The following is a 60,948-nucleotide window of genomic DNA, read 5'->3' as shown; positions in this document are numbered from 1 at the left end:
TAATATGATAGTAAGCCATCGATAATGTGGATAGTGGCATCGATTGTTCTCCCTCTCTACTAGAAACATACAAACACATACAAGTTTTTGCCTTTTATTTTTTGCCGTAGTCAAGACATTTGGTTGCACCACTATCGAAAGCGTGTGATACTATCGATAGTGCCATCGATAGTTCTTGACCTAACATTTTAACAAAAGATAGCCATCTCGGATATGAAGAATACATAGAATTCAACAGCTGGGACAGTAAAGTAAGATAATAAATTTTATACGATAAAATCCGGCTCAAGTTGTTGGGTCTTAATTGCACGTAGTTCTATATGTATATACATATTTTTACCAGGGAAGGCATTTGGAATATTGATTTGGTTTATTTTAACGATAATACCGTTCACGCACTGTTTTGCATTTACTGAAAAGTAGTAGCGAGTTTCTCACAGTCGAGCAGACTCGACTTTAGCCTTCTTCCTTGTGTGGTAAACAATAGCTGTCCTATCAATCTTCAGTATGATTTAAGATCATTTACAGTCGGTCTTCTGTGTGAGTGAGATTTGAGCGCCGAGGGTCAGGTAATGAAGTGTTCTTAGGTGCGTTTAAATTCGTATGGTTTATCACTATATTATCGATAAAATCATTAAAAAAAAATTTTAAAAATAATCACAAAGTGGTAGATATTGTATTATTTTTTTTTAAAAAAAAGTACCTCCCAAAAAATGCCCATCTGAAGGGGGTTTAAGCATTGGTCATAAAGTTGATACATAAATTTAGCCATCACAAATAACAAACAATACATTATGATGCCAAACCCTCATCGATTAGATAGTACTTATCACAATGTCAAATAAAACTTTGACTGGAGTGCAATATTATAAAACTTGAGCGGGTAGCGAATATAAGTTCAGTTGAAAGAAGTGCTTTCAGTTATTCGCAGTTTGGATTGAAACGATTATTCGAAATGCCACCACCACCACCGCACCACCATCACGGACCTCCACCACCACACCATGGACCTCCACACCACGGTCCTCCGCACCATGGACCTCCGCACCATGGACCACCACATCACGGACCACCTCACCATGGCCCACCTCACCATGGACCCCCTCACCATGGTCCTCCCCACCATGGACCACCTCACCATGGACCACCCCACCATCATTAATGATTCGTTAATGTGAACTTTCCCACTGCAATTAGTTTAATGTGTTAGAAAGTGTGCTATAATTATTGATATTTATGCGCATGATTGATTCATTCTATTAAATTAAGTTATTTAAAAGCTAAAAGCTACAAAGCATCAAATTAAAAATAAATAAAATTTAATATTTTTCCATAACAATTAAATAATTTTTAATTTATTTAAATTCGATGGAGGTAACTCAAAAGTTTTCTAATATATTTGAATGTTTGTGAAAAATAAAGCTAGTTTTCTAGGTTATTAAACACATTTGGAAATAAAACACATCAACAAAGTAAATAATAATTCTTAAAACTTTAACAATAAAAAAGAAAATGAAATTCGGAAAGTTTTTTACATTTACACAAAGAAATGTTGAGTATGAATCTATATCAACACTATTATTTTTAAACATATTAAATGACAATTTAAAATGATTTTCACGAGAATAATCTCTTAGGGTCATGTGCCTACATATATCTTTTCGTTTTAAAATTATAATGAGCTTGCTATATTTTTATATTATATTTTTTAATTGACAATTTCAGCTTTGCACTATAAAAATAACAATATTGTGTACAAATTTAAGAGTCCTAGGCTTTTTCTTAGGACCGACAACTTTAAAAATAACGACATAAGAATATGATTTATCGGTTGTCCAATATATTATATTTCGTCTTCTTCGAATAAAGCCACCACCTGCTAAGGCGAAGTGAACTGTTTATGTTTACAAAGTGGGGTTTTCCGGGTGGTCTGGACTTTCCAGTCTGTTAACTTCGAGTGACTAAATTTTTTTACGTAGATAATTGCGATTAGTCACAACTGATACTCTAACCAAATATGGTATATTGATTAGCAGACCCTCCACAGAGATTAGATAAGTCTTATCTCTCAAATATTAGGCATATATATTGGAACTGAATTCATATTGTGAGCTATCTGAAGTGGTTCAGTTAGCATATATTACTCGCGCGTATTGCACGTGAAATAGTCCAGAAAACGTTGACAAAATGCCACCACCACATGGAGGACCTGGAGGACATGGCGGCCATGGCGGACATGGCGGACACGGACATGGTGGACCACCTCATGGCGGTGGACCCCACGGACATGGACCACCACATCATCATGGACACGGTCCTGGGCCGCGACCCTGCTGCTTCTGTTGCACAATATGTTAGAGAGATTTGAATGGGACTGTACCACGGGGCGAATGCATTTTTCAATGAATTTAAGACAAAAGTTTATCAAGCAAATAGTTGTAATGTGTCAATAAAATAAGAATGAGCTGGAGAGTGAATGCGCCTTTAATGTTAATCAGCTGCTTAATTAGTCAAATGAAGTGGCTTGAGTGAAGTGGCTCAGCAATTAATGAGTGGCTAATCATTATGCCTAAATACTTTAAAACCTCAAAAGCCGCTTACACGGCGGTTGCCTTTGCGAATACACATACAACTGCATATATAAACAAACATTGTGTATGCATGTATGTGTGTGTGTGTGTGTGTGTGTGTGTGTGTGTGTGTGTGAGAGTGGCCTTGCGTGTCGATTTTGTTCAACTCATATGTGGATGGGAGCGGTCCAAACACACACACACACACACGGCCTGGGCCCCGCTCTAATTTATAGCAGTCAAGTTGAAGCAGACTGGAAGACATACAAGTGCCATAAATTCTGGCAAAGGAACACATTATTTATACTGTCAACTGGCTATAGTATTTGAAACGGAATTCTCTGCTCTTCTACTACCTATAAATAAGTGCATTACCCAAAAAGAAAAAAAAAACAGAAAACCCGAAAAAATACAAGAGAGTAGACGAAAAGCAAGTAGCGCTCATTTCGATATAAGTCTTCATTAGCGGTTAAAAGGCTGACCTACAATGGGGCAGCTAACTGGCGATGCCAATGGGTTTTTCATACGCATTGAACTGTCGCCGCAGCATTAAAGCCGGAAATGCCCAAACAGCAACAGCAGAAACAGCAAAGCCAAAGCCAAAAGCAAAAGCAACAACCACACCACACTACACCAAGCAAAACGACAGGAATACGGTGAGCGATGACGAGAACGAGAATGAAAACGAGTACAACGAGGGCAAAGGAAAAGGAGACGATAGCGGTGGCAAAAAGGAAAATGCTTAAAGTTCAAATTAAGCAACAGCTGGCGAAAAATTGAATTGAAGGCAGCAGCAACAACAGCCACAACGTCGCTTCCCTGCCCTGCCCTGCGTTCGCCCCTTGTGTCCTCGTAGTCAGAGCATTTGAACGACAACAGCAACGAGGCAGCTAAGGAAAAACCGAAAAAAAAGAAAAAATACATATAAAAAATAAACGAAGCATGCTTCAAGGCGCCGAGGCAACAAAAACACGAATCCAGCTCGGGTCAACAGCTGGCAAAGAGAGTGAATACATTTAGAGATTTAGGGAGCAAGTGAGAGTAAATATTATGCTCTCTCTCGAGAGAGAGTTACATCTCAGTGGCGCCATTTGGATGCATAGCGTTCAGATTGGGTACTAAGCAAACGCATGCGCCACATCATCGAGTGGAATATGTAATTTCGCACTTATAAACAGAGAGAAGTTCTTATAACTCAATGGTCTATTAGTGCTCCACGACATGTTCTTGGGTTTGGGTTGCCAGTTTTTCATTGTCAGGTTTAACAATTGTTGATACGACTTTCGCCTCGAATGCCAGTTTATCTTATCGCCAGCAAATGTGAATGCTGAAGTTTGAAGTGAATGCAATAAAAATTTTATAATCACAACGTGCTCACGGCAAACATTCCTATAACTATGACATATCAATTCTGAGTAGCTGAAAGATAATTGTTTAGATGAGCAATATTTAATCAGAACTTTGGAAAAAAATTTAAAAGTAATCACTTTTACCTAATCGAACTAATTTGGATCTTACATTTTTCTTATCTATTTTTGCATATTATTTGAACCCAGAGAAGAATGAAGTTTTGTAATATCTGTTTAATAGTCACAAATTTAGATTTAAGGGTTTTCGTGTTTTCAGAAATTCAAAATATTTATAACATGTAAAAATCGAATATCAACATTTTTATGATAGTTTTTCCTTGACTTATCAAACAACATGTGTGGCTAATTTTGTTAATAATACCAATAAAACCATCAGCACTAAAATCATTACTATTTATATTGTCATGCTGTTTATTTTAATTTGGTTATTGCGTATTTATTTCAAGTTCGGTTTATACAAATTTTTAGATTTATTGATTTATAGAGACTCTCTTCATGGGCAAATATTAAAAAATTATAAAATTGATGATTGTTATCAGGGAGTGTAATTATTATAAGCTGTATTATAAAAGTCACACGCTAATAATTATTATTTTATTTTGCTGACTTCATAACTATGATTATTATTTTTGAGCTGTTTCACAAAGTGTCAATCCATAATTTCCATCAGTAAACAAATCTCAAAAATAATGATGATATTCACTGAAAATAAAACTCACTTTCAATTGTTGTTTTATAGCTTATAAAAGAAAGCTTAATCACCAAAAAGATCCCCCATTGCAATGTTATTACGTATTCACACTACTTAAATGACGTACATTTTTGGAATAAAATATTCTTTCATATGAGTAGACTAAATTTTGTAGCTAGTTGCAAGCTGCTTCATCTGGCTTTGTTTCATTTAATTATGCTGTAACACAAGGTTGAAAAGTGGCTACCCCTAAAGCTGGTCATATCCTAAGTACGTAATTAAATATGATAGTGTTAGTTAGTAACTGCCCCGCCACGCCACGCCCACTACTTTAGCAACAGTTCGCTCTAAGCATGGCGCAGTGCATAAATTATGTTAGGCCGAAGTGTAAGCAAAGTTATTTGCAACATAAACCCTTCCTCCACACACACACACTCGCTCACTATACGTAGCCTTGGTTTGTTAGAAAGATTAACGCGTGCATTTTGTTTTTTTATGCCACCAACTCATAAAAACACACACACATGTGCATAGTTACACAACACACTTATACACATAAGTATACTTATACTAAGCCGTCTGCGAACAGAGTGAAAAACAAACTGCAACGGAAGCGGCGCCTCCGTGCCTCTCGTTGATGTGCTCTGGCGTTGTCACTTTTGGGCGACAGGATGCACAGCCAGCCAGAGGACCACGCAGAGACTGCTCATGTCGGCCACTTCAGCGACAATAATAAGCGCCACAACAGCAGCAGCGGCTGCCACAGCGGCAGCGGATGTTGCATGATGCCAGGCGGCACACGGAGAAGGTGCGAACCGAGGCGTCTGTTAATGATAATGATGACAGTCTGTCGCCGGCTTTAGCTGCACTTGCTCCTTATGCCGACGTCGACGCCGACGCAGACGCCGACGCGCTCTAGGACACTCGGCGCGCTAGTTAAAGTTTTAATTTGGCATATTATAGTGGCTGTAGTGTGGCACAGCATGCTGCTCGTTAGATACGGATATAGATATAAGCATATGGCATTATATGGCCACAATTGGAATAGGACTCGCAGAGTATGAGCACACCACATCGAGTATAAGTACGAGTACGAGTGCTAGACCAGCAAGCAGGCCACAAATGAAAAGGAAATAGAAAAGAAATGCAAACAGCCAACAGCAAACAGCAAGAAAAACACTTGAGCTTGTCAAGTTATGGCATTGAACTTAGCCGAGCGAGTTGAGAACTTGCTAAGAGCTGCATGCCCGAATAGTTAACCAGAGTCAAGTGCAGAGCTCGAGTGCAGCTAAGGGAAATTGATAATGAGAGCAACGAGTATGAGGCATGATAAGGCAAAAGAAATGCAGTTAATTATTTAATACGACGCGGTAGAATATTTAAAAAGCTATGCTGTATATAGGAAATAACAGAACTATTGCATACGATGGTATATTTTTAGGAATATTAAGGATTATAATTCTAAACTGCATAAGGAAAGAAAACGAATTTAATTATATAATAGAAGAATAATAAAAAAATATCAAAAAGACATTATATTATAAAATAAGTGACAAGAAATGCAGTTAATTAAAGTGGGATGTGTATAAGAAAAAACATACGACTGTACATGCAATGCTATATTTGTAGAATTATGAAGTATATTTTTAAATTGCATAAGAAATTAAACTACTTAACTGTATAAGGTAAATAAAAGTATTTGATTAACATATGTTAAAACATTTAAGAAGTTCAATGGGATATATGTAATAAGGCAAAAGAATGAATGTGATAGGTACACAGGCAAGCTATAAGATTTCCTATCGTAAACTTAAAATTTCCAGCAGCGATAAACTATTTTTAAAACACTGAATAAAACAGAAAAAATCAATAGGTTTATAAGGAAGTACACAGATTTTAAGAAAGTAAAGTTAAGTAAAATATTTAGTGAACAAAAAATTTATTGAATATATATTAGAATATTATCGCTGAATCAATTAAAACAAGTCGAGTGTAATCGAATAAAATAATTGGAAAATAAAGTTGCAATACATAATTAATAAATTTAGCATCACGGAAAACGACAAGAAGGTCATCATATTCTCTCTTAATGCGGAAATTTAATTCAACGCCAGATTTCAAAGCTGGCTTGCTAGAATTAAATTATACGTTGAATGTATTTCATAGAAAAATTGAATAGCTTCTCAGAACAACGGGGGATGACGGATGCTTGCATTTAAATTGAGGTGAAATATTCGAGTATATCTCTTTTCCAAGAAATTTATGGAATGTTTTTTAATCTTTAGTTTAACCTTGGTGTATCATAAGCTTAATCATAAGGATGTGAATAGAGAAGGATATCAAGCAATTATTTAAAGTTGAGCATATGAAACAAGATTCTTTTAGACTAATTCTTGGAAAATCCTTTTCTTAAATCCTTGGCTGATTGTCTGAGTTACACAGAGCTCACACTTTAAGCCATTTAGCAAATTATGTGCGAGTTCCTTTAACCCTTAAGAAAAGCAGTTCACAAAGCAACAGAAGGACTGAAGACAAGGCAGAGCATGGAAGGACATCGGGAGGAGGGATGTGAGGATGGAAGGATGGCAGGATGGAATGAATAGAACAGCAGGGGAAATGGAAAATATTTTGGCAAAGCATTTTCAATTCAATCAAACGCCCACTAACAAAAATGCAAATACCCAAGCTCATACACACAGATACAAATGTATTCACACACGCATACGCACACCCACATATACATATACACATGTATGTACATGTTGGCATTTAAATAAAAATAAACATAGCAAATGGTTAGAAATACTTTGAAACACTTTTAAGCATCATTACATTAGCAAATTTTTCTCTCTTTTCTTCTCTTTCCTTTTTTTTTGGCAATGCACAAAGCGAAATGTGAGCGAAAGAGATTTGCTCAAATGTGGGCGTTATTCTCAGTTGGCGCTTCTTCTTCTTCAGAGTAATTTTATTAGATGTGAAAAGTGAATGGTATATGAGGGCGTGGCCAGCAGTCACATTATGGCCAGTTCTTTTGGTCCTTCGTCTGTTTTCTTTTCCATTTCTTTTTTTGCGCTGACTTTTGTGGCATTTTCTAATTTACATTTAACACAAATGTAATTATTGACAAAGGCAAAACGCTCTGACAGCACGTGAACCGCTTTGCACCCACTGCACCACCACCAAATGCTGATGGTTCCTATGCTATGTAATTGTCGTTATAATAAATAACTTCAACTGTCCAACACTTGACACTTGACATCAACTGCAACGGAAACAACACGAAAAAGAACAAGAATGAAGGGTAACAATTGCTAAACCTTAGTCTAACATACCCTGTAATTTCGTAAAGACAGTGAAGAGTTTTTCCATTAACTTGATAAAGGAGACAAATGAAAAGAAAGTCGAGAATACTTGATGCACCTTCATAAACTGACTACAACTAAATTTTACCTTTCAGAAACTATTCCAAAAAAGTTAAATAAGTTTCAGAGCAAAATAAGAATTCATTGAAAATATGTTACGGGAAAATGTGATGTTACCATTCCAAATATTATATCTACCACACACTTTATGAACAAGTCAATATCACATTTTCAATTGTGGTGATTCAACAACTTTTAGAAAGACCCAATATACCATACTTTCAGAGAAACTGTAAAAATAAAATGTACAAAAAAGCCCAATTATTAATCACAACAATATTTTTAGAAAAGAAAAAAACGTATTTGCCCCATGGCGATAAAAATGTATTTATCAAAATGTGTGTTCAAACCTAAAAACTGCTTTGGTTGATAGTGTAAATAAAACTAAGATAAGAGTAATTTAATTTTTATCTTTAATTCGCCTGCAATGAATGCAAACATATTGTTTGAGATTGAAATCAGTTTTCGATAAAGCAATTTACACAGTTTTTTCGACTGCTGTTCGAACTATCGGTTGCGAAACTATCTATAAGCACATTATACCCCTTAAAATCCAGTTTTAAGGGGGCTTAAAAAGCACCAAACTCAACTCGACTCTTAACCGCATGCAAAAGCAGCAGAAAAACAGCGCCGCATATTTCAAATGGGACACATGTAAAAATGCTGAAGCGCTGATAAGGACATTAACATTTGCACAAAAACACGGAGGAAGAGGAATGACTGGAATTGTATGGAGTGGGAGTGAGGCGGTGGAATCGGGGAATCGGGGGATACAGGACACCCAACTCGTCGACCATTTGAAACTTTGCTTTCGTATGCGAAACATCAAAAAAACTTTGCCGCGTCGCTTTTGACACGCAAATTTATAACGGCAGCCAAAGCAAAAGCAACAGAAACTTGTTGTGGTGCAAACAGCGAACCACCAAACTCCAGCACTCAGTCAATGGGAAATATAGGAATAAATAAAAGGCAGCAAATTTTTGAACGCATACAAATGCAATTTAAATTTACTTATTTAGAACCCCCTGGGACTTTCAAATTATTTGCCTTTTCACGCAAATTTAGCGACCATTTTTCTCTGCTTCACAGCAAGAAAAAAAACCATTGAAACCCCCCTCAGACAGGTGGGTACCAAATTGGAGTTTACATAGTTGTTGTTTATTTTTTTTTACCCCTCCCTCCCTCACTCAGCTCCAACTCCAACTCCAACTCCGGCTTGCCCTCTGACATGTGCTGCACAAGTTTTTCGGCTGAGTTTTTGGACGATTAGAAAATGCTTCACAGTCAACAGTACGCAGTAAAGTAACCCAAAAGGCTCTGACAAATACCCTGGCTAGCCATGTTGTTGTTGTTGTTGTTGTTGTTGTTGTTGTTGTTCTTATTATTCTTCTCGCTCTGCTTGTTGTTGCTGTTGCTGTTGCCTCTGTGGTGATTAATGACGTCGAATGTTGCTAAAGCAGACAACAAAAGGAGGTGTTGGAGGCAAAGCTGAAGCCTGCTCTGGCAGCTTAATTTAAAATGAAAATTGTACTTAATTTCTAGCATGGCTTGTGGATACAAGAGGGGGGAGCAAGGATACCAGTGACGGAGAGTGGGCGAAGGGGAAGGCAGTGGAGAAAAGACATCTGTGTGGCGCTGATGCTTAAGGCCTTGGGTTAAGAGTGAGAGAGAGAGCTTATGGCAAAGCCATCGAGTAACTTCTTCAATGGCATAAAGCCTCAGCTCATTGTCTAGCTATGGAGGATTCTAGGCAACTCTATTTATAACACGTTTTACAGATAATTCAAGCATTAAGCATTACTACATAACTTAATGCTAAGCTTCACGCGCTGCAAATCCATCATAGAAATATTGAATCAATAAGCAAACAATCCATCAAAGTCCTCTTAATACTTTATTATTAGTACCCAATTCATAATCTATTATACTCTATATTTCTCAGATAAGCCTTTTTCTTCTAATTGATAAGAAATTATTTGAAATGATTGCATTCATTATAAATTACTCATTGACAAATTCAAAGTAAATCATATTATTATGGATTTCTTTCTGTTGTTCTCTTCTGAATATTCATTTTATCCCAAACGAATTATAACAGAGTTTCATATCAATTATTTTTAAATGAGTCGAAGCCTCTTAATAGTTTTTACTTATAGCTTCTTTCTGTCTCTATACAACTAAAGTCGATCAATAAAGTAGCTAAATTAAGAAATTAACAGATTTAAACGGATTTTTAATTTGATAGTCTAAGAAAGATTTGAATAAATTTGAGTTGAATGTATTTCTAATTTATTTATACACTCATATGCAAAAAATAAGCCATGGCATTGTCAAATTGTGGCAATGCGAAAAAAACAAAATAAAAGAACCAAGAAATGCAAAAAGTTGAAGCATGACTTTGACTTTTGAGTTTGGCTGCGGGAACCGCAAGGAAATTGAATTAAGATTACCTCGTGAGGATTTCAAAGAATTTACACAGAGTCAAACAAGCTTTAGTTTATTATTATTATTATTTTTAGGTTGTTGGGGAGGAAGATGGGAGGTGGGGGAATGAAACCTCGCAGCCGCAAAATTGTAGGAAAAGCGTTGGCAATTTTCAATCGCAATCTTTTATTTTCTTTGGCGCAAAAGCTACTTTATTTTGACAGCAGACAAACAAATGTCAGAATTGAAATTAAAAGGGAAGCAGCGACAGGCAGCGAGTGGAAAACTTGGTGAAAACATGCCAAGCAGAAGCACAGAGACAAGGAGAGAGAGAGAAAGGGAGAGAGACAGTCGCAGCTTGCTGATTCTCTTCTTGCTTCCCCCTCATACACGCACTCACACACACACACACAAACACAATCACATCCACACGCATTGCTCTGCTGACTTTCTTGCATTCCCGTATTCGCTTTGGTTTTGCTTTCTCAATTGTGTGTGTGTGTGTGTGTTTGTGTGTGTTTTTTGTTGTTATTGTACATTTCACACAGCGTGAAATTTTCTAAATGTCATTTTGCTGTCATCTCGTGGATAATAAGATTACAACTACGTTGAAATAATAGGATTCAAATGAAAAAACTTTGCCGTCGTCTGTCTTCCTCTCGTATTCTTTTCTTCATCTTACTCTTCTTCTACTTCTTCATCATCTCTCAACTTTCAATACGACTCTCTCACCTATCCTCAAATATGTCTCAAGAGGGGTTCTTTCTTTCTTCGCTTTTTTTTTTGCCAAAGTGCAAAGTTTTCATTTCGACTGCTGATTGAGTACCGCGATAATGAATAAACAGCTGGCCACCAAATAAAAATACATTAAGTCCCGATTTATTTTGATGCCACAATTCGTTGGCTCTTGTTTGGCTTGGGGGAAAACACTTATGATCCGTAGACCACTTTAAAAGTCTGGATCTAACAGGGTCTGCTGTCTGCATGCATAATTGATTCGATCGACTGTCTATCTTAAATGAGCCCACAGAAGAAATAGATACAAAAAAAAAAAGAAATAATGGCAACAACAGAAATGACTAGCTTTCATAGTCCGATCGACTTTAGCCCTGGGCCATTAGTTGACGAAAGTACTTGCCGTGATGGAAGACTCGCAAAATCAAATCAAACAAAACCAAACAAAACAAAAAATAAACCAAAAACCACAGCAAAAAACAATAAGCTGGTCAAAGAGCAAAACACACAACAAACACAGCCGGGAGCCATAAAAAACCGGCTTTCATTACCGAATTTTGGATATAAAAGCGCTGAGCGAAGCTCCGAAAGCTATCAGAACTTCGCCAACGTTCTAACAAGTCAGTGATAAACATGAACTCCATTTTTGTGATCGCTTTGAGTGCTCTGTTCGTGGCTCTTGCTGTGGCATCGGTAAGATATTATCTGATCTGTTGATAGAGATATACATACTAGAAATGTAGAGTAATTAACAAAATTACCAGTACTTATCATTATGGTTATATAAAACAAAAACAAGTATTGTATAATTGATTTTGAGATACTAAACTGAACAACAGAAGAATTATAATTGATTATTTTTTAATTTTTCGAACACTATCTCTTTCCGCCCTTAGCCCATTGAGCTGAACGAGGAACAAAAGGTCTTGGCCAAGCAGTATGGAGAAACCTGCTCCAAGGAAATCGGTCTCACCGAGGCTGAGGTAGCCAAGGTTAAGGCCAAGGACTTCAGCGATCCCACTGAGAACATTAAGTGCTTTGCCAACTGCTTCTTCGAGAAGGTCGGCACCCTCAAGGACGGCGAGATCCAGCCCGATGTTGTGCTTGCCAAGCTGGGTGCCATCATTGGTGAGGAGAAGACCAAAGCTGCCTTGGCAAAGTGCAGCTCGGTTAAGGGCGCTAATAAGTGTGAAACTGCAGTCAAGTTGCACGAATGCTTCGATGAGTTCAAGAAGGCTTAAGCAGCTGCTGCTGTTCAATAAATTATAATTAATTTATGCTTGCATTGAAAAACAATAATAACAACTGTATTCATAATAGACAAACAAAAAGCTCTGAAAGTTGGGTGGTTGGGTTTTGTACGTGTCACAGTTTGTCACAGCTTAATTGCGGCTTTAACTGCCTCCCCGCGACTGCTCCCCAAGCCATCAGCTTAAATGGATTATGCACATATTTGTATTATTTTTGCCCAAGGCATGTTCTCATCTGCAAATTCGTGTGACTTCCGCAATTTAATTAAATTAAAGTGCATTACTTTTAATGCATTGCAATCAACATGTTATTGAATGTATTAAAAGTATGTTAAAATACTTTGATATAAATTCTGATATTATCAAAATACAATTGAAGGAATATTCCATTTCGCATCTTGTCGAAATTGTGTTTGGAATTCGGTTGCTGGACTTGTGTGTGCATAAGTGTGATTATGTTTTGTGAATGTGTTGGCTCATTTGCCATTTTCAATTTGCATAATTAAATGCACAATGCAGCTCACACCTCGATTATGCAGTAAATGCGTTAATATTGTAGAATAACTTTATTATTTAAGGGATTCAACTACGTGATTGCCGGATCACCCATCATTTATGCAACACGCATGCATTGTTAGGCAGTTAATGCTTTTGCCACACACATCTCATACTTGTACACGAAATCGCAATTCGCTGGACCCGGTGCAGAGCAAGCCTTCAGCTCCGTCTTGATCTTGTCCTGCGAAATCTTGTTGAAGCGTGCCTGGGCGAACTTGAGAATAGCAGCGTCGTTTGGCTGTTCGCCAGTGATAAGACCCAGCTTCTTATAGAGGCAGCTGTGGAAACACTTGTAGGCCTCAGATGGATTGGCAACCAACTTATCGCTGGCGATTTGCGCTGCCTCAGCTGCCGATATCTTCAGTTCTGTGATGCACTGCTGCTGCATAGCCTTATAGGCAGCCAAGTCTGCGGCACTCTGAGCCTGTCGAACATATTTTTAATTCAACTGAATCCTTTTTAGTATTAAACAAAACTCACCAGCACAAACTCGTAGAGGGAGCACACAATCAAAATAAGCAGAACGACTTTCATCTTGTTAGTTTGAAATAACTTTAACTGATTTCAGTGATTTTCAATTCGTTTAAATAGTCCACGCGTTAAATTATAGCTTACAGGCGTTTCCCAATTTCCATTTAATTAAGTTGTTAAGTTTGTAATTTTTTGTATAAATTGGTCATTGATTAAAAAACCTAGCGTTAAATTTTAAATTACTACATGATACGTTAACAAGCTCCAATTTTATGTTATCAAAATACACTGAACAAATTATTTCACATTTTTCAAATAGTTGTAATAATAAGAATAATACTCTATTTCATTTTATTGCTGCAGTAAATGTAGAATTATGAATATTAGTAAGTATAATATGCTTATCAAGAAGCCTCTACTGTTTCATCAGCCGGTCCATTTCTGCATTCCTCTGCTTGAGATAGTTTATCGTTAGTTTAGTAGTAGATTATAATAAGAATTATGCGACATGAAGAAAGTCAATCGACACATAGAGTCGTATGAGGTAAGGCGTTACCATTTGATTCTCGTCAAAAGAGATATATTGAGTATAATTGTGAAATCCAGAATACCGTTCGTTAAAAAGGTTGAATTTCAAGTACTTATTATGACCACAAAACTTGTAAAATATAACAGTTTTTCAGGGCTAAACATACTCATGTTAGGTTCGTACAGAATTCATAAATCGTATTTAAATACATACATATGAAAAATGTAAAATTATAAATTCACGATTTTACTACATTCAAAGGAGATATGATATCATAGCTCTGTTCAATTACAATATGTGTCATACTCGTATAACTTCCTACATAATTTGATTTTGAACTCAGCCTGAAAGTAGGCAATGAATTTACAATTTCATGTTATTTTATTGCCAAGCACAGCATTGAGTATGCAGTGCTTTTGCTAGTTTATTGTACCATTTAAACATTTACTTTTCTCTTTAGATAAATATAATAAATTTTTTTCATACATTACATAAGTTGATAATAAAGGTTAAAATAAACTAAGCTGCTGCAGTTTCTTGTATGCCATTGATGACCTCGTTCGTCTTTTCGTCTTTTTCATTCGCATCGAGCTCCTCATTATCCGGCAATGTATCGCTGCTAGTTTCACTGCGTTCAAGAACCTCTCGCAGCCGCTGCTCAGCCTCCAAATTCTTTAGATGATTGTAGCAAAGGCGCAGCTTGTAGGCAGCCTCACAGCGATTAGTGCTCCTGATATCCTGGCACTCGGTCAGGTCGGGCTTCTGTCGTTGCAGCAGACTCTGCACCTCCATTTTGAAAGCCTCCTCGAATACCATTTCGTAGTGTATGAGACCCAAGCCATCGTATAGACAGCGGACAAAGCAATGGAGTGGCTCATTCCGTTTGAGATCGAGGCTGGGAAGTTGGACTGTGCTATCATAGTCGATGTCTGCCACATTGTTGTCGTTCTTCAGATTATCGTCAACATTGCCAGTGGCCATGTCCAGCTCAGGGTCATTATTGGAGTTCTCATTGAAGAGCAGACTGAGTCGAAAAAGTTTCAGCTGCGACATCGATATTTCCGTCTCCCTCATGCACGATTGCAGCAGCTCTCGGGTGATCTTCGGCGATGCTGTCGTCGTCTGATTTCGATCCTCGACTTCATTGCGAGTCATCGACATGTTCAGCGAGACAGAGACAGAACGACTCTGCAGTATACAGAAGTTATTCGATCTATATTCTAAGATATTCGAGAAACTAAACTCACCCATGCCGGTTGAAATAAATTACTGAGATTTAGACACAGCAATGACAGCAAATAAACTTTATTATACATTCCACAATTTCGCGTATGATTATTTTGGAGTTCGTTTAAAATCGATAAATCGACAGTTATATGGAGCTGCGACGGATCATGCAATGGCTTTTATAGCATTCGGTCGTTAGCAAATTTTGACTTTAATCAGCGGAATAATTTGCTGACAAATCATGGAGAACTTTAATTAGGCTCTTCATGCCTGAATAGGCATCGATCTTCAATGAATCAAGTAGATCAAATCCATCAAATTCGTACAGCTTCAATAATTATACATATTTCATGCCCAATGCTCTTGTCACCCGAAGCATTTCAACTCCCATTAAACTGATTATTTAAATGACCATATCGCATTCGGTTCAAAGAGCACAGCTTAGTAATCCATAGATTTGGGTAAACACTAGCATTATCGTTGTCAAAGATACGCATGAGTGCGTTCCCAAAGCGATTTGCGAATAATTGCTGGTCAAAATATCTATAATGACTAATCCACACCATATATATAATATACATATTTGAAAGCTGAACTAAGTATTGAACTAAGAATGTAATTCGACTTTCTTAGAAAAATTAAATAAAATATATTTTGAATTTTTGTACTAATACCTATTTTAAGATAGCATTTATCTTAGTATATTATTTTCATAACTACACTTATTCTCAATATATATTTTTTTAATTATCCCTAATATTTACATTAAAATGTTATTGTATAACTTTATTAGGATTTATAATAAAAGTAAATTATTTTTAGTTGACAGTTATTTGATCTCCAATTAACTGCAAACAGAATAGGTGTGAAAACTTTTTAATTTCAAATAAATAAAAGAATAAATTTATTTATTATTTCTTAATAATGACTTACTTCACTACATAGACATATTTATAACTTTCCTTATACTATCAGTAAATGGAATTTTGAACCTTATAGAGATTTATAATACAAAAATTAGACAATTATTAGACAATTAACGGGAGAGAATTTTCATACAGCGCAACTCTTACATCTTCAGCAAACAACTAATAAAGTTGGTATGAAAACTTGTTAATTTCAAATATAATTTAATTTCATATATAATTCTTTATAATGTATTACTAAATAACTTCGCATATTGTATTAAGTATGTTAAATAAATATTAATCAATTATGGGGAAAATTGATTTAAATACACCAAGAATTTATTTCTAATTACTTAAGAAACTGAAATGCAGTTCGCAGATAATGTTATCGACCCTGGCTATCTTATTACCTCATTCAACGCGCTCTCTTATATATTTCTTCTTGAGTTCAGTAAACTTAAAAGCATTTCCTAATTGATGAACTCAGTAACAGACGTGTTCTGATTATCAGGAACACGGATAGCAACGGGATTTGGCACAGGACACAGAACTGAACACGTATGTCTTTAAGATCAAAGCAAAGACAGCTAAACGCTGAACTGTCAATGCCACAATGGCGATGGCGATGGCAATGGCAATACATGTATAACAACCCCCAGAGCGCAGTTTTTATAAAATTAAATTACATTAATGTGAGAACCGCAGGCGGCGGCATCAACAGCAACTAGCCACAATCCCGACCAACCCTCATTCCAGCCTCCTTAGCTTTCGCCCCCCTCCACTCACCAAACAGGACTCATTGCCCAGCCATTGAGCCAACTAACAAGACAGCCAAGACAAGCGAAATAAGAAAAGTTGCCCGGCTGCTGCTTGGCGGTTCCTTTGGCTGTCTCTCCTTCTGCCTGTCTCTCTGTCTGTCAAGACAAAAGGCTAGTGAAGCATCAATGTGTTTGTCCCTTTGGCAGCGACGGCGTCCTCAACCACGACCACGCGTGTTGGTTTCTTTGACAAGCCGCCAGCGCAGAAACCACGAGCTGTCTACTTAAATGCATTAGCTTGCCCTGAAGAGTGTGGAGAGGGAATGATTGTTGATTGGAAAGTGGAGAGTGAGGGCGGCAAAAGCGACAGGAGACGAGACGAAATGTATTGTGCTGGTTTTGCTTTTTAATAGACATTAGTAAACGCATCAGTGATTATGCCAAAGCTTTTGTGCAGACAACTGCAACTGAAACGGATGCTAAATGGAAGTGACATGACAGTCAGTTCTCTGCCAGGAAGTGACAAAATGAATTATAGACGCCAGTCTGTCCAGCTCTCAGTCCAAAGGCAGACAGTCAGACAGTCAGGCAGCGAAGCGGTTCAGTCAGCTGATTCCCCAGCCTAACTTACCCAAATTCCCCAAGCGATTGTCTCGGTCCCTCACGTGCCTGCCAGCAACCCTATAAAGGTGACTACGAAAATCAACCCGTACTCCGTACACCTGACTGACCCACTGGCAATTGCAATTGCGCCACGTGCTCAATGAATGTTTAATGATTTGTTAATTGGATTTTGGCTTTTCACTTCTGTGACGACACGAAAAAAAAACTCCGTATATCACAAGCCACACCCCTTCTTCGCTTTAACTTGTGCCTATTCGTTTGTTCCTACACATTACGCATACGTCGTGTTGGCCTCCTTTTGTTGTTCGCTGCTGCAGAAAAGGCGACGCTCATCAATATTTATGCATTGCATAAACGTGCAAACGTTCAAATACCTTTGGGACTGAGCGAAGGACTTAACGCCCTGACGACGGTCTGACAACGTCTAATGACGTCCAACTGTTATGCAAATGGCCGAACACAAAAAGGACAGCAAAGTTTCCATTTTGCATAGGGCACAGTAATGCTTTGTGTAAGTCTATATTATCCACAACAAATCAATGAATACAATTAGAACATTTTTGCGGAGCCTACAACTAGAAATTTTCGTCGTAGATTATTAAATTTTCTAAAATTACTTAAGTGCACGGAAAGCTGGGCAACAAAGCGAATTTCTACGCCTATTTGCATATTACATCGTAAATTTACGCTCTTTCTAAAAATAAGTATATTTTCATTAAACATATTATATAATAAGTACTTAACATATAAATATATTAATACATTTTTATTCACCTAAATCGGTAACTCATATTACTAGATATCATTAAATATAAGAATATTCGATTTATAGATACCACAATTAATTTAATCCACACCATGATAATTTGAAACAAGTAAGAAAGCTACAGTCGAGTGTACTCGACTTCGAGATACTCGCTACCCATTTTGAATAAAAGCAATATATTTTGCGGTATATTTCTCAAAATATACCAAATATACTATAAAAATAATAAAAATATACCAAATGGTATATGTGGTATATCCATATAGTACCGCATTCAAAATATACCATAGACGGCACAATGTACCACATTGTCGGCCAAAGCAACTCAGCCCCTAGTAAGTATGCGTTTTTGCCCATACAAAAGTATTTCTTTAATAACTTCGACATTTCGATTTTTATCTGATCGCAACCAAATTTCCAGGAATCATAACTACTATAGTAATTATTGTATATACCAAAATTCGTAACTCTAGCTTTAAAATTACGCTTGTTATTCGCTATTTTTAATTTGCGGGGCGGAAGTGGGCGTGGCAAAAATTTGAAATAAACTTGATCTGCGTGCAAACATAACAAATGCTGTCGAAAAAAAATTATAGCTCTATCTCTAATAGTCTCTGAGATCTAGGTGTTCATACGGACGGACGGACAGACACACAGACGGACAGACGGACATGGCTAGATCGTCTCGGCTGTTGACGCTGATCAAGAATATATATACTTTATAGGGTCGGAGATGCCTCCTTCTACCTGTTACATACATTTCCTGCCGGCACAAAGTTATAATACCCTTCTACCCTATGGGTAGAGTGTATAAAATTAAAACAACTCTATCTTAAAATTATTTAATTAATTAATCCGTTGTTTTGTAAATTGGATAAACAATTTATTCATTTATCCAAAACACGGTAAATTCAAAAGAGGCAAAAAGTTCTTATCAAAATAAATACAATTCTTTTATAAATAACAAAATAACAATCGAAAAGTCACATAAATTAAAGCTAAATTAGAACTACTGTTCTACATAAATTATAAGGTTAACTTCTAATTACTGTCAAGTTTACTCTGATGACTCAAATGCAATTTTCGTAGTTCGCTTGTCGTTTGAACTATTAAAAACTGCGCATTTGATGCTTTGATTAATGACACTTTAATAAGGTACTTCAACTTGATCTTTACAGTTTCATTTGTTGCACAACAAAGTCATCGAAGCCCTCTTAACCCCTTTGGGAAATCCATTTGTTGTATTAGTTCAGTTGCTTTTCAAATTTATTTTGTATTGATGTGACTAATGACCTTGAAAATACAAATATATAATATTTATATGCTTGCGACTTGCTGCTAGGAAAATTACTTCATTTATTCTGAATTTAAAATTGAGATGAATTTATATTTAAAATGCTTTAAATATTCAAATATATTACAAAAAGAAGAGTTCGATTATACAATTATACAATTTTTTAAAATAGACAATTATTCCTATACATTTATTATTTATGAATTTAGATCAAAACTGAGATACGAAAATAAATTTAAATTTCATCATACTCGAGTTATGTGATATTATTCATTCATTCACTAGCAATGAGTTCAATATAAAACTTTTAATGGAGTTGTAGAATGTTATGTCCATGTTAATAAGTAATCAAATAGTTAACTGCATCGACAGTTACAATTTACTGTATTACAATCGATGGATGGGACTTTTCCAGCTATCTTTTGTCTATGTATGATTTCGGCTGATTTTTTATGAATTCACGCACAGTTTCGATGGAATTTTCTGTGATCACGGATTTTGGTTGGCCCACAGGTTCATCGTCATTTATGTCCTCACGATCACTTTGAAAATGTTGAAACCACTCGTGCACTCTGCTACGGGATAGGCAACCATCGCCATAAACTTTTTTCATCAATTGAAACGTTTCGGTAAAAGTTTTAAAACAAAATTTAATGTTGGATCTTTATTCGAAGCTCATTTTCGCACCGATGACAAAAACATACTGACACTTACAACGCAATAACTTCACTTCCAATAGATGAAATGTCATGAAATTTTTACTGGAAGTCGATAAAGGATAGCAGATTCTAACGCACCAGTTGACATAAAGATGGCGCCACCAGAGGGCGCTAGATTCAAAAAGTCCTGTTTACTTTGGAACGCACCGTGTAGATGATTTGAGAATTACGGTCATAAATAGATCATGAGCAACTAGCGATTTATTCTAAAATGAATTCTTAAGCATTTTCTTAAATAAGTTTTAAATGTTGCTTTAATTTTGCAATGAATAATTTCAAAATGAACAGTAAATAACTAAATAGATTTATCTTCTGGAGTTACACATTTTCTTTATCATTACAATTATACTTTAAAGATTTTTATTCACATTAACTTTATAATGTTCCAATTATTACTCTTTATAGGTTCATTTTGAGCTTCTTAAGAGGGATTCATTATAGACTGTAATAAATTGCCAACTTTTACCAAGATTGGTGTTTGGCTTATAGTTATTGTTTTGCGTTGTCATGCTAACAAGTTGGCCTAATATGAAATGGTTTCTGAGTTAAATTTCGTAGATTTGTTTTCTAAAGTGTATATTTAAAGATTTGAACAGTTTCTATCTTTAACAACAATCTACATTTCATTTCTCAATTAGTTTTGTTTTGTGCTCAGTTGACTTAGATCTGGGCATGGTTCTGGTGGCACCTCTGTTACCAGTGGGCGATACTGCTTCTTATTCAGAGAATAGTAATATAAATATGTGTATGTAGTGAATATACATAAATAGGAGAGAATAGTACACTATATATACTATAATAAAAAATTAATTGAATTTTTACAACTGCGCATTGCTTACAGATAATACTTAATATTTTGTTTTTAGGCCGTTTTAAGTAATTTATTATTTTGGTTATGTTTTCTTTAAAGGTAAGTTATATACATTGAAACCATTGAAATGAGTATACCCTTTATTCCACATTAACAGCGTATAAACCATTTGTGTAAGTATGTGAGTGTGTTTGAATATGAATATAATCATATATAATGTCCATGAAAAAATAAATATTTTGTATGTTTGTGCTTGCCGTTAAGAAAATTACTTCATTTTTTCTAATATGCAATACGAATTCAGATGAATATATATTTAAAATGCTTTAAATATTCAAATATTCTGTTAAAAATATTCAAATATACTTAAAATGTGTCGATAACAATTATACGATTTTTTAAACTACACAATTATTATTTATGAATTTAGATATAAAAACAGAGATACGAAAAATAAATTCAAGTTTTATCACACTCGAATTATGTGATATTATTCACTCATTCATTAGCAATGACTTCTATATAATAGCTTTTAATGAAGTTGTAAAATGACTTTGTGTTAATGGTAATAAGTAATCAAATACAGAATGTATCGGCAATGACAATTTACTGTACTACAATCGATAATAATGGGATATTTCCACCTATTTTGTATCTAGATATTGAACTATTGCCACAAATATTGTCAAATATTGTCTTGATTAGGTTTTAACTCAGAGAGGCGTAATGCTGAAGTTAACAGTAAATAATTAAATTGATTTATCTTCTGTACTTGCAAGTATTCTTTATTATTACAGTTATACTTTTTTCTGAATTATGTTAAATGACTTTAAGATTAATTTTATAATATAATATTCCAATTATTACTCTTTATAGGTTCATTTTGAGCTTCAAAAGAGGGATTCATTATAGACTGTAATAAATTGTCAACTATTTACAAAGATTCATATTTGGCTCATAACTATTATTTTGCGTTGTCATGCTGACAAGTTGGCCTAATATGAAATGGTTTCACAGTTAAATTTCATAGTATTGTTTGTGAAGTGTATTTTAAGATTTAAACAATAAATCTAAGCTTCTATCTTTAACAACAATCTACATGTTTTTATTCATTTCTCAATTAGTTAACAATTCACAGATGCTTCTTAAGATGTGCGTGTATGCTAATACCTTTTGTTGTGTGCTCAGTTGACTTAGATCTGGGCATGGTTCTTGTGGTAGCACTGGTACAACTGGAAGGCGGTGTCGCACTTATCGGCACCCTTCAGAGAGTCGCAGTTGGCCTGAATGGCCTTGATCTTATCTTCGCCGGCAATGGGGCCCAATTTCTCGAGGACAACATTGGGCTGGATCTGGCCATCGACCAGGAAGCCAGTCTTCTCCAGGAAGCAGTTGGCGAAGCACTTGACCTTGTTGTCAGCACCATCGAAGGTTCCATCGCGCAGAGAATGAGCCTGCTCCTTGGTGATGCCCTCCTGAGCGATGCAAGCAGCACCATGCTCCTTGGCCTTGGCCTTTTGCTCGTCGGTCAACTTGATTTCCTAAACAAAGTTGAAGTAGAAAAGGAGTTGGGATTAAAATGAAATGTAATCAAACAAACTTCACAACTTACATCGGCGGCGACAAGAGCCACGCAGGCAACCAGAACAATTAGGAATTTCATGGTGTTGTTGGTAGTTGAGTTTGCTTTTTTACACTGTTGGTTTGATTCATCGAACGATTCGCTTTTATATCATCCGAATCTCTGAACTTTGCTCATGCTTTGCAGTCGGTTTATTTTGTTTGTCTGTTTATTTTTTATAGCTGGCTGATCACACACAGTATTCAAGTTAAGCTTTTTAGAAGAGTAGTTTATTTAACTCTCGTTTTTAATGGTTCCGAGATCTCATCGCATCGTTTTAATTCTCTCTATCTCTATCTCTTGCTCTCTGTTGCTCTGTACATCACAAATTATAAAGACTTTAATTGTATACCCTGCTTACTTCAGAGAGATTTCTTTGACTTTGTAGAGCGCTTTATTGTGTTAGAAACACGTTTTCAATTACTTACTGATCTTATCGATTTGCTTAATAAGACTTCTGGGTATAGGATATTCTCGAGTCGAGCATTCTTAATTGCTTAACACATTGTTATCTGGCGACCTTAACAGCTATTGAGAACGAGATGATGGCGAGACAAATCCATTGTTGTTGGTCGGCATTACGAATTCGACTCTCAGGCGTTAATTGCTTCGAGTAATTTGTAAAATTAACATTAATATTAATTTTCAATGAGTTTTTTTTTCGGGTTGATGTTGTCGTTGTTTTAGTTGTTGTCAGTCGGTGCAGCGATGCAGCAAGTTTTCGTTTTTTCGTTGATTAAATAAATACCCATTACTCAGGGCTAATTTACTAGCACAGCCTACAAAATGAGATATAATTGGGTGGTTCATAAAAATATATAAATATATGAATTATATGAATAACAAATTTTATGCACAAACAAATAAATGGAAAGATTATTATTCGATTTGTTTAATTGAGAATTTTATAAAATGTTTATTAGTGCTTGACTTAGTTTTTCTACTATTTTGTATATAGATCAAATTATATTGAAAATTATCCCCCTACTACGCCACTGGGCATTGCAACTTTTTGTAGTACATTTCCATAATAAACCTACAGCCAGCAATCTTCAAACTGATACACATACGAATACGTATAGAGATAGTTATACCGGTTTTCAAATAAATGATTTAGCTTCGGGGCAGACGCTATCTGTCGATTGGACTCAATTCGCTTCAAAGTCTCTAACTTGAGTTCCAAAGTTCATAGAAAGAACTAGCTAAAGCTGGAGGTCAAAACGTATCTAAAATTACCCTAAAATCTAAAATTTAACAATATTTCGTAGAAATTCATTAATTTGTAATAATTAGATGCTTAATCATGCTTAGCTGCACTTTTAAGTTCTTAACAATCTTCGTCAAGCTTATAGAGTATCAGTATCAGCATTTCAAAGTCCAAAAATCAGAAACCTGTATGTCGGGAAGACAACAAGCTGTAAAGTTGTTGCCCAGTCATCGTGATAATTAAGTATGCAACTTAATCGATTTGCGATCACTCATAACGGGATCATTATAAATGAAACGTAAAACTTTCCTAGCGAGTGTTCGTGCAACAAATAGTAAGTAAGGTTATATCGCATATATTACAAATATTTACTGCTGACAGCATCGATAATTCATGACCTACTCAAACTAAGCTATCCAACTATCTGGGTATCTGAAAAGCGCCTCAACCTGAGGGAGTTGAGCACAGAAACTTACCCAGACAAACTCATAAATAGTTACGCACGCCAACCCAAACAAAACGAATCGAAACGATGAGAAATCCAAATAAACAACAGCAACAAGAGCAACAGCCAAAACAATAACAATAACAGAATGTCAGAGCTCTTATTTGGGTGCCATCGTCGCCTGCCAGGGCCATAACAAATATAAAATATTTAAATAGTAATAAATTCATAATGTCAACGTGTTGTTGCTGTAACTGCCATAGATTTATAGACAATAATAACGACAAACACGAAACGCGCCCAGGACAAAAAACTGTGACTTAAGTAGCCAACAAAAAGTAGAAAAAAAAGTTGCCAAAAAGCAACAAAAACTCAACTGGGAAGAGTGTTGGATATGGCAAAAAGTGCTACGCTAAGATTACCCTGTATTTAAATATAAATAGAAAATCGTAAGTTGTATTTTTAATATATTTTATAAGACACAGAACTAAAGACAATTCCAATTTCCAATATTGAATATGTTACATAATTATGTTAAAATAATTATAAACTTTTTTTTAAAAAACAAGTGTTAGTATAAATAACAAAAAATAGAAGAAAGTAGTATATAAGTAGATAGTATATAATATAAATAGAAGAATATACTACATATGTAAATATGTGAAAATAAACGAAAAAAGTATATACGTATGTAGTTAGACATTTTACTATATATAGAATAAAAAGTAGAAATTCGAACATATATAGATATAGTATTATAAATATATATCTATTAGTAGAATAAAATAAGTGTAGTAGTATAGTAAGTAGATACAAAATTAATTGAATTCAAAAAGTGTTTATACAAATACGGATTGCTTACAGATTATAATTAATATTTTGTTTTACGTTGATTTTATGTATTTTTATTATTTTGGTTATTGAAATGAGTATACCCTATATTTCATATTAACAGCGTATGCAAAGGAAACGCCACGCGTTTTATAACTTCATATAAGAAAATAATAAAATTCTTTTATTGTAGACATGATAGACTGTTAGCGCTAGGTTGGAGTGGGATTAATAGTGCCATGTACCTCATATATATTATATGTGTGTGTGTTTGAATATGTATATATTCATATATATATATTAAATACTATGTGGCATGCCATAAAAATATAAACAGCACATAAAACGACTATGAAAACAATGGCACACGTTACAACTGAGACCATGAGAGAGAGTGAGTGAGTAAGAGGGAGAGAGAAAGAGTGAGAGTAGCCCTTAGAGCTAATGAAATGTCATTGGACCCGGTGGGGACTTGTGGCAGCTATGTCAAGCAAAACTGAAATGCAAATGTCACGCGAAAAACTATTTGACGACAACATTATGGTTGACATTATATAGTATTGCGATATGACCAAAGAATACTACCAGCAGCAGTCACAGTCGCAGTCGCAAGAGACTCACAAAGCGAAAAGCAGGAACAGCTCAAGCCAAAAAGCTACGCTAAGTCAGTTCTCAGTCATATGCAAATGAGATGTGCGAAGTCATGCAAGTAAATTTATTAGCTATGAACATTAAAAACTCTTAAAAATAAATAATTACAAAACAAAACGTATCACAAATGTTTATTGTCGTCATTAAATCAAATATTTTATTATGTACTTGTTATTTGGCAAAGTCAAAATAATTAAATTAAATGTTTAATACTTAAATGAGAATTAGCTTCGTTTTAACTACAATTCATATAGATTTGCGTTTAATAAATCCACATTTTGGTCAAATGATGGCCCCAGTTAAACCTTTAATGGTCGATATATCATTTATTACTGTCACGTTGTCCAAGGACAAGCAAGGAGTGCAAGCAAGCCTTCTGCGATATCTGTATCCCGACCGAACAAAAGCCTACAGAAATTCAATTAGGCTTATCCCATGCAACAACAACAAAAAGCATCAGGTAAAACAGCTGCAACACCTGCGCAATTAATTAGTGTTTGCCGCATTAATTTCACAAAAAAAGAAAAAAATTGAAAAAAAAAACAAAGTCTGAGGCTGGCATAAAACCCCAAACAGGACGTGGGAAGGTGAATATACATACATATATACATACCTCTGCTCTAGGGTCAAATGCGTAGCTCGGCCCACCAGGCTAATAAATTCAAAATGGTTCCGACATCGCCTCCGTCCTTCTCCTCCCCCTCCTTCTCCTCCTGCTTCAGCTTTACCCGACCTCGGACCATTGCAAAAGGCTTATCTCGGCCAGCTCAGTTTTGGGCCACGCAATTAGAGCGAAAATATGTACCGAAACTCAGCAATGGGCCAGAAACCGAGCGAAACACTAAAGCAGCTAAATCAAATAAAGCAAATTCAGTTAATTTAAATTATAATGAAGGCACGCTGCGTATCCTTTGTGTATATATTCCCTTTCACTGATGAAAGGATAAAACGTGCTTTGAAGTGCCTTACTATCTAATCGCACTAGATCTCAAAATAGATTTAGTTTCAATTGGAGCATACTTAAATAATATAAAATGTGTAATTCTTATGCCCTTAATTCTCATTCTCATTAAGAGTTTAATTTTAAATATGTAAGATAGTTACATTTGTGTATTATTTCGGTAAGAAACGTTTTTAAGAAATTTTATTTAAAACATTCGCAATGAATATCGATTATATTATTACATGAACAAAACATCTTTAAATATCGTGCAATAAAAATTAATAATATAATTTTAGTTTCAATTGTAGCATCTAAGAATTGTGTAATTATTTTTTTATTTAGAAGTTCGAATGCTCTTAAATTTTTACAAGTACTCATTAATAAATTTAATTTTAAATAGGTAAGGTAGGATTGCTAAATTTGTATATTATTTCGTTAAGGAAAGTTTTTAAGGAAAAGTTTTAAAACATTCGGAATGAAAATCGATTAGACAAGAGAAATATGTAGAATTATTGCACTAGATCTCAAAATAATTCAAGTTTCAATAGTAGCATTGTCAAAGAACTGTGTAATTCGTATGCCATGAACTAGTTACAAGTTTTCAATTAGAGTTTAAAGTAAAGCACTTATATTGTGTTAGACAATTAAATTTGATTAGTAAATATAAATCTTATAATACCTTGAGTTCAATGTATATTTGGATACTTACGGTTAAGTTGCTCACATTATTCATTTATTTGTTCATTTCTTTAAAAATCTATTTTAGAAAATACATTTATAGAATTAACCTAATGTATTCCGCTGGAAAATCAAAATCCAAAATCGGAAAACAAAGTCTCTAATTATTGCACTCGATCTTAAAATAATTCAATTTCAATTTGTTAATCATCATGTTAAACTTGTAAGTTAAGTTAAATTCGCTATCATAAAAAGACAATTAAATAGAAATTGTAATTTTAAATCTTATAAAGCATTAAAAGTCTAATTTGCTAGTATACAATATTTAGATTTATTTCATTTTATTTCTAAAATTGCCTAATAATAAAAATACAAAATTAAATGAAATTTTGAAAAATCCATTTCGATAACCAATTAAATGTATGGTTTGCTTAATAATTTCGCTGGCAAATCAAAAATATATTATTACAGAAATAATATATCTCTAATTGTGTACTTAGTTTGCTAATTTATTTACTTTTTTTTATAGTATTTGCAAGTTTTTTTATGAAGCTGATAAAAATCTCATCGGAGGACATAAAATGTCGTGGACGAAGTCCGCTGAGAGATATCATAATTTCCACTTCTATAATTTGTTTATTATTATAACCGCATGGAAAATAAAACGCATTTAAGTAATTAAGTCATAAAAAATACAGAATATGAGAAAGAGAGAGAGAGAGAGAGAGAGAGAAAACAAAAGAAGAAGGAGAAAATGTCGTGCGGTCGTAAAAAACGTGGCCGCATTGCAATAAAATGCCAAGAACAAAACAATTAGGCAATTAAATGTGCTCATATTACCAAAAATTTTCGTTTTGGTAACAAAACGCGTCATAAAATTGGGCCAAAATGCGCTCTAGGACACTAAAAAAGGGTCACAAAATATGCTTATAAAAATAGCACCAATAAGAAAAAACAAAAAGGAATGAAGAAATGGAAAAAATGATGTGAAAATTCTGTTGATTTGCCTCCGCCTTTGTCGATTGTGAGTGTTTTAGCAATATTTATTGAATTCCAGTTTGCTAAAAAAAGAGGCGAAAATCGTAAATGGAAAGAAAAACGGAAATAATAATAAAGAGCGATGCGCAAAAGATGAGGAAGGAAAGCTAACAAAAGCATCACAATGCATATTTCTGCCAACTGGCAGAAAATTCCAAGCGCGACAAAATGAATTCTTTTGTGACAAGTTCAGTTGAGTTCAGTTCGGTTTGGTTCGGTTCGGTTCGGATTGGAGGAGAAGCTGAACCCCAAGAAGACTGAAAGCAACCCCAGGAAGAGGAAACTCAGGCACTTCATATGTGGGGACTGTGCACAAGGAAGAAGGGTTCAAAAGACAGTCAGGTGAAGGAATGCAGCACCCATTTTGTAAGAAATTGAAAAATCTAACAGTGCTTTGCTTGAAGCGTCGGCAAAAATAAGCAGCAAATGCGCTGCTTTAGTTCACATTATTGTCATGGCCCTTGTGCATGGAATTTTTTAATAAACGTTAAAGTTTATAACATTCTCTCGGCACTTACATGCGAGAGTATATCGACATGGACCCTACACGGCTTCTTTACGCCAAGTAATAAGGGGAGGAGGAGAAAATAGGGAGCGAGTGTGAGAGAGAGATTTGCGTCTAAAAGGTAAGCCAAAGGCATAAAGAGCCCTCACATAAAACCAACTAATTAGGCAAAGCATCTAATTAGACACACACAACAAGCAGCAGCAGAAGTAGCGGCAGCAACAGCCAAAAAGAGATGCAGAGACAGAGAGACAGGACCAAAACAAGGATATGCGTCTTTTGCGCCGGCTCGTAAAAGCCAAAGCCCCCAAATGACAACGTCGCTAAAAATTCTTATCGCAGCGCCAAAAATTAAGACCCACCCAACATAACACAACACAACACAACGGGAAAAAACCCTAGAAATTTATTGTAGCAAAGGTTAAAGATGCGCCATGTTAAATGTGGAAATTGTTTAATCCAGAGCTTAGCAATTACAAGGCACAGCGCTCATGGTCAGCTGCATGAAATTGGACCTGACAACGCATTCAAAATAGAGAGACAGGGAAAAACGAACCTTAAAAAGGAACAGCAACGAATTCTGCATACACTACTTTAAATAAAAAATATATATATTATGTTATGCAACAAAATTAAAATATACCCGACAGAATACCAATTGAATTGAATTATATGAATATCTGAATTTTATATATTTATTTTCTATATAAATAAAATTCTTCTAAGCACTTTACAAATACGCTTATCTAAGCGTAATACTTAGCTGCAGGGTAAAAATATCTACAAATAAAAAACCAAAATAAACTCGGTAAAAGTGGCAAGAAAAGCTATTTGCATTTTATTTTCTTTGTAATTTGATGCTCGATTGCCTTTTTAGTGTGTAATGATCTGCGCAGTAAATGCGTTTTATTTTGTCGCAAAGTCAAAGGCGTCAAAAGAAAGTAGTTGCCAACCAGGAGCAGGTGCACTTCTAGGGAAAATTCTAGATATTCTAGGAGTGAATACTCGTGTGTAGAAAAATACAAGTTCTTTTTAAATTTGGTCGGTTGTTAGGCTTTTCTATTTAAGCTATAAATTGAGTTAAGCCAAATTTCAAATACAAAATATTTATCCCAAGCATTTAAGTTCCAAGAAAATACATTTTCTTATTTAATAAAAAATATAAAAATGCAATATATGTATTTTTTAGTAGTGTAAACTTTTTAACAAGATAGTTATAATACAATTAATAATACAGCCCCGATAAGCAAAATAAATATCTAAAGACTTTGGAACTTTAGTTTTATAAGTTCTTCTTTATTGCTCCCACATCCCGAGAAAGAGACTTTTAATTTTAACGTCGATGTCAGCTCCGATAAATCATTAGTCAATATATATTCATGTATTTAAAACAAGTAATTGTTGCTTTTACTATACCATTAGGAACACTTAATACATACTGCAATTTCCAGTATAATCTTTTTATTAAAACATTTTATCTGTATAGTTTTTGGATTGTAATTTGATCTGTTCTACTTCAAAAGAACAAACAAATAAAAGAAAATGATATTTAAAATAAACTTCAAGGAAATATAAATCAAATACACACAAAGAACGAATATTCAAATCGTTCTTACATTTAAAAAGTTGTGCATACTTTTAGGCGCAACTGAGAACTAAAAATTAGTGTTTGTTCTTTCTGTTTCATATGAACATACATATGTATGTATGCATGTATGATTTAGTATATATATGCCACACCAAACAATTATTTTTAAGTTAATTTTCACATTCAATTTGATAAAAATTCTCATAAATTTATTAAAATTTTCTAATCGAAATCAGATTGAGGATTAAATGAATATCTTATAAATTTTTCTATCAAATCATAAATAAGCCTCTTCGCTGAACTCACTCGACAATAAATATCTCTTTATTGTGCCAAATGAAATTTGTCTGCAGAGATGAAATTGTGTTTCGTACATTGTTTTCTAAGCATCGCTCTCAGCATAATTTTGCATTGCCTGAGACGCACGAGTGCATCGACAACACCCAAAGAATATTTAGGCACTTCAACTTGATCAAAATAAATTGCATAAAATATTCTATTTACGTCTTCCCGCCAAGCAAAAAGATGAAGCGATGGGTGGTGTGAAGTAAATAATTTTGAAAAATAAACTCAACAAATTGTTTATTATATTTATTGCAATCAACATTTGGAACTGCAGTGCCTGCGGGCTGAGATTTATTACAGCCAACTTCGGGTTTGCGGTGTGGAGAATACTATTTATGATAGGGTCTGGTGAAACACTGCGTATTTCGATATTAAACACATTCCAGGGCAATGGGTTATGCTTGGAATTTATGATAAGCCTTTCAAACTGTGTGTATGTTGTTTTGTACTTATCAATAAGTGCCGTTGAATTGTATTAAAGGCGGTTAAAGTTAATTATAAAGAGGTCTTAATTTACCACATTAATGATTACATTCGAAAAGTGAACGTAGAAACTTTTGTTATTTTTTTATTTCTTTAATTATTTCCAAATAATATAAAGTTGCGACAACTCGCAATTTCTAATTTGTTTTTCTACTTTTTATTTAATAAAAAACTTGCATTCGCACACGTATGCGTTCTATTTGCTGAATCGTCGACACGTGTATTTTGATTTAATGAGAGCTAAAAAAAATATGCAAATATCAGTAATTAAATTAATTAAAATGAACTTCTCCTACGAAATGACTAAGCAGAAAGCGTTCTACACTAAGCTCTGTCATTTGCATTGCAATCGTGGCCAGCTTGTTTTGTTTTTAGCAAATTCTTTGCTATGTTAAAAACTCACATTATTTGCGACACAGTAATTAGATTTAAGTGCTTTTCATTGTAATTTAGGTCTATTTTAATTTTTAAATTCGTTATGGAGACAAATAGTTTGTTTAATTTAACTGAATACAACATTGAAAAGCGAGTAAGCAACAAAAAATGTTATATTTTAAACCTATTCTATATTATAGAATGATAACATAAAATAAGAAAATACTATATTTAATAAACATACAAATATTAGCTTTTATTTTAATGGTAGAAATATTTCGAGAATATATAATTTATAACAAGTAAGAAAGCTACAGTCGAGTGGACAAAGCAGTTAGGTGCCACTCTTTAAATATATATTATAAATATACCGAAAAATACTGAAATGTATCGAAAGTTATATTTGGTATATCGATATACTACTATAATCAAAATATACCTAATATTTTTCATTATAAAGATTTTTTCTAGATAACTAATTCAATTTTTATCTAACCGCAACCAAATTTTCAGAAATCATAATTACTGCTGCTATTATTGGTGTACAACGCTTGTTTTTTGATTTATTCGATTTGCTGCGGCGTAAGTGGACTTACAAAAATAAATAAACATAAAACATATTTAAATATCATTTATTATAAATACTTAATTCAAAATTTGTAATATAACAACTAATTAGTTTTCCATATTAAAATGTTAACTCATGATCCAAGTTTATCTAGCTGTGTCAAACATAAAAGAAAGCATCCCCCATAATGTCGAAGCAACCCCTAAACATTCCATTCGAAAGCAAAACTATCCACGCATTTACCAACTGACCCCAATAATGTTGAACAAAGTTCAACAACCTTGCTCCAACCTAAAGCTGGATACCCAAAGGAATTGCCCCACAATTTCTGATGAAGCTGTTTTCGAGGGAGCTTATCGAAGCCGCAAATAAATACAAACACACTCACACACACACAGATACAAATAGAAGTACAGAGAAGCAATAATCATAGGCATAAGATTTACTAATAACAATGATATAAGACATTTGCGCAAATGAGTATATAATAAAGCTAATGGAAAATTATGAAGCCATCGACTGAAAGAGGGGAACATTTTGTTCGTTGGCGCCAGTTTGGTGTGTGGAGAATGAAAACAACGATGAGTAAACTATATATGGGTAGGATATGAGTCGAATAATTTATGTATAGCTTTGCGAATGTCGAGTGTGAAGAAAAATGGCAATTTAGATTTCGATTTTTAGACTTTTCTATCATCAATAATTCAGTGTAATAAATTTCTATAATTGATTAAATTCACCTTTATACATTTTACGGGCTTCACTTGGGGCCATCATTGAACATTAAATGTCGACTTTTAATGTTTATTACCTACACATATTGCAACTAAACCTTTTTTCTATGTAATTTGGGTTGGGGCAAGGAGGTTTGTTGCTGGACACCTTAATGGTCTATTAAGGTGTTTTGGGCCTGCGATTTAAATGCAATTAAATCGAAATGTCTTTCTCCAACACACTTTATGGCCTTGGCCACCCTAAAGGGATATGCATTGCCTTCAATTAAAATAAATGAAATTGCTACCATCCTTCCATCTACTTCGCTATCTACCAAATGGAAAACTCGTAAAAGCATTTAACACTCTAAATGACCGTCTGCTCATCGATGAATGCGAGTTGGCATTTATTTATGAACAATAACAAACTTTTAAAGCATTTCATTTAGCTGAAAACTCGCAAATTACAATACAAGTGCACACACTCTCTTTAGCGGTCGTCATTGTCGACCAAATACACATACACATGCACACATACATAAGTGTGTATATATCCACTAACACCCACACATACACACACTCATGTCACCGCAGAATCGCCGAGAGAAAATGTCAACTTTTGGCAACTGAAAATTGTCAAATGCATAGAATTTTCTACGCCATGCATTTATGTTGATGCGGTTTGAAAGTTTTTTAATTACATTTGCAGCACCTAGCCACGCCCACTCACCCACACGCCCCCTATTCAAACAGTCTCACTCGAGTGTGGTATCGAAAATACGAACATTCACGTTATCGCACACATTATGATTGTGTGGAAAACTCATTTAATTTGAAATAAAACAGAAACTATAGCATACCCAACCATCTTTTATCATTATAGAAATATATTTACATATATATATGGAGCACAATGATTTTTGACAATTAACATATCGAGAAAAGCGACACTGCACTTGTATATAAAGTGCGTGAAAATAATATATAATTGTTATTCTAATATTTAATTACCATTTTATTGATAAAGTTGAAATTAGAAATGATATTAAATATTTGGCTAAAAAGGTTTGGTAATCCTTATTTAGCATTCTTTTAATTTGCAGAAACTGCGTTAAATATTTTTGAAGCCATTTTTTACTATTCTTTTAAATTTTTTCTCTGGTATACAAATGGCACAACTTACCAAAACTGTGTTAATATATTGACAATAGTACAGAAAGTAAATTGTATGGCAAAAAATGGAAGTAGGGTCTTATTCAATCTGGTATCTTTTGTATTCTACGGTATATTTTCAAAGTAATACTATATCAATATATGGTACTTTTGTATATTTTAGTAATTTCGGTAGGTTTTAGTATTGTTGGTATATTGATTCGATACATTTTAGTATTTTTGATATATTGATTGGGTATATTTTAAGAATAATACCGCACTATCTTGCTTTTATTGACAATGATTAGCGAGTATCTCAGAGTAGAGGATATTCCACAGTAGCATACTCACTTGTTTTTAATTATTTATTCTTACATATCTGCAAAGGCTGTGTTAATATATTGTACTATATTATCATATAGAAAACTATTATAAGATTCCCTTTTACATATTAATACTATTTATTTAGCAAATTAAAGCTAAGGCATAGAATATATTTCTTATAAGTTTTAGTAACTATATTTTTATCGTTCCCTGCATGATTGTTTAGTCTGCCCAAACACATTCTCATATTATCCTTTTTATGATTTCCATTTTATGTATCAGTATGCTTTAGTTTATGCATGTTTGCATTGCGAAAAAGGTCATTAAATTTGAGTTGGTTGAGGCGTCACTCATCCTTATTGCTTGTCAGCCAGATGTCAATCATCCATCAGTTGAGGCCACATTAGAAAACTCTTTTGCAACTTGGCTACTTATCTATACACATTGAGTGCACACACAAAAACTAATTGCTGAAAGACCGCTCCTTAAGCACTAAAGATTATGTAAAGCCCAGCAGAATGACAGCCTATCCTATCTCTAACCCTGAATCGTAAAAATGTTTAGACAACAAACACACACACAAAGCCACACACACTCACACACTGAGAAAGAGGCAGCTCATCATTCATTTGGCGCAAGCAAACATGGCAAAATGGAGAAAGTGCCTGCTTAATGTTATCAGCTGCATGTGATCTAATGTGACCCAAATCTATACGATATATACTGATACACAATATATGTTGGGGTAAACTTTGTGGTTGTAGGAGCTGTGCTGCTGACCAAGCCAAGGCAAACAAATTTAAAGCAGTCTCATTCGAGCTTTGTCAAGTAGGCTGCATTAACAGCATGAATGCTGCCCAAGAATACGAGCTAACAAGAGTATATACGACTACGAGATACCCAGCACTCACTAAACACAATACAATACTACTTCACTTTGTTTAAATTGTTTTGTTGAATTTAAGAATTCTATTTTAAAACTTTAAATTATTTATTTAAATGCTTAAAACAAAGCTTACTGCTGACTATGTACTCATTCACATAAATTTTATTTCAATGTAAATAAATATGTAATGCAAAAAATCATATATTATATATCAACTTCAGTCAATTGTGTTCGACTGTGAGATACCCGTTACCCATTTTCAATAAAAGCGAAAAAGTGCGGTTTTATTTTTAAAATACACCAATTTAAAAAATACCAAGAGTACTATTATTTGGTATATAGCTATACTATGACGTTCATAGAATTGTAACTTGATAAAAAAAGTTATCATAAGTATTGATAATAAATGGTTAATAATTGTTAATAAAAATTATGTTCTCCCAATTTAATACTGTATAATCATTCTAATTTTAGTAAAGGCCAATAATTGGACTTCATTTCCTACAAAGTGTCAAGTCTGAAGCAGAAGTTTCCCTGGAGAGTCGTGTAATTCAACTTAATCAATGCAAACTAAAAGCACAAACAAACAAATTAAATAATAGAAAAGCAAACGCAATTTTAGCACTAAAGAGTATTAAAATGTCAAGTAAAGAGTGGCATTAAAAAAATTAATTGCTGCACATTGTTGAGTTTAGTAACTCGAGCAAACAATTAAATAAACACAATGAAAACTAAATCATTATTACTATTCAAAATTGTTCTATAAAAAATTTGATAAATGCATTCAACAACAAAAACCCGATTAACTTTTTTGTTACTCAAGAGCAGCGTATAAAAGCGAGCAGAATTCAAATGTAATCAACAGTCAGAGTACATCAGGATTTACACCACATTCATAATGAAATTTCTGATTGTGGTGATCGCCTGTCTGGCAATAGCTTCTGCTAAAGTAAGAATCAGATTTCAGTAATTCTTTAGTATATTACAACACAGATAATTTCAGATAACAGAAGAGATGATGGAAACTTTGCGTGAATATACCGCGCAGTGTGTGGAGCAAGAGGGTATAACCAAGGAGCAAGCCTTTGCTCTGCGAACTGGCAATTATGACGATCCCGATCCAAAGGTGAAATGTTATGCCAACTGCATGATGGAGAAAATGGGATTTATGGTCGATGGCCAATTCAAGCCGGATGTTGTTCAAGAGAAATTGGGACCGGTGGATGGTGTTGATGCCACCAAGGCAATGCTGGTAAAATGTGGTTCCATCAAAGGATCCGACAAGTGTGATACTGCTTATCAGCATTTCCAGTGCTTCCACAACAATCATTCTGAATTGTAAATACTGTATGAAGTAAAGTATAGTATTGCTTGTTGGTTATTAATAAACTGTTATGAATGAACATTAAAAATACATATGAGCTAAAAATTTAATTTCAGTTTTGATAGTTCAAGTGCTAGAATTTACTAAACAAGATTGAAGCTTCACAGAACACAACGTGCTAAAATCAAGAAAAATTCGAAATTGAGGAACTAAGTTTTTGAATACTAAAAAAAAACCTATAATAATTCTAGATTGGGTACTCAATAGGGAGAAGAAATCTGCTCAATGCAAAAATACATTCTTAATTTAAAATCACACATTCCTGCAAATAAATTGTTTAAAATAAAACAACAAATATTGGCTTTATTATAGAGTAATATACATATAGTATAAAGTTGGAAATTCTCCAATCTTAAGAGATTGAAAATTAAATTTTGTTTACCGAATTTTTCTAGGTGTGCAGGAAGCATAAATATCTATTAACTTATTTCAAATCCAAGTTAAACCAATTTTCTATTATTACATTTTATTTTATTATTTTATATTTGTAATTAGTAACCTTTGGCATTTCTGTCTAGAGATCTTAAGTTTACATTTTTGTGCTTCATATTGTAGTATAGATTTGAACTTGCTTTCGATCAGAACAACATAAATTCAAAACAAATTTTTTAGACATGTCGAAGTCGAGATTTCCCAAAAAGAATCTTATTAATTACATATCTAGACTGTCCCATGTGGCGAAGACGAAGCCCGTAGCCAATCGAAACATTTTCGATGTTCAGAGTGTCAAGGAATTCGAAAAGAAAGTGAAGCGCAGTGACAAACCAGTTATTGTGGACTTTCATGCAAGGTAGATATCTGCAGATCTTAAGATAGATATCTAAATAATTCTCTTCCCAGTTGGTGTACTCCCTGTAAGGCACTTGCTCCACGCATTGCCAATCTTGTGAACGAACAGAGAGGAAGAGTGCATCTGGCTAGAGTGGACATCGATGAGTTAACAGACTTGGCTTTGGATTATAAAGTGGCTTCTGTTCCCTCCCTGATGGTGATGCACAATGGCAAGGTGCTAAATCGAATGGTGGGTCTTCAGACCTCGGAATATTTACGCGACTGGCTCAAGGAAATCGTACGTCGCAGTAATAAAGATTGGACTAGTAGTTGAAACCCGATAAATAGGTGTCCTGTTGTATGAGCATCGTATTAAAGTTGTATTAAAAATGACTTGTTTATCAACGAGACAACACGTTTTTAATTAATTTTCCATTTAACAAGTTTGCCGTCTGGCGATTTACCAGTACAAATATCGGCGCCGGCAATTCAAAATGTAAACAAAGTCTCAACTGAACTCAGCTCAGCTCAACTCGACTCAACTCGTCTCCAACTCTTGTTGGTCTCTCGTCCTGTCTGGTTGCCAAACAATTTGTGAATCAGTATCGAGGCAGAGCAGAGCAGAGCCAGAGTCAGAGGAGACCAACAACAAATAGAATACGAGTATCTCATGTGTATCTCAATTGTTTGTTTATTTGCTAGCCAAAAACAACAAAAGCTACTGAAACTCTCTCTCCCCATCTCACTCTGGTCTATATACATAAGAGTACAGAATCTATCCATCTCTATTTACTTTGGCTGGTTATGTCGCATGTTGTGTGCTTGGGGAATACTCTCTAATTGATTTTGCTAATGTTGCTTTTTAATGAAGTGTCAAATGTGTTACTCGGCAGTTACTTGAGATGTCCTCTCTCTCTCTCTTTCTCCCCGCTAAGCTACCACATCGAACTCCAAGCTGCATGTCATGAGCAAAATCTTGTGGTCTCACGGGAGCATACGAAATGCAACTAAATTTATTATACTAGCTTAGCAAAACTAGTTGAAATATGATTCCAGTGTGGAAGATGTAGCCACAATCTTATATTATTTAATCGAGGAAACGCTTAGTTCTTAAATTTCAAAATTTTAATTAAAAATTTGGTTACTGTTTATAGTTTATAGTTTCAGAAAAATAATCAAGTGTGCATATTTTTAGCAATTTTTTTTCTTGCGTATTAGATTACCAAATTAGGTAATCTTCAAACTATATTTGTCTATCAATAGAATTATAAATTATACTTATAAATAACTTTTCCATTTATAAATGCCTTGAAACATTTTCTCATTTAATCTTATCTAATTTGTTAAAATATATACAGTGGCGAGCAGAAGTGGATACATGTTTGAAACTACAAAATGCAGCTAAATTTATTATACTAGCTTAGCAAAACTAGTTGAAATATGATTCCAGTGTGGAAGATGTAGCCACAATCTTATATTATTTAATCTAGAAAACGCTTTGTTCTTAAATTTCAAAATTTTAATTAAAATTTGGTTACTGTTTATAGTTTTTAGTTTCACAAAAATAATGAAGTGTGCATATTTTTAGCAATCTTTTTTAATTTCTTGTGCATCAGATTACGAAATTAGGTAATCTTCAAACTATATTTGTCTATCAATAGAATTATAAATTATACTTATAAATAACTTTTCCATTTAAAAATGCCTTGAAACATTTAATTTAATCTTATCTAATTTGTTAAAATAGATAGATATAAATATATTTAAAATGAGGTATTTATGTGAAATAGAATACGCCACATTGAATAGATTTTTTTCGAGTAAATCTTTGAGCAGGCGACATTCACAACGGCCCATTAGCTCAGTTGGTTAGAGCGTCGTGCTAATAACGCGAAGGTCGCGGGTTCGATCCCCTCATGGGCCACTTGAAAAAATTTTTTGTTTTATTTTTTTAAATATTCACATATTTTTTAGTTTTCAAATTTTTATATTTTTCCACATTTTTGATCTCCATGAAAGATAAATTCAAGCAACTGAAAAGATGTTACATATATGTAATAGCCGAACTCATTGGTTAACTTTCTGTGAATTTATTATTAATTATACAATTTACTTATTTTTAATATAGATGGATTGTAAATAATTGTAAGAGAGGGAAAACATTTCTAATTATATAATACTCGTTTTAGTAATCGAATAATTGTTAACAAAATACAATCTCTATAACTGCCGATGATAAAATGAATGTGAGTGCAACATGAAGATTGTAAGAACCTGATCCTGATTTTGTGGTTGATTGAGAAAAGGTCTTGCCTAAATGCTGGCGACACTTATGGACCATAAACAAAATTGCAATTATAAAGCAAAAGTGTTGAACAATTGGCAACTAAAGAAGTTTTTTGCAGAGGTAATGGGAATGTCACTCCTCCCACCCGCTCAATCAGATATTTTGCTTGGACACATTTGCGCTGGACCCGCAAAATAGATTTTCCGCAATGTAATTGAGTATTTGTATTCAATTAAGACTTATTTCAATATTTGCATACAAACGTTGCAGACACTCGACTGTGAGCTGTGAGACGACACTGTTGCCACTCTGTTGAGTGTGTTGTTGATGCACAGTGTGAATTCCCCTCCATATGCTGCAACACATAATTTGGTGAAACGAAACTTGTACAAACAGAAGGCCGGACAAAAGCCGAACCCAGAGTGGACTCCACAAATCTCTGCCTTGGGTTTGGGCAAAGGATTTGCTCTCTCTTTCTCTCTTTCTCTATATATCTATAGGATGGGCACGTGGTACATCATGTGTGCAAACTGTCTGATTTTGACAGCCCGCATAAAGCGCTGCCAGACAACTGTACTACACCCTAGGTAAATAGCAAGAGAGATAGAACGGAGAGGAGAGAAACAGAGTGAAAGGGTTGACAATAAATGCAACGCTTCTAGTTCGGTCTGAGTTGTGTCCTGTGACACAAAATGCAACAAATATTAATTTTTATTATGCAAACATTGCTTTAATTACATTATTTTTGCGTATGGCCAACAAACAAACTTTACCACAGCATCAGGCTGACAATTTCCCTTACTACCTTCTGAAGTGTCCATGTGTATGTGTGTGTGTTCGTTCGTGTTCATGTGTGTGCTGTGGGTGTGTGTGTATGATCAATCACTGGAAAATTGGATTTTCATATGGGCCGTACTCGTGCAGTGTGTGGCGTTTATGCAATTTCCCTTAACCGTGTCCATTGCCTTGTGGCTGTAAAAATCAATCACTTGCCACCGTTCAGCAATTGACTGCTTTCTCTCTTGCCTCTCTCTCTCTCTCTCTCTCTCTCTCTCTCTCTCTCTCTCTCTCTCTCTCTCTCTCTCTCTCTCTCTCTCTCTCTCTCTCTCTCTCTCTCTCTCTCTCGTTTGCTCCCAGTCTCGTTGCAACGGAGCGTTTGACAAGCACAAACACAAACACAAACACAAACTTAATCAGCAGCCATGAATTGGTCAATAATTTTTAAATACAAATCAAGTGTTAACTCCTCGTATCGAAGGGCCAATTGACGCTTTTGCAACGCGACTCGTGAGCAATGGCCAAAAGGGAAAAATGTAAACAGAGAGCAAGGGCATCAAATGTGAAAAAAATCATAAAGTTATTACACAACTGCTATATAAGCTATTTTGGTGGAGTCTTTAAATGATTGAGAGCACAGTTTTTGCAAATATGGATGTAGAGTCAGGGTAATTCTTACAGCTTAAATGAAATTTGAAATACTGTACCTATTTGGTAATTTTATAACAATAATAGTACTTTTCATATTCCGACATGATACATTAATACATGTTATTCATTTTAGAATCTTTCAAATAATAACTGTAGTGTTGCTATTTATTTATTATATTTTTAGTGCTCGGGTTGATTCTATTTAATTTACTATACAAGTATATCTGAAAAAAAGAAGCTTAAAAATATTCTTATTCAGTATAAATAATACATAATAATAAATTAAAATACTAGAAAGTACATTTCATTGGTGTAAAGTTCAGCAAAAAACATAACAATTTCAATACACTGAAAAAAAAAGAAAAAACCATAAAGTTATACAATTGCTGAGGTTTTTAAATGGATAAGTGCACTGTTTAACAAACATCGATGCAATTTCAGGGAAATATAGTTATAGTTATAATTGAAACGATAATTATTTTGTAGGTTTATAACAAAAATGAAACTGGTTATTCGTTATTCCTTTAAGATCTTTCAAGTGACAATTGTAGTGTTCCAATGTTGTTATAATGCATAATGCAACTAATTTCTATAGTTGATATGATGATTAAAGATAAGAGATAGAGATCTAATTCTATTTCGATAGCACTAATTCTTTTTGCACGCAGAGCAGATTTGTTTCATATTTTTGCCACGCTCGCATCCGACAACCAAATCGGAAAAAATCGAATACCAAGCAAATTTTGAAGTCACAACAACATAGTACATACGATATAACTAACATACAGTATTTATGATTCCTTAAATTTAACTTGAGATCAAATAAAAATTATTGAAGTTAGTCAAGAAATACTTTTGTTTTGCAAAAAACGCTTAGTGTTATTGCGTCTTAGTTGCTTTGTTTGACAATCTGGTATTTTCGAACTTCGGTATATTTTAGTATTTTTGTGATATATTAAATCGGTACACTTTTAGAATATACTTTTATTGAACATGAATAATCAGCATCTCACTTTCTTACTTACTTCATATAGATCAATCATTCGAACTCAATTTGTTGACCAAATAAACCCTTAAGAGATACAGAAAGTAGAGACTATAAAATTGGTATAAAGTTTAGCAAACAGTGGCATAAAAAGCAATTTAAAAAAAAGGAAGTTATCGCAGTGAATTGCAATTTCCTTTTCCACTAGCTCCCAGTTAAAATTTGCACTCTTTTTCGAATGGAAAAGTTTTAAATAATGTACCATCAATGCTCAGAGTTTGTTGCAATTTTATAGCCATATCAAAAATCATTTACTTCGCTTCAAACAAAACTCAGATGAAACCACAAATGTCTCTTAACTCGCACACGCACACACATACATACGTGTACGACCAACACACTCACACATGGAAGATATTGACACTAAAGCAGATTCTCAATTCAGCCGGAACCCTTTTGGTCTTTTGGTCGGCTCAAACCATTTTGGCAATCAATATAAACAGACTCTTACATGCATATGGAGATGTCCAGCTTTCTGTGGTTGTTGTAACTGCTGCAGTCGCTGTTATTTTTGTTGTTGCTGTTGAATATTTTTGTATTTTTATACCCTATTTCGGTCAAGAATAGGAAAATATTGAGTATGTGGAGGTTTAATTTAATAGAACAAGCCAAAGAAACTGCCTCGAATACTATAAACATATATAATATCTAAAAAGACATTCTCTACACATATTGATTTAAGATTTATTCGATCTTAAAAAGAAAAATCTTGAAATAAACTATATAAGGTTTTCATTGTAAAAGATTATGCTGATCTACAATATACAAATGTACTTTGTGCTAAAAGTCTGCTAATGAGAGTTCAAAGGACAGTCTCTTAAAGCTTATTCGATCAATGTTTCGGTAAAGCAATAAAACTCAAACTTTCTTGATAATTAATCTATTATAATAAATAACTCTTTCATATTTAGGAAAGAAAGTTTACATTTAGGATAAATTAATATATTTTAGTAAACTATCTTAAGAGCACCATTATGAGAGATATTGAAATATTTCATGCAGCTCTGATGCAAACACACAAGTTCTTTAAAGAAAATAACACTTTAGCAGAGATGGTGTTTTTTTCCGTTATAAAGATGAAAAAAATGACGTATATTTTCAGTATGTTTATAAAGCTCAAGATTGTGCAGCAATCTATAGTTCAAATCATGAACGAATTGCCTTATGTGCACTCTCTTAAAGTGAAATTAAAATTTGACATTTGAATGAAATTTCCTGAATCTAGTAATTTTAACTATGACATAGTTACTATGTAAACATTTTGCTTTGGACAATTTAATGAATCAAAAATATATATGTTACTGACATAAAAATGTAATGATGATAATTTACTTGCTTCAATACGATTAGTGCAAAGATTAATTAAATCAAATACATATAAAGGCATTAAAAATAAATAAATAAATCATTTTTAAATTTAGCTGTCAACTTAGGAGTGCCTCAGAAACGGGGTATTTTGTAATCAACCATTCTAAACTAAAGTGTTTTACTGGAGTTTTTTTTTAACTCTGCATTGAGAGATCCATTGACTGCGTTCGTTCGTTCGACTGCGGCGTCAGTCTGACCGTCTGTCTGTCTGTTCGTCTGGTTGTCTGGCGGAAATTCGATTTATTTTCATCAATATTCAATGTCAATGCAACATCTTCGTGGCCAAAACCAAAAACGTACATCAGCTATGTTGCAGCAGCAACAACATGGCCAAGAGCGTGAAGTGTTGTTGCTGTTGCTGTTACTGTTGCTCCATGGAAATGGACTTTGTGGCTTGAACTTTTTGGGGTTTTCCTATTAAAATTTGATGCCGCACGTTGTCGTTGTCTCTTGTCTCATGTCTCTCGCTGCGGCAACTGCCCCCCGTTTGGTGATGCTCAACCCTCGACTCTTCACCCTTTTTCAGGTGATGCTGCAGTGTGGCGTTACTTTGGTCTCTTTCCCACGCGTTGACGCTTTGCCATTGCATATTTAAACAAATTTATTTGCAATTTAGTGTTTGCGGTCTGTGAACATTTCCCATTTCCCACAATGGGCAAACGATTGAGGGGCGTGGCAATTCAACGATTCAGCGATGCAGCTGGCTTTTAAGTGGCGCGAAAATTAATTAAAATTTTCCAATTTATTGACAAATATGTCAATACGTTGACTGAACCATTTTGTGTCGCGAACAAATTTGTAAAATAAATGAAATTGCCAAAAATATTGACAAATTTGTACCGTAACAAAGTGGCAACTAAACAGGTTTCCTTTGATTAAACAAATATTTATTTATTATCAACTATTTCGCAACTTTTTAAAGTCTCATTGGCAGTCAGCTTTAACAAACAATTTATAAACATTGTAGCGCCAGTGCCTGCGTAAAACAAACAGAAAAGCCAAAAATCAACAGGAAATTGCACTCGAGGCGCGGTTATTAAAGTCATATTTGTGCCAAAGGCATAAAGCGTTGGCGCACCAAGCAAAAAGTGCTACACAAGAGGTTTGAGGGCACGGCACAACGCACAAGCAGCGGTCGCATGCAACGTGGCGATAAGAGTCGTCAACAGAGTGTGGCCACAGTTAAGTAAATACGTAATCCACGTGAGCTCGTTTGCTCTGCTCGCCAGCTCACTGTGTACGTGTTGCCTGCATGTGTGTGTGTATGTTTCGTGTATCAGATTTTGCTCGACAAACGCCCTGCACTGTTTGCTTCTGACTTTAGTAGAACATTAGGGGCAAGATTCACAACGAGCAGAGTGGCGCAGTGGAAGCGTGCTGGGCCCATAACCCAGAGGTCCGAGGATCGAAACCTTGCTCTGCTATGTGGAAATTTACTTTTTTATTTTGTATAAAAAAATACAACTTGTTTTTTATTCTATTTTGTTTGACCGTAAATAAATGTATATTTTAATATAAAATTTGATATAAAAATCCATAATCAAAAAAGCAAAAAATTTACTTCCCATACCGGGAATCGAACCCGGGCCTTCTGGGTGAAAGCCAGATATCCTAGCCACTAGACCATATGGGATATATTATGTGATGTGTCAAATATCTCTTTTGTTATAAGCGATGTTGTATTTACTAAAATATTCGAAATAGTGTGAAATACAAGCTGCATCAACATTTTATAATGTATTAAAATTTTTTTTTTTGAAAAATACAAATATATAAAACTGCTAAAAACATAAAACGTATTTTAGTCATAATTTGATAAAAAAAAAAGAGACAGTTTTCAAACTGAAGTTTGTTTCCCATACCGGGAATTGAACCCGGGCCTTCCGGGTGAGAGCCGGATATCCTAACCACTAGACAATATGGGAGATGTTCAACTGCCTGCCAAATATCATATTTGCTGTGGAAGCATCACAATCATACAAGAAAAATGAGAAATATTCATTCGTTTACTGACCACGGTTTATTCTAATGCAATTCATATACAATTCGTTTCATTAATTCTAAGCAAAGTTCTAAATGACTTTACATATTTAAAAAAATCAATTAGATTTTTCAGCACATTTTCATGGAGTAAGAAGTAAATCATTCTTAAAAATATAACTTTTGAAAGTATTATTGTTCTACCATGGAAGACAGTAATAACATATTTCAGCTCAATTTGTGTAGTCATCATAAATATACAAATTGCACAAAGACTCATTTTATTACTCGTTGAATAACGAAGACTAGCTGATATTTTTTTCTTGGTTCCATTGAAATGTTTTCATGCTTGCCACTTCATGTATGAAATTTAGCACAACTTTGAATATCTCCCATATTGTCTAGTGGTTAGGATATCCGGCTCTCACCCGGAAGGCCCGGGTTCAATTCCCGGTATGGGAAACTGTTGAGTTTAATTTTTTTTTTGTATTTTTTTCTTATTCTTTAAAAACATATGAAATTCAAATACATTACAGTATAGAAATCATGTCACTTTAATTTATTTATTTAATTATTTATTAAGTTTGCGTTAAGTTTTGTTTATTTGGCTGTTTATTTTTTGTATATCTGGTTTCGATTTTAGCTACTGAGAAATTCTGCTGAATACAAATTTGTTATTTGTCACACACCATAACATATCCCATATGGTCTAGTGGCTAGGATATCTGGCTTTCACCCAGAAGGCCCGGGTTCGATTCCCGGTATGGGAAGTAAATTTTTTGATATTTTTTTCTTTGAAAATGTACTTTGAATAATATTTAAAATATTTAGAATTCAAAAATAAAAACCAAAGTGATTTCTATTTAAGAAAATATTTTGAAAATGATATCATGTAATATTACTTTGCTTCCAAAATTTATTTGGTTGTTGTGATCGCGTGTTTTGTTTTTTCGTTTTCTGCGCTCTAATTCACAAGTGGTTCTAGCAGTATGGTGGTGGTTTGATTATCGTTTGGCGTAGAACGATTGTCATTAGTAGTGGTAGACTGACGTTCTACCCAAATACTAAAAAGGCCAATTGATGATACAAAATTATGACACTTTGTGATTATAATTGAGTACCACGATTCTGACGGGGTTGCTCCTGCCTAGAGTTGTCGGTTGTACTGATGGTCTTTCATCTAATGACAAACTTTTTCAAAATAATCAATTCTGAAGTATGTAGTTCTTAAGAGTCCGAGAGCATATTCTATAGAGCGTGCACGCTTTTTGGGACTAAGTGCTTCGTTTGCTGTTGGGTAACAGTGGGCGCAACAGTAGATCCCACGCTCGTTTTCTCTCTCTCTCCCACATGGGGAATATTGCCACTTGTCTGTGCGCATCGCAGTCTGTGACTCATTGATGTGTGTTGGAGGAGATGTTGATGGGAAAACGGACGGTAAAGGGCAAGCGAAGGAAGGCGAGACTGGGAGAGAGGATGAATGAATGACGAGGACAGACCGTTTGTCTGGCCGTGACCGTGGCAACGAAATCATCAGAACTGTTGCCTGCCTCCGCTTTTGAGCCACGATGCGTGCGGCGGCGTGGCGTGGCGTGTGTGTATGTTTGTGTGGCATGTATTCAGTTCTTTTTTCGGCAAAAATTTACATAAAAATCGCATTACACTTAACATCCAGGGAGAGGTGAGTTGAATTTTCCGCAAGCCGGTCGCGTTTTGGAGACGCTCCTTTCGATCGCTCGGGAAATCACCAAAATAAGTCGAAAAAAGTCGAAAAAACCTAAAAAAGTGACTGCGAGTTAGCTCGAGCAGTGTTCAACACTTGTGTACTCACGGTCGGTCGGGGCACCTGCTGCTGGACATCGTAGACAGCCGCGTTGCCAGGAGACGCATTGGCGGAGTTGACGGCTGCGAGGGAAACTGTTGTTGGTTCCAGTACAATTGGCCACAACTACTTGTAAACAATCGCAACTGCACTCCCACGATCAGCTGACGACGAGGGCTGCACTACCATCAGCGGCGTAGCCAGACTGGGCGCTCTGGCGTTGCCAGTCGGCCAATCAGAAGCTCAGCGCAAAGCTTTAAAAAGCACAGCGCAAAGCTCAAAAAGTGCAAAAAATATCTGCATACTTTCAGGAGCAGCTAATTAGTATACGCATTAAGCTCCGCTTAAAGAGTGCAGCTGCAGTGGCGCAGTGCATAGAGGCGCGGACTATTCAGCGATCCACGGTTCGAATCCACCAAGATCGGAAAAAGTCCAACACTTAATTTATTAGGTGGTCTGGCCGAAAAAGAGTGGGTCGGGATGCAGCGCACACCGTTGGCTACCGTTGCAGATTCAGCGACAAGCAGCAAATCAAAGGAGAAACTTGAGGAGGGAGGATATAGCTCAGAGCCTACTATTGATCCATTCATAAAAAGCAGCAAGATAGCTAGATCTCCAAAGTTGGCTACACCAGGAGCCCAATTATATAGCCGTAGTCCAGCTATAACTACTGATGTAGCAGCGCTGACACAAACAGCCTTAACAGAAGATGGTCCACCCGAGAAGCGGTCGAGCTTCTATCTCTTGGGACAGAAAATAAGGGACTTGAGCAAGATGCTAGAGGGTCGTCGGACCATACATATGCCTATGAGAGACCTCATTGACAGCATAATGGGCCTTTACACGGCGGCGGATGAGGAGATGCTCTCAACTGCAACCCGCAATCAGACAATGCCGAATCTTCAAGCTATAGGTGCGTCGAAACACCAAACAGCAAGCGAAGGAACCGTAGACTCGCCTAGAGAAGGCAAGAGAACTAGAAGTGACCGAGGCGAACTCCTTTCTCCACCACCAAGGTCAAAGAAATCTAAGGCTCCGGTTAAAACCAATCCCAGGATAGCGACACAGGTTAATCCCCAAAACGACGGTGTCGAAACACATTCAGCGAGTAAGGATGGAGCGGCTGCTGAAACAGAGCAAGATAACACTTGGAAAACGGTGCGAAAGAAGAATAGACACGAGAAGCACACCAGAAACGCAAGGGTAGAATCGGCAAAGCCTGACGCAGTGATTGTGAGCGCACCTGCGAATACATCGTACGCTGATATACTGCGCTCAGTCAAAACAGAGCCAAAATTGAAAGAGCTGGGTCAGCATGTTAGGGGCATCCGAAAGACGCTGAAAGGAGAGCTGCTCTTTGAACTATCAAAGCCTTCGGACCCCAACACGAAAGTATTCCAGGAGGCAATAAAAGAGTTCCTGGGCCCATCAATAGATGTCAGATCGCTGACGAAAATGACTTCAATCGAAGTAAAAGACTTGGACGAAGTGACTTCTGGAGAGGAACTGCTGGAAGCCATAATCACCCAATTTGGCGAGATCGGGGTGAATCAATCCAGCATTATAACGATTCGCAGATCGTATGGAAGCAGGCAGACAGCTAGTCTAAGAATCCCAGTCGACTCAGCGGCGAAGCTACTAAAGGCAGGCAAACTGCGTGTAGGATGGAATACGTGTCGTATAAGGCGTAAGATACAGCCAATACGCTGCTACAGGTGTATGGAATTCGGACATATACAAAGCAGGTGTACAGCGGAAGCAGATTGTTCGGGAAATTGCTACAATTGCGGAGAGGCAGGCCACCAGGCCAAAACATGCTCGAAAAAGCCGAAATGCATACTGTGTAGCAGGAAAGGGGAAGAAGATTCGGCGCACACGACTACCAGCATACGGTGCCCGTACCAGAGCAAGGCGCGTTCACGGTCAAATTAGCAATGGTTCGGATTTATCAACTAAATTTAAACCACTGTGAAGCAGCACAGGACCTACTGATGCAGACTGTAAGGAAAAAAAAAAGTCGATGTTACCATTCTGAGCGAACCATATCGCATAAAATCTCCCAATACGTGGGCTGGAGACAAGTTGCGCAAGGCAGTAGTGTGGACCTGCGGGCAGCGCCCGCTACAGCTGATGGAAACCAAGATGGAGTCAGGGTTTGTCAGGGCAAAGATAGATACACTATACGTTTATAGTTGCTACCTTGCCCCATCGCTTAGCATGGAGGACTATCTGTCCATCTTGGACAAGCTGGTAATGGATGCCAGAGATAAATGCCCATGCCTCATTGGGGGTGACTTCAATGCTTGGGCAACGGAGTGGGGCAGCTTAGTCACAAACCAGAGAGGACGTGCGGTTTTAGAGGCATTTGCGGCTTTGGACGTTGTCCTTTTAAATAGGGGCGGTGAGCACACATTTAGCAGAGGGAACGCAGGATCCATTATCGACCTGACCTTTCTTAGCAGTAGCCTGGCTCCAAGAGCCTCCTGGAAGGTCTGTAGGGACTTCACCTACAGCGATCACACCAAGCCATCATTACTGATATAAGGAAACGACCCGAAGTTGCGGCAGTTCCGAGAGTAACCAGGTACCGAGAGAACACTCTTGACATCGACATGTTCGAGCATATGATGCAAGGGTTGCAACTTAGCGGCACGGCGACTGACATGACCAAGCAGATCATGTCTCAGCTGACACGAGCATGCAATGCCTCAATGAAGAAGGTCGGGAACGGAGCAAAGCATCAGCCGGTGTACTGGTGGACAAACGAAATTGCAGTGGCTCGGAGAGAATGCTGTCAGGCACGAAGATCTCTTCAGAGAGCCCTCAAACGCGGAAATCCAGACGCGTCTTCGCTATTGCTCGAGCTAAAGACAAAAAGGCGAACACTGAAAGGTCTAATTAAAGCAAGCAAGAAGCGACTCTTCCTGGAGCTGTGTGACCAAGCCGAACAGGACCCTTGGGGATCGGCCTACAAGATTACGATGAGGAAGTTGAATGCCTTCTCATCGCCAAGCCCGAAGTGCCCAGAACTCTTGAGGAAAATAGTGTCTCATCTGTTCCCACAGCAACCAGCCCGAAACGACAACAATGAGGTTGCAGAACTTGCTGACTGGAACAGTATTCAGTTTGACGAAGTCTCGGATAGAGAGGTCTTAGCAGCAGCGCACAGGATAAAACCTGGTAAATCTCCTGGACCAGATGGCATCCCGAGTGCCATTGTCAAAAGAGCAATGGAGCTGAAACCGGCATATTTCAGTACGGTGTTCAACTCGTGCTTCAGGGAGGGGAGATTTCCCATTCGATGGAAAAAAACAGGACCTGGTCCTTATTCCAAAAGGAGGCAAACCATCGGATGACCCTTCAGCCTACCGGCCAATCTGTCTGCTGGACATCGTAGGCAAGGTACTCGAACGCGTTATTTGCACGCGACTGGAAGCCGAGGTTGACATCAAAGGGGGTCTTTCACCATATCAATTTGGTTTCAGAAAGGCACACTCCACACAACAAGCGGTACAGGTGGTCTCACACATAGCAGCCACAGCAATAGAGGGTAAGCGGTGGCTCTGGGGTACCAAGCAGTATTGCCTAGTGGTCACTCTAGATGTCAAGAACGCTTTTAACTCCGCCAACTGGGGGAGAATCATGCAATGCCTGATCCAAAGGAACATTGAGCCGCACATCGTCCGCATAATAGGCAGTTACCTCGAAGGAAGGTCACTACGCTACCGGACCAACCACGGAAGCGTCAACCAAGTAGTTACTGGAGGGGTTCCACAAGGCTCAGTTCTTGGTCCGACGCTGTGGAACTTAATGTACGACGGAATACTGAGACTTGATCTGCCGGAAGGGGTTAAGATTGTAGGCTTCGCTGATGACATCGCGATCGTGGCAGTCGCCAAGCATAAGCACGAAGTTGAAAACAGCGCTAATACAGCAATAAAAACGGCGGAGAGATGGCTAGCAGACGCAGGCCTTAGCCTAGCCGAGCACAAAACGGAGGCAGTCCTGATAAGCTCCAGGAAAATGGTGGAGACCGCTAGCATAATTGTGGGAAGCACAAGTATTTGCTCAAGGCCTGCACTTAAGTACCTGGGAGTTATGCTAGACAGGAGGCTCTCGTTTAAGGACCACTTGAGCTACATAGGCCAAAAAGCCTCAGTGGCGTGTATTGCGCTTGCTCGCATAATGCCTAACACCAGAGGACCGAAGCAACTACGGAGACGCCTACTGACTGGAGTGGTGAGGTCGATCACAACGTACGCAGCACCCATATGGGCTGCGGCTACGACAAAAAAGACATTCATCAAAGAAGTGGGAGCACTCTACAGACTCTGCGCTATTAGAGTTGCCAGTGCGTTTCGCACAGTCTCTGGGGAAGCAGCGCACGTGATAGCGGGCATCACTCCGTTCGATCTGCTGGTCACCGAGATCAGCAGAAAATACTGCACAGGAAATCACCTCACAAGCCGTCAGATCATGCTGATCGAGTGGCAACAACGGTGGACCGAAGCTCCCAAGGGAAGATGGACATGGAAACTGATTCCATCGGTCGAAGCGTGGGTAGGTAGAAGACACGGCCAAACAAACTTCTATCTGACGCAGTTCCTTAGTGGACACGGGTGTTTCCGAGCATATCTTCATCGCTTTGGGCACGCTGACGATCCATCATGCCCAAGGTGTGGAGTAGGCGTCACGGAAGACGCGGGACACATCATCTTCGCCTGCCCCAGGTTTGAAAGGGAAAGAAGAGAAGCCGAAGAGGTGCTGGGCGAGTCCCTATCTCCAGATAGGATGGTGCCACTAATGTTGGCAAACGCCGATAATTGGGATGCGGTGGAAAAAAATGGCAAGCACTGTCATGAAGGAGCTCAGACGCCAAGAAAAAGTGCGTAACTCTGATGCGAGCCGTTAAGGCTCTACTCCCTCCTGAAGTAATACTTTATTGGTAGTCCCAGGGGGGACAGTAGAATGGCGCAATAACATACTTAGTCTAAATTTAAAAAACACACAACTATATATATGTATTATATATAATGGACAACTGTTTGAATAAAATATATAGATTGAGTTTTTAAAAAAAAAAAAAAAAAAAAAAAAAAAAAAAAAAAAAAAAAAAAACACACTTAACATCCACTTTGCTAAACGAAGCGCATGAAAGCGGGCGCCCATGTGGTTTGAGCTTGCGCCTGGGCCTGAGTTTGGGTTTTCGGTTTTGGGTGCTCGACTGCGCTTTTGTAAGCTGAGAGAGATGATGTTGTTGTTCGTGTTGTTGCTGTGTATGTGTATGTGTAATGTGTGTGTGTATGTGTTTGAAGTGCATGCCGCGGCGGTGGCGCCATCGACATCGACTGCCTACGAAAATTAAATTAAAAAGCGCATTCAAAAACGGGCAAATGAAAACAGTTTGTGTTTTTCCTTTTCAAAAATCGAAAATGAGAAAAACAAGAAAATACCAAATTGCAATTTGGGCCCTGATCCACTTGTCTGTCTCTCTGGCATAAAAGCGAACATGGAAGAGTTGTCAACACTTGATAAAGACAGTCTGTTATACTTACTATACCATATATTCCAGAGTCCGTAATCATTATAAGTTACATTGATGTTTAAATATAGATTTTTATGATTTTCTTCTATAGTTTTCAGAAAGTTTATCAAAAATTATACGAAATCATATTTTCTTGAAAAAAAATATATAATAATAATTGTGAATGACATTTATATGTTTCTTATCAATATAGGATATAACTCTTACTCTTGACATTTGATGAATCAGATGAAATGTTAATAGTCAATTGTGAATGTTTTTAAATATTTATAATACACTGCATTTAAAAATACCTTGTGTTTGAACTTGATTTTATAAAAATTGAAAACTAATTCCTGTTTTTTTATTATAAAAGTTTTAAAATAATTTCTAAAAAAATTTTGTTTTCTGGTTTGTTGTGAAAAACAATATGTATAGTTTCTCTTCTTCATTTGAGAGTCTTTTTGAGCTTACATTTAAGGTATTTTAAGTAATTCAGTCATTATTTAATTTAAGCTTTTTAAGAAAATTTGAACATTTTTTAAGTATAGTAACATTCTAATGAATAACTCATGAATTGAAATACATTTAACAATTAAAATACATTTTAATTAATTTGGAGTTATAATTGAATTGTTCGTAATTAGCTCTAGGCCCTTGGTTCGGCTTAAGTGTTTAGGCCATTAAACATTTATGAGGCATAGTTAAAGCGACACGCGCTAAAACACTTGGCCAACAGCTGTTACGCATATTCTGGTTATTAAACATAATTAACGCACGGCGATTTGTTGGCCAACGCTATTAAAATGAAGTTGTAGCTTTGATATTAACGAGGACATCTGTTGGCCAGAAATGTGCAGTGCAGTGAAGCTTGGCTAAATAGTCAACACACGCATTTGTTAGCCAGCCCAAAAGCAACAAACTGCATTTAAAATACAATATTACCGTAGTACAAATTTAAACTGCAACTGATTAATCATGGATAAAGTTGTTGTGTGTTCGCAGTTGTTATTGTTGTTGTTGCCGGTCACGTGACTGAAAACAATTTGACTTCAAACACATTAACAGTTACGGTCTCGATGCTACAGAAGAGGGTGCAACGTGGGAAGGGGTTTGTCACCAACATTGAAGAACAGCCACTAACTTGGCTAACTAAAAGTTTTCATGCATTGCCGTTGACAGTGCAATAAACATGCCAAAACAACAAATGCAACAACAACAACAGCTTATGAAAACAACAGCGTCAACTGACCCCGCCCTTTTGACTGCCCCCCTTCATTCCCCTTCTCCCATCCAAACACCAACAACGCCCTCGCTTAACTTCTTCTGGGTTCGGTTGGTTCGTTTCTCTTTGAATTAGACACGTAGCCTGTGAAATATTTAGTCGGATCGAATGAAAGGGACACATTAGAAACTCAACAAACTACTCGGCAAATAGTTGACCGACTCTTTTCCAAGAATCTCTTACCTTCTTTTTTTTATTTCGACATTTTTTCATGCCTTTGCCAACGTGGATGTGGGATTTGACTGATTTACGAACTCTGCATTCAACTTGCGGAAATTCCTTGGAACTCAAAGTTTTTTCCTTAGTGCTTAAAGCATTTACATTGTATGTACATCTATTTTTTATTTAAAAAAAATAGTAAATTTTAATAATACATTTTTTAAATTCATGAACTCTGTAAAAGTTTTCAATATGTGCATATTGCATTCGTTCTTCTGGTTACACAATCAAAGAAACGTCGTCTTCTAATGGAAAATATTCATTACATGTGTGCAAAATTTGCTTTATGGCAAATTTTAATTTTTTTGCCCGCAAAAACTGAAAAATAGGGTGACTAATGGCACATCTCAAGGGCGGCAGCGCAGCGAGGGTTGCACTTTATAAGCATGAGCATGAATATAAGTACTACATTCATATATGTTAAGGAAGGGGGGAGTGCATGACATTCATTGTATTTAATGAACATCCATTACTCGTGCGTTGTGTAATATCATAAATAATCAAAAAACGTGCTGCCACGTTGCTTTGCCAAGACCATAAAAAATTTGCCAATATTGCTAAAAATAGCCCCGCAACAGATGGCAACAATTGGTTATGCGGTACGATTCGGTTTCATTTGTCTATTTATAGATTTTTAAAGTCAGCGTGTCGAATTCAATTCACAAGCTACACTACAAGCAACTATGAACAAGCAAGCATGAGAAAACAGTGTTTTAGCAATCCGATGTCAACAATCCTCGATAGTATAGTGGTTAGTATCCCCGCCTGTCACGCGGGAGACCGGGGTTCAATTCCCCGTCGGGGAGTGATTGTGAATTTTTTTTTGTTTTTAAATTTTTGTACTAATGTACATTTTTTAATTTTTTAGCTAGTTTTTGAAATATAAAAATACTAATATCGATTCCATTTTTATGAAAAAGACAACAGGCAGTACATGTTTACTTGGTCTAGTTTCTAATGGTTCAGCTAGACGTTTTATCTGTGTTGTTTTTTTTCAATTGCCGCTAATAATTCTTCTGCATAAGTGTTGCCAATACTAAAGTGTAATTAAATAAGCATGTGTTTCTATTTTATTTTAATTTTAAAGGTAGTGTGAATTCAGAAATTGAATATGAATTATAGAAGGGTACATTGAATCGAATAGTCTAATTCAAAGAGTTAACTATAAAATTCTTTTGAAATCTCATTCATATTAGTTTCAGTAAATGTGAATGTTTTATTTTATTTATCACCAAATACACTCTCTAAAAACTTTTTGGATTTTAAAGATAGATGTTTTTATGTAGTCAGCCTTAATCTAAGCGAAGAGAACAAGCCAACAAATTTGAACTATAAATGTGTTTGGATTTCTTCAATGTGAACAGCACGCGTTTCACAGATGCGTATCAGCGACTGTAGAACAACCCTTTTGACGCTGTTTAGGTCTAGTTGGTATCCCCCTCTACACACTCACACACACCCCTTTGTTTTGTGCATGTACCTGCGTCGAGGCCTGAACCCATTAATACTCATTAGTATCTGCATTTTTTTGTTGTTCCATTCGAGAGACATTGTATCAGACACTCGCATGGCAGACGGAAGAGACAGTCACTTTTTGGCGTGCGCCTTTGTCAGCCATTTAGCCACTTTGGTCATAATCCCCGATCCCCGATCCCCGATCCAAGGGACGCGCAACAACCGCAACAATATGCGTGTTTATTATTGTTGTTGGTTGGTTTTTCATTGGCAGCCAGAGTTGTGTTGTTGTTTGTGTTTGTTTCGAGTGTGGTGCGGTTTATGCCCTTTGTCTATACTCTTAATATTATTAAAAAATACACCCAAGGGTATAACAATTCGGTCGATTCGGTTAGTTTTTTGGTGGTGGTTTGATGTATTTTGACCATTTTCAATACTCTTGTAGAGCAGACGCATAAATTCAGTCTCGCAAACCCCCCAGACAATTAGAACTCAAGCAGGAAAATGATGTGATGCCTGGTGAGGTGGGAGGAGAGGAAGGGGAGCTCTGGCTGTGGCATGTGAATACTTACTGGAACGGTTAAGTACAACAAAAAAGAGGAAAAAAGCGAAACTGTGAAAATCGTTTTATATCCATTGGTAAAGGAATACAATTTTAACAATAAAACATACAATGCGCCTGACATCCTGTTGCCAGGACTTTACTTTACTTAGCTCAAAAGTGATAAATGATGTTGCTTGTTACTGGCATTGGCTTTTGAGTAGCAAGCATCACGTTTATTTGCGCTGTAAAATGGTTTAGCATTTTGCCAACTCGTCGTCAGTCTTTCAACTCGCTTCCTACACTTTTTATACGCTTAAATGAATTGCAAGCCATGTTAACTGTCATGTTAGCCAAACGACGAGTTGACAAGCGTTGCGGCATTTGATTAGCCAAGTGGCACCACTACGGGAAAGCATCTACAAAGTTTCTAATGCATCTCTAATACGAATGCGTGCCACGCAGTAAATTGAAATAACTGTACGCGCCTCGCACGATCTGTGGGATTATAATTATAATATAATATTTTCTATCTATTAATATGTAGGGTATATACTTACATCTAGAAAGGTTTTCAGATTCATGTCGACCAACAAGGCGCGCATCTTCATTGGCCTCTGTGTGTGTTGCATCATGAAGAGCAATCTTTTCTGCACCGGCACATCAAAGTTATACCAATCGCATGCATAGCAAGCAAACGCCAAATCGTCTTTCTGTAAATTAAACGAAATGAATAATTGAATAAGTATTTGGACAGAAATATGGATTACATAAATGTTGAATACTAAAACTGGGTTTTATGTAAGCGAGAATGTCCTTAAGCTTAATTGATTGCCTGTTTAATTATCACTCCATTAAAATTAGAGATGTGACACTTAAGATAATCTTTTAGAGATTATTTATTAACTCATTCAATTAGTTTGTATTCTTGAACTTTCTTATAAGTAGAAGCAAAATTTAGAATCTACTTTTTTAAGTGAAACAAGATTACGAGAAGCGTACAAAAGAAATTCATAATAAATTTACAGCTAGTCGCTCTTTAACAGATTTCTTATAAAGTTTAACATAACATGCAGTTGATATAACATTGTATTATATTGCATACTTTTTGGCATTCAATAAAAGTCAATAAAATCACAAATTTTAGTCTAAACTGAAGACTAATAATACTATCATTAATAGTTTACATAATATATAAATTATGAACGAAAACCTGAAAGCACCAATAGAGAGCCTAATCAAATGAACAAAAATAACTAACACTCAAAATCGAAGAACTGAACACTAAGAAATGATAAAGAATAACTTATTCAGTTCGTTTCGTTTAATAAATAGGTACATATTGTTTGTTTTTTCGTGAGCAACACTTTTAAATGTATGCATATTAGTATAAGCTCTAAATTTACTTAAAATAATCTAACCAATTAAAGAAAACTTATAAAAATTAAGCGACAATTAAAATTTATTCTTTTTAACCACAACTTATGTCTCTACTAAGTAAAAAAGAACTATCCGTTGTCTTAATTTAAAACTAGACTTAGTTGAAAAATATTCAAGTTCAATTTGAGACTTACGCATTCAACGATTAAGGTAGCATGCCAATGATAGATCCACAATATTGCAGCCATAACAAAAAGATAAATAAACATGAACGAATAATCCATTTTACTAGGCACCTGCAATAAGATGATTCAAGTTAATGCTTTTTGAGTGAATGAGAAGTTACTTACGCCCACGGTGAGGGCAAAGAATAGAAAGCACATGAGAACCGAGAAGATGATGAAATCGGCGAAAACTGGGACGCGAATGAGTTGCTGTAATTCATGGACAAACTGCCGAATTCTGAGTTGCTCCTCGACGAATTGCTTGCAGAGTCGCAAACGCCAGAGGTTGAGTTCAGCTGGGGTTAAATGTTGCACCACCAGATCGGGTTTCATGCGAGTTATCTAGGCATTAATTACAGATTATGGAATTACATATTCGAATGCACTTTCATCTCACTCACATCCATGGCAATCACTCGCTTGTTGAGTATTTGCAGCTTGAGGGTTATGTACTTCATGAGGCACGTGATGAAGGTGTGCCACAGGGGAATTGTGGTGATGCCCAGGCCAAGAGCATACCACGGACCCAAATAGCCGATAAAAAAGTTATCGCAAAGATCGGCAAAGGGGAAGAGCTTGAACAGCAGAATGGGTTGCGCCTCGCCGCGATGCACGGCGGCCGCATTGAAAACGGTTTGTGGCAAGAAGATGGTGCGATAAATACAGTCCGACCAGGCCATCAAACCAGCTACCACCGAGGGCACCCACAGCATCATGGTTATGGTACGCAGATATCGCTGAGTGGAGTCCAACAGCTCCAGTTCCTGATCATCAGCCTGCAACTTGAAGGCCTGCAGATCGGCGTGTGCCTGGCGCAGCATAAACACGACACCTGAAGTGGCATAATAGTATCCCGATTGTATTATAGAGTGAACTACTTACGTTCACGTTGCATGTACGCATTGAGTGTGGCAATCGACACGGCAAAGTATTGCACTGCGGTGGCCCAACTTGTGGCACCAACACTCAGATTCTCATAGCTGCCGGAGAGGAAAACGCGCGTCAACATCAAGGCACAACTTATCCAAATCGATGCAGTAAAGACGATGCAACGTATCAAGGAGAACCAGGGATGAGATTGCTCTGTGGATGCCACATAGCCGTACCATTGAAAGCAATGCAGGTGCATGCGAAAGAGCGGATTCTCAAAGATGTCCGGAGACAGCTGCAACTCCTTCACCTTAAACATTCTGAGACTGTGACAGCAAAGGCCAAATGTTTGGATATTTATACCCACAATATATTCGTAATTGTGTATTTACCTCCAGTCGAATGGTTAAGTGGACAGCAATTTGAATTTCTAAGGTGCTGAAAATGGCATGGTCAAATACTTGGTATGTAATTGTCATTTAATGGCTATTATTTCCTGCCTTCTGTCAAGTATTTTGGTTGACAGATGTTACAGTTCTCCTCACTGCAAATGGCAAATTGTACAATTATCATATTAACAATCACTTAAATACTGCTTAAGGTTGAAAGGAGTGTTATTTGAATGTAAATTCGAGCATGCAGTATATGTTTGAGTTTATTTTGAGGGCGGCAGCATGTCAAAATGACTTCCATTATTATTCAAATATTATATTTATATTAATTTTAGACATTTTAAGTAGACATGCAATATTTGGATACTTCACACAATAAAGAAGGTAAATAAAGCACTGAAATAATACAACACATAATGATTTGATTAAAATTCAATCCAAAATTATTTAGAATTCGAATAGAGGATATCTTTATTTTATCACAAAACTACAACTTAAACAAAAAAGAGAGATACCCGTTATCAATTGTTAAAAAAGGTAAGAAAAAAGACTGATCACAGGATGATATGGAGTATTTTGAATGTAATAGTATATTTTTATACCAGAAATAGTCGTCGGTTTATTTTTAGTGTTTTTGGTACTCTAATTCAACAATTTTAAGAATAATGGCACATATTTGTAAAATTTACTAAATAAATATTCCAAAATTACGTATGGTATATCAATATACTATGTATCCGTCACATCTTATAATACCCTTCTACCCAACGGGTAGTGGGTATAAATATATTTGTTTCATATTTCAAATTGTAATTCTTTAGAGATAAATTATTACAAATAAAACAATTCCATTTAAATTAAAGCATTGAATCATCTCTTACCATTATCACGCCTTAAGCAGACTGACTGTCAATTAACCTTAGGCCAATTTCATTTACAGCAAACATTGTCAGGTAAAACTAAAACCTGCACCTAAAAAGAGTCTATGGAATGTAATAGTATATTGATATACCAGATATAGTCTTCCGTATATTATAGTATTTGGTATAATCAATTGTCATATTTTTAGATTAATGCCGCACATTTTAAAACCCTATTAAATAAATATACTAAAAAGATACTTCAGATATATCAATATACTATTTATAGGGTGGAATATGACTCCATTTGCTTGTTACTTACATTTCCCTCCGGTACATGCTATAATACCTTTTTACATCACGGGTAGAGGTTATAAATATATATTTGTCTCACATTTCAAATGGAAATTCTATTTACAATTATGTAGTATTGCAATACAAAATATAGTACTATTCCATTTCAGTTTAAGCATTGAATCAGCTCTTGCCATTATCACGCCTTAAGCAGACTGACTGTCAATTAACCTTGGGCCAATTACATTTACAGCAAATATTGTCAGAAACATGTCAGGCAGAGGTAAAACTAAAAACCTGCATCCAAAAAGAGCCTGTGGAAAAGTTCATAAAGTTGAA

General features: G+C 35.9%; 7 protein-coding genes and 7 non-coding genes across 14 annotated transcripts; 8 read left to right on the top strand and 6 right to left on the bottom strand.

Moving 5' to 3' along the window:
• Window positions 1-11,816: 11,816 nt before the first annotated feature.
• LOC117568704 (general odorant-binding protein 56a) lies at window positions 11,817-12,543 on the top strand. The gene is made up of 2 exons (XM_034249517.2): window positions 11,817-11,905; window positions 12,109-12,543. Exons 1-2 carry the CDS (start codon window positions 11,846-11,848, stop codon window positions 12,451-12,453), a joined length of 405 nt encoding a protein of 134 aa, XP_034105408.1. The 5' UTR covers window positions 11,817-11,845; the 3' UTR covers window positions 12,454-12,543.
• Window positions 12,544-13,015: 472 nt separating this feature from the next.
• On the bottom strand, window positions 13,016-13,613 carry LOC117570948 (uncharacterized). The gene is made up of 2 exons (XM_034252881.2): window positions 13,501-13,613; window positions 13,016-13,444 (listed from the first exon to the last, which is right to left on the bottom strand). The coding sequence occupies exons 1-2, from the start codon at window positions 13,552-13,554 to the stop codon at window positions 13,097-13,099; spliced, it is 402 nt and encodes a 133-aa protein (XP_034108772.1). The 5' UTR covers window positions 13,555-13,613; the 3' UTR covers window positions 13,016-13,096.
• Window positions 13,614-14,528: 915 nt separating this feature from the next.
• On the bottom strand, window positions 14,529-15,374 carry LOC117566788 (uncharacterized). Its single transcript, XM_034246330.2, has 2 exons — window positions 15,268-15,374; window positions 14,529-15,208 (listed from the first exon to the last, which is right to left on the bottom strand). Exons 1-2 carry the CDS (start codon window positions 15,334-15,336, stop codon window positions 14,540-14,542), a joined length of 738 nt encoding a protein of 245 aa, XP_034102221.1. The 5' UTR covers window positions 15,337-15,374; the 3' UTR covers window positions 14,529-14,539.
• Window positions 15,375-22,200: 6,826 nt separating this feature from the next.
• On the bottom strand, window positions 22,201-22,896 carry LOC117570221 (general odorant-binding protein 56d). Its single transcript, XM_034251720.2, has 2 exons — window positions 22,740-22,896; window positions 22,201-22,668 (listed from the first exon to the last, which is right to left on the bottom strand). The coding sequence occupies exons 1-2, from the start codon at window positions 22,788-22,790 to the stop codon at window positions 22,321-22,323; spliced, it is 399 nt and encodes a 132-aa protein (XP_034107611.1). The 5' UTR covers window positions 22,791-22,896; the 3' UTR covers window positions 22,201-22,320.
• Window positions 22,897-36,316: 13,420 nt separating this feature from the next.
• On the top strand, window positions 36,317-36,894 carry LOC117568500 (general odorant-binding protein 56d-like). Its single transcript, XM_034249192.2, has 2 exons — window positions 36,317-36,429; window positions 36,484-36,894. The coding sequence occupies exons 1-2, from the start codon at window positions 36,379-36,381 to the stop codon at window positions 36,820-36,822; spliced, it is 390 nt and encodes a 129-aa protein (XP_034105083.1). The 5' UTR covers window positions 36,317-36,378; the 3' UTR covers window positions 36,823-36,894.
• A 518-nt stretch (window positions 36,895-37,412) lies between these two features.
• On the top strand, window positions 37,413-38,048 carry LOC117568559 (thioredoxin, mitochondrial). The gene is made up of 2 exons (XM_034249287.2): window positions 37,413-37,654; window positions 37,705-38,048. Exons 1-2 carry the CDS (start codon window positions 37,479-37,481, stop codon window positions 37,967-37,969), a joined length of 441 nt encoding a protein of 146 aa, XP_034105178.1. The 5' UTR covers window positions 37,413-37,478; the 3' UTR covers window positions 37,970-38,048.
• A 1,437-nt stretch (window positions 38,049-39,485) lies between these two features.
• On the top strand, window positions 39,486-39,559 carry Trnai-aau (transfer RNA isoleucine (anticodon AAU)). The gene has a single exon. It is a non-coding gene; the product is annotated as a tRNA-Ile (tRNA).
• Window positions 39,560-45,115: 5,556 nt separating this feature from the next.
• Trnam-cau (transfer RNA methionine (anticodon CAU)) lies at window positions 45,116-45,187 on the top strand. Its single transcript has one exon. It is a non-coding gene; the product is annotated as a tRNA-Met (tRNA).
• Window positions 45,188-45,324: 137 nt separating this feature from the next.
• Window positions 45,325-45,396, bottom strand: Trnae-uuc (transfer RNA glutamic acid (anticodon UUC)). The gene has a single exon. It is a non-coding gene; the product is annotated as a tRNA-Glu (tRNA).
• A 220-nt stretch (window positions 45,397-45,616) lies between these two features.
• Window positions 45,617-45,688, bottom strand: Trnae-cuc (transfer RNA glutamic acid (anticodon CUC)). The gene has a single exon. It is a non-coding gene; the product is annotated as a tRNA-Glu (tRNA).
• Window positions 45,689-46,133: 445 nt separating this feature from the next.
• Window positions 46,134-46,205, top strand: Trnae-cuc (transfer RNA glutamic acid (anticodon CUC)). The gene has a single exon. It is a non-coding gene; the product is annotated as a tRNA-Glu (tRNA).
• A 236-nt stretch (window positions 46,206-46,441) lies between these two features.
• Window positions 46,442-46,513, top strand: Trnae-uuc (transfer RNA glutamic acid (anticodon UUC)). The gene has a single exon. It is a non-coding gene; the product is annotated as a tRNA-Glu (tRNA).
• Window positions 46,514-55,327: 8,814 nt separating this feature from the next.
• Window positions 55,328-55,399, top strand: Trnad-guc (transfer RNA aspartic acid (anticodon GUC)). The gene has a single exon. It is a non-coding gene; the product is annotated as a tRNA-Asp (tRNA).
• A 1,391-nt stretch (window positions 55,400-56,790) lies between these two features.
• On the bottom strand, window positions 56,791-59,498 carry LOC117570893 (odorant receptor 56a). The gene is made up of 7 exons (XM_034252795.2): window positions 59,456-59,498; window positions 59,076-59,389; window positions 58,595-59,025; window positions 58,320-58,535; window positions 58,164-58,265; window positions 57,150-57,302; window positions 56,791-57,087 (listed from the first exon to the last, which is right to left on the bottom strand). The coding sequence occupies exons 2-7, from the start codon at window positions 59,380-59,382 to the stop codon at window positions 57,031-57,033; spliced, it is 1,266 nt and encodes a 421-aa protein (XP_034108686.1). The 5' UTR covers window positions 59,383-59,389; window positions 59,456-59,498; the 3' UTR covers window positions 56,791-57,030.
• Between the last annotated feature and the right edge of the window lie 1,450 nt (window positions 59,499-60,948).

Source organism: Drosophila albomicans, chromosome 3 (assembly GCF_009650485.2).
Source record: "Drosophila albomicans strain 15112-1751.03 chromosome 3, ASM965048v2, whole genome shotgun sequence".
Classification (NCBI taxonomy): domain Eukaryota; kingdom Metazoa; phylum Arthropoda; class Insecta; order Diptera; family Drosophilidae; genus Drosophila; species Drosophila albomicans.
This window is presented reverse-complemented; position numbering and strand designations above follow the sequence as displayed.

Excerpts from the sequence above, each read along its gene's own strand:
- LOC117568704 (XM_034249517.2), top strand. The coding sequence starts at position 11,846 with ATGAACTCCATTTTTGTGATCGCTTTGAGTGCTCTGTTCGTGGCTCTT. Across the intron at positions 11,906-12,108 it reads TGGCTCTTGCTGTGGCATCG|CCCATTGAGCTGAACGAGGA; the intron begins GTAAGATATTAT and ends TTCCGCCCTTAG.
- LOC117570948 (XM_034252881.2), bottom strand. The coding sequence starts at position 13,554 with ATGAAAGTCGTTCTGCTTATTTTGATTGTGTGCTCCCTCTACGAGTTT. Across the intron at positions 13,445-13,500 it reads CCCTCTACGAGTTTGTGCTG|GCTCAGAGTGCCGCAGACTT; the intron begins GTGAGTTTTGTT and ends TATGTTCGACAG.
- LOC117566788 (XM_034246330.2), bottom strand. The coding sequence starts at position 15,336 with ATGTATAATAAAGTTTATTTGCTGTCATTGCTGTGTCTAAATCTCAGT. Across the intron at positions 15,209-15,267 it reads ATTTATTTCAACCGGCATGG|AGTCGTTCTGTCTCTGTCTC; the intron begins GTGAGTTTAGTT and ends TGTATACTGCAG.
- LOC117570221 (XM_034251720.2), bottom strand. The coding sequence starts at position 22,790 with ATGAAATTCCTAATTGTTCTGGTTGCCTGCGTGGCTCTTGTCGCCGCC. Across the intron at positions 22,669-22,739 it reads TGGCTCTTGTCGCCGCCGAT|GAAATCAAGTTGACCGACGA; the intron begins GTAAGTTGTGAA and ends AACTTTGTTTAG.
- LOC117568500 (XM_034249192.2), top strand. The coding sequence starts at position 36,379 with ATGAAATTTCTGATTGTGGTGATCGCCTGTCTGGCAATAGCTTCTGCT. Across the intron at positions 36,430-36,483 it reads TGGCAATAGCTTCTGCTAAA|ATAACAGAAGAGATGATGGA; the intron begins GTAAGAATCAGA and ends AGATAATTTCAG.
- LOC117568559 (XM_034249287.2), top strand. The coding sequence starts at position 37,479 with ATGTCGAAGTCGAGATTTCCCAAAAAGAATCTTATTAATTACATATCT. Across the intron at positions 37,655-37,704 it reads ATTGTGGACTTTCATGCAAG|TTGGTGTACTCCCTGTAAGG; the intron begins GTAGATATCTGC and ends TTCTCTTCCCAG.
- LOC117570893 (XM_034252795.2), bottom strand. The coding sequence starts at position 59,382 with ATGTTTAAGGTGAAGGAGTTGCAGCTGTCTCCGGACATCTTTGAGAAT. Across the intron at positions 58,536-58,594 it reads AGCGAGTGATTGCCATGGAT|ATAACTCGCATGAAACCCGA; the intron begins GTGAGTGAGATG and ends ATTAATGCCTAG. Across the intron at positions 57,303-58,163 it reads CTACCTTAATCGTTGAATGC|AAAGACGATTTGGCGTTTGC; the intron begins GTAAGTCTCAAA and ends TTTAATTTACAG.